A 69907-nucleotide genomic window follows, 5' to 3' on the forward strand; every position below is an offset into this window, starting at 1 on the left:
GAACCTTCCAATGTGCATTAGGAATTAATTGAAAATGGTATAAGGAACCTTAGCCTAAGGGTCTACATTTTCGAAAATTTTTGGATTATGGTCCAATTAAGATTTCAATAAGCCAATAGGATTAATCCAAGTGTTGGGATGAGATAATTCCAAAGAATAAAAGAAAATACCCAAAAATGAGTAAATGCTCACATAAGATGAAGAGTAGACTTAGTACAAGGTTTATTAGTTAAAAACTAAGGTATATTACTAAAAAAATGAGATATTTTGGAGAAATGATGCATTTTTGACACCTTGGTGTAAGGAGAGGGAGACTCTTGAGGTAGGCACCTTTTTTCACGTGCGTGCTTGGGTTTTTTAATTCAAAAAAATGTGATATTTTTATCTCTCCTCTCTCCTAGAGCAAACTAGATAAAAAAGGGAGCCAAATTGATCCAAATCTTGTCCAAATTGGGTCAAACTGAAGCTGAAAATTTTTAAAACCCAGTTGGACTTGGTTAGTGGCCTCCTTCACCTATAAATAGACCCTCAGTCCTTTGTATCTTCATCTTTGAGCTATACCATGCCAGTATTATCTTAAAATAAGCATATTTTCTATTATCCCTTAATTTTCCTCTTCTCTTGGGAGCTGGAGTTTCTCTCTCTCTCCAACAACTCTTAAAGTTTGCTCTTCTCCTCTTGGTGACCAATTTATTGGTTGGAGGCTTCACTGCAATTAAAGAATCAAGCCAAACTTAGTGGTAAGATTAATTTTTATGGTTTTTTTTCAATTATCTCAATGACTTTCTTCTTCTCAACCCCTCTTAAGCTTGAGAAGTATTCAAAATGATTCAAATCAAGCTTTCCCAAAGCTTTTTAATGGCTAACTAGAATTAAGTTAATCTTTATGCTTAATTGTAATGCTCTCCATAAGTAAATCTCTCTTAAAAAGAGTAGTCATCTTTATGGCTAAATCTTTAGAAAAAGGATGATTCTCAATGATAATCTCTTATTTCAAATCTAAACTCTAGGCTTGATGAGTTAGAGAATAAGAACTGATATTTTCATGATTTTGGGTAAGTAAAAATATGGTTATTTCTTTTGAAGGAGTAGATGCTCTAACAGTGTCGATTGTAGACGCGGATGGTAGGTCATTATGTAGAGGGGCTTCTGTGGAAGAGGCTTGTAACTTTTTGTGTTCAACATCATAGAAATCCATTAAAGTTGGATCCTCTTCCTTGTAGTATGCTCTAACAATGTCGATTGTAGACGCGGGGATGGTAGGTCATTATGTAGAGGGGCTTCTATGGAAGAGGCTTGTAACTTTTTGTGTTCAACATCATAGAGATCCATTAAAGTTGGATCCTCTTCCTTGTAGTATGGTATTGTCAACTTTTTGTCGTTGACCATCATGATGACTCTATCGCTAACAAAGCACAGTGGTGCTTGGGCAGTAATAGTCCATTTATGCCCCAAGATCAAATCTGCTTCCAACACATACTCAACCACAAAAAACTTGCAAGTAAGGGGGTTAGTTTCAATATACATTGTATGTTCAAAGTACCCCAAACATGGCATGTTCAAGTCGTGTAAAGGGAATTCTTTCAGGACGTGCCGTGAGTGTTGGTTGACCTAACAAATCCCATAGCTCGAGGGTCATGAGATTGTGTTCTTGTGTTGGATAAAGCTGTGTTTAAACCGTGGTGATTTTATTTGAAATTTCCAATCCAACCAGAATCCTAGGGATCTTTTCAATAAGATATGTTAGAAGTTTCATCTCCTCCCAAGGTCTCTCTCTTCCGTAAAAGTAATTGTACAATGTCTGTAGGAGTGCTCAAGGTGATTGTTTGCATGGTTTCATCTATTGAATACAACGATTCACCTATCCAAGTTTCACCAAGGATGACATCATACTCAAGGGAATCTTGGGTAACATGGAATGTAAATTTCACATCTCTACCGATTGTTTAGATAGTGTAGCTAAAGTAACCTGGAACTTCAATGTTTTATCCGTTGGCTCCTCTTGCAAGACTATTGTCTGTAGGGATGAGTTTAGGTTGTCCCAATGGCACCCAAGTGTCTATTGTCATGATGTTATGACTAGCTCGTGGGCTAATCAATGCACGTTTATGCTTAACATCATTGCATGTAGGAAAATCCAACCATACCATGATAGAATCTTCCAAAGGAACCATGGATATTTTAGTTTTTGTTTCAGCTTTAGATCCTGTTTTTGTTTCATATTCCCATTCACTTTCATCCTCATTTTGACTCTCAGCTTTTTCAAGAGTACCGAATGTGTACACTCGCACACTTGGCCCTTTGGAAATGAGGTATGTTTGGAAACACAATCTTGTTCTATGGGGTTCTTTATGTCTTGGTATAACTCATGTTGAGCCCTTAAAGGTGCAAGTGTGCTAATGTTATGTTGGCTTTATCAACATGAGAGAAGAGCATTCCTCTAAATGAGGTTTTGAGAGACTGTTTTAATCTTGTGAGGGAATTATCGAATTCCTCACGTGCTTTCTCAAGCGTATAATTCATGCAATCTGTCTCAAATGACTCTTATGTAGAGAGTATGTCTTCCTCTTGAAAGGGGAAGCGGTATTCCTTTGAGCTTTGTATTTTGGTTACTTTTTTAGGATTGGTATTATGAGGCTCAATCACAACTAGTGATCCTGTATAAGACACTCAACCAAGCTAAGCATGCTCTCCTAAGCTTGCTTTTTGGGTTTCGCATATGTCATGTGATCATTATTATCCATTTGGGGTGGTTGGGTGGATTCTAGTTTCTTGATTGGTCTATGTGGTGCCTTGGTTTTGATAGTTTGTAGTCCCTTATCTTTCTTGGGTTTAGTAGGTTTCATTTTTTGTTTTGAGTTCTACTTTAAAGCATTTTCTTCTACCCATGTTAAGGTATTGTCTTTTGCATTCTTTTTGACTGTTTCTCGTGCCTTAGCTTGTAAGCATGTAAGAACATTCAAGGGTACCATGGACAATTACCCGTTTTATACACTTAAGATGTTAAGAGTTGTATTTTGTGAGACAAGTTGCATTAAAGCAACTCGTCTTGGGCAATCTTAGAACATGTGATCAATGCCACATCGTTCACACATGGGTCGCAAGGTGTCAGTGTCTATGGGCATGGAAGTCTTCCAAACTGTGTAGTCTGCCACCTTGTGAGGTCCACGCGACAATAGAAACACTCAAGTGTTTGATTAACTGCTTCCTGAGCAGTTAATCAAACACTCAAGTGTTTGATTAACTGCTTCTTGAGCAGTTTCTATCCTTTGGACTATTTGTGTGTGGTGCACGGGAGGTGGAGGTTTTGAGTCACTTGTGGATGAAGTGGGACACTTTTTAGTATTATGGTCAAAGGTTTTACAATATATGCAGTATATAAAAACAAGTGTCGTGTGTGCAATGGGGATTGGGATGGTCGTAGTGATTGCACTCACCACAAGGCATTTCGTTCCTCACTTGTAGAGGCATTAAGGATGTTTGGTTTTGAAGGAGTTCATCCTCTCTTAGAGACATCGATTAAAAGGTTTTAAGCAAGGCTGCATAGAATTCATGGAATGTCGATTCCGAGATTGATCTTTCTTTTGCCATTGCTTCACTTGGTTTAGATGAGGAACACCTCGTAGCATGGTCATCTTCCAGCATGTTGTCATCTAAACGTATTCCTTCATTACAACATTGATTGAATGTTTCTGGATTGGATACAATGATCAAGTTGTGTAAGCTATTATTCTTCAAGCCGAACATGAAACATCTCTTTAATTGAATATCGTTTAATTTTTCCCATGACTCACATCGTGAGTCCAAGAGTTTTATCTAAAGGATAAAATCTCTAATGGATTCATTTGGTTGACGCTCAATTGAATGGAATTTTGTTGCTGCACTCCACCGATCACCTTGTCTGGAAAAGCCATGTATAAAGGCCAGTGGGGGCAGTTGGGATTTCCAAAGGCTTCACTTCTCTATTCAAACAGTTGAATGAATTGAACAGGATCTATTGTTCGGTCGTATTTGCCCATAATTTTGAAAATATATACGACTGTACTTTTATATGAGCCACTGAGGCCGTATGTGAGTGCTCTTGTTTGGGAGAGACTCATTGAGTCCTTGGGCTACCCCCCTTCCTAGACTAGTCAATATGTCCAAGGTGTGGGCATCCAGGAAAGGGTTGGTACCTATAGGATTCGTGGAGATATTAGGTAAGGGACCAAAGCCCGGTGGGATCAAAGTGATACGGGGTGTAAAACCCGATAACACGGTTATTATAGGCATGACCAATGGCATTGGGAGGTGCATTTGCGGCATAGATCTTAATGGCTCGAAGGTGTTAGCCATTGGGTTCAATCTTTGTGTGATCCTTTGGCAATCCCTCCGTTGTTGCCATGTCTGATTGCATAAATGCTGCTTAATGAGCAAACATAGTTTTTTTTTCTTTTTATATTCTCTCACAGCCTGTTACAGCATCAAGAGGCCTGACGTTCTCTTCGTTGGGTCAAACGAGTGTCCATTCACCCTAATTAGCTTAGGCGCTGTACGCACGTGAATGATCTTATATTTTTTCATGCTAGTAACTTTCCAGATGGAAGAGGAGGTCCTAAAACCTATTTTCCATCACCGTCTCAAGATGAAAAAAAAAATTTAAGAATTTTTTTCCCTGTTTCGCAGCACGTTAAGGGTGTTCCAAAAGAAAATTTGAAAAACTCTGTATGAGAGAGGAGTTGTATTTTCAAGTACTACAACTTTGTTTTCTTGAGTTGTCCGTGATTTTGTCGTTTTTAGACCCTCAAAAAGTAGCCTGAATATGGCTTGTCGTCGTTTTTGCATTGTTTTTTGTGATTGTGGTTTTTGAGCTATTTTTTGCCTCGATTTCTACGCCAAATTTTGAGGCTGCTGGTCGGAGGCCAAAATGATCGATTTTGACTTCGGATGGCGAGGTCCAAAGTTGAAGAGTTTGATGTCAGCTTTCTGATGAGCCCTAGAGCGCCTTCATCATCGGATATACGGTTTAGGAGATATGGGCCTCCAAACAGGGGTGTTTTTCAGAGTCCTTTTTTGGGGGGGGGGCGACGGACCCCCTTTCACGTCGTGAGCTAGCAGAGTGTAGTTTGAAGACAACAAAACACTTCTTTTACTTCTTTAAAGTTTATTATATTGCTTGGGAAAAATATCAACCCCTTGATCCAAAAAGTTGAAAATGTTGATACTGGCCTACTATTATAAACTTTCCATGCAAAAGATATAGACTAAGATTAAATATGTCTAGGTATTCATCTAAAGTAAAGTAATTTCTATCTACCAAAAATCCTATATTCTTTTACAAAATCCAAATTTTTCATAACCATGGTTAGGGGTGAGGGACAAAATCTTTGTTGAAGGTACACTTTCATATCCTCCCACACCTGAGCTCTCCAACTACTTTGAGAAACTCCTGTTATCTCACGAAAGGGCCATATTACTATGGTTGTTATATCAAAGTGCTCGTCCATAGATTCAATCCAAGTGAAAATAATTCAAAACTACTTCATTGAGATTTTTCCCTTCTCCTTGAAATGGACCTAGTTGCAATCTATGGAATGCTTCTTTAACATCATTATCCAATGCTTCCATTTTAGGTGTAACGTTCTTGATCGAGATTATTTCCTTCTCCTCAAAATGGACCTAGTAGTTGTGACCTATCAAGTGCTTCTTTAACACCATTATCCAATGATTCCATTTCAAGTGTAACATTCTAAGCTTGAGTACCATGTCTCATGATTTCTTTTTGAAAGAAATAACTATTTTTGCATCAAAAAATTTCAACAATTAAGTAACCGAAATTCCTTTGAATATAAGAAAGCACTTCCTTTACTTCATCAAAGCTTATTACACTTCTTTTACTTTCTTCAAAGCTTATTACATTGCCCCTTGATCCAAAAAGTTGGAAATATCGATACTGGCCTACTGCACAAACTTTCGATGTAGAAGATATAGACTAAGATTAAGTACGGCTAGGTATCCATCTAAAGTAAATAAGATTCTACCAAAATCTTATATTCTTTTACAAATTTTGGATTTTTCATAATCATGGTAAACTTTGCCATAGAATTGGATAACCCACTCTGATCACATCGCCATAATCTATGGTAGGAAGATCTTCCAAAACATCTTTGTCAAAGAGATGTATTTGTAAATGAAACAAGTGAAGGTGGAGTTACCTCTATAGATGTACTTATTGTGCTACTAGCCTCGCTACTTGTAATTCCTCAGGGGTAAGAGTATTAGTGGGAAAGTTAAAATGGAAAGAAGAAGACACTAAGTTAGTAATGGGTACCTCATTCTCTTGGGGGAGTGTGTATGAGAATGGAGAAGTTTAGTTGTGGGAGGGTGATTAAGTGGATAAGTATAATTGTAGGGATTATCACCCACTCTATCTTCATCAGAAGTGGGTGGTGGTGGTTTGGTTGTACTAATGAACATATCAATATCCATAATAGCTTTAAGGGTTATCAGGGATGGATATTTGATATGTTCAATAGTAAAAGCTATATATTACAAGGATTTTATCTATATGTTTATATATTTTTAATAGATCTTTACAATACCATGTGGATGTTATAGGGTGCTCTCATGTAATATGAGGTACTTATAGGTATCATAGGCCTCTAGCAAACCTTGTGCCTAGTGTCTCTTTTGCTAGACAACCTTGGCATTGAGCTATGTAGATTCCTCAGATTGTATTTGCAATTCTCTTTGATTCGATGGAAGCTAAAAAATCCATGTATGATTCTAGTTCTTTGAGCTTACCATCATGCATATGTTGCTATTTTTTGAGTGTATGCTCTCCTTTTCGATCTCTCCACAACTAGCTTGTCATATGTCATCTCTAGCTCTTCTTCACAAACCTTAAGTTTCTTGCAGTAGAGGTATTGATTGCCGTCCAAAAAACATATGGCAGTCAGAGACCAAATCTTTATTCTCATCTGGATTTTCAATATACACTTTTGTATCTTTGTATCTGCAATGCTCCATTACACCATGGAGCTCACAAATTTTTATTCAGTATGGCATGGAGATAAGAGTGGTAGATCTATGAGGAAAGATGGTGCTAGCATCCTTAAACTAACATCCTTTAGGAGAAACCTTCTTTGCATTTTGCTTGGATGTGGCTTAGCCTCTTCTATATCATCCTCTCTTACATGCTTCTTGAAAGGCCCTGCTACTTTAATATCTGTGGTGGGCAAAGTGGTAGCGACATGATATTTCATGGGAGTCTCCTCTTCCATCACCCCTTCTTCTAAGTTCTCTTCTACAAGTTTCTTTTTTTGTGGTGGGGATGGTACCTCTTCTGTGGTGGGGAGTCTAGTTCTTGTAAGTTTTGCTCAGTGGGGGACTTCTAGCTATTGGGGGAACTTCTGGTTCTTATAAATTTTTCTTAGTGGTTTTCCATCCCAACTCACCATTGGAGCTAAGTTCTTTATCCTCTTCTTGTTCTCAAATTGGTTCTAAAATATCCAATTTCTTGTTTTGTATCACCTCCTCATGGGGGGACATCATTTTAATGGCCTTATAGCTCCTCAATCTTTGCTCAAATTTCCCGTGGGCTTCTCTGATTAAGGCCTTTGCAATTTTTAAAATTTTAATCTCCTTTTTTATGTTAGGATATTATCCAACTCCATTTGTGGGTTACTAGGGCATTTGCACCAGTTTCTCATTTGATACTATAGCCTCTAGAAGTAGCTTTTGCTTGTAATTGGGAACTACATTCAGCATTTGGTCCAGTGCGATGTTCAGTTACATCTTGCGCCGAGATCCTCCCATAGGTCGTATTCCTTCACGGGGTTACTGCTTTTCTCCTTGTCAGTGGTGGTGGTTATACGTTGGCCTCTTTACATTCTTCCTTCTTTCTCTTTTGCTTCGCTTTCCTTTTCTTGACTTTCCCTCATCAGTTTTCCTATCTGGATTCCTTCTAGATTTCCTTCCATTTCTTTTCTTGAGGTGCTTCTACTACTCTAGGCTATAATTGGCTCTAGTTGGAACTTCGGCATCCTTTCTTCGGTTGCTCTACCATTGCACACTGGCTTCTTTCTTGCATCGATTCAAGTTTGTCCTATTATCTAGGTTTTCCTCAAAATGCTCTCCCAGAGGCAAGCTTTCCTACATTGTTCTCACCATCCCTTGTGCACTCTACACGAACTTGGTGATTTGTTCACGGACTCTCTGTTGCCTTCCCCACTGTTTTGGCTTCTATTTCTATTCGGGCTTGACATTCCATCCTGTTGGTGTCTCGACAAGCCCTTGTGATCTTGTCATAGCCATCACCTTCGGTGGCTTTTCTTGTTCTTTACGTGCCCCATGGTCCACTTTTACCATGTTTACAACTACATTAGCTCTTGCTGGGTTTGCCTCCCTTTGCGGCCTTACCTCTTGTAGTTCTTGCTGATGGCAGCTGATGGCACTGAAATATGGGGCAGTCATTTTGTCTGTCCTAGACCATTGCAGTAGAAACAAGCTCCCCTTGGCCCAAATCTACCATCTCCTCTTCCATATGGTCTGTTGATTTGAGGTCCTGTTGGGTGACCTGGTTGACGAGTTAAGGCTTGCTGCTGCCTTTCCATCACCCTCGGATTCATGTTCCGAGTATTGTAGAAACACATTTCTGAAGTGTAATTGTTCCTTCCGCCAGATAGTGCATATCTGTTGTGTGTTCTTTAACTAGAACTCCTCCTTCATGTGACCTTGATTGTTACACCTTGTGCACCAGACATTTGGTTTGAGTCCAGATCCAGCGTGTCCTCCGACAATCTTGGCTAGGGCGACCTTTCGTTCTTCTTGAACATTTACTGCATGTTTTTGCCTTTCTCTTTCTAGGGCTTTCGCTCTTCACCATTCGACTCCTGGCTAGACTTTGATTTTGAGGTGTCTTCTTTGGAATCTGATTAGAAAGTCTCATCCTCCTCCTTCTTCCTTTTGTCCTTATTTTTCTTCTTAGGGTCTTTGCTTATTTGCTTCAAGATCCCCTCAGCTCTGGTAGCTCCCGCCACCACTTGTTCAAAGGTGAGGGCATCCAAGTCATATGAGACCATTGTTGTTTGGAGCTTTTCCCTCAGTCTTCTCACAAACGACTAGCTTAGTGTGGCTGGAGCAGGTTGACTGGGCTGATCCAGGCGTATTAGCAGTGCTTGGAATTCAGTTGCATAGTCCTTTGTCGGCCTCTTCTTCTGAGTTAGCCTCTATAGCTTTTTCAGCACTTTTATTATGGTCTTGTCTTTCCTGAATCTTTTCAAGAAGGTTTTATTTAATTCTTCAAAAGTCTCAACGTGCTCCAGACCATATTGTGCATACTAGCTACTAGCCTTGCCATCCAACATTATCGCAAAATACTCTGTCTTTTGTAGCAATGGAGCTTTGGTGGCTAGGCATGTGGTTTCCAAGGCAAAGATGTGGACATTTGGATCTTCCTCGCTCTTGCCCTTAAACTTAGGGTACTTGAGAGACATCCTTCCCACCACAGCTATTGGTTCTTCTTCTTCTTGAGCTTCCTGCCTCCTATTTTGTGGCTTTTGGTGTCCTTCTTTATTTCTCAGTGGTTCTTAAATCTGTCATTCCAGCTGGCATGGAATCCCTTGTAGGAGTCTTCTTGGACAATGCAGTTGTTCTTCATGTTGTTCTGCAGTTTTGACCTGTCTATGGGCGGTGCTGCATTTCTCTATTTGAGCTACCTTCATTCTCCATGCATACTCCATTGTACTCTTATGACTCTCTCTTGAACATTCCTAACACTAATGTGTGCACACTTCCTTGCCAGATCTATTTCAACTAGCTTCACTATACTGACTAACTGTGTAGAACTGACCTAGAACTAACCTCTATCTTCCTACTCCCCTACCTATCGTACCAACTCCCTAGGAAGATTGTCAAAAGTGTCGGTGTTCAGTCACCGGCACTTACGTGGTTCTAAACCACCTAGTTGGCTCCGGAGGAGCAGTGACTAATGCAGCTGTGCCCAATGCAATAAGCCAACGCTAGGACATTGAGCCACCTATCTGCCTAAGCGTGGGGAGATTGATTATGAATGCAAAGCGAGTTAGCTCCTAGGGGGCTATCCTGAATCCAAATAGTATTCCACATCCAGACAACACAGGACCAAACTTAACACAAGATTGAACACTGAATAGACAGAGATGAATAGAGAGAAAGCAACCGTAAGACAAAGACCAATCCATTCTTGAGTATTACAGTACAATGCCTTAGCAAGAGCTCTACTCATAACGTGCTCACTTAATTCTCATGTTCCCCTATTTGTTGGTACTGTTCCTCTTCTTTGGGCCCAAGTAGACCCGACATGGTTCTTGAACTATCTAGACAATAATGCACTCCCCTCCTACAATCTCAGCCATGTAGAGTCTACTCTAACTCCTCTATCCCCTTCTCTAACTAATTCCCCTTTTTCCTTTACAACCACAGGTACTGCCCGTTCATCATCAAGAAGCTGTTACAAGTTTTTTACAAAATAAGAAGGCTCGATTTTTTGCACAACAGTCAGTCCAGTAGCGATTTGGGTGGCGACCCAAATGGCCGGATTAGTGAACTAGCCTTCTACACACTCTCTCTCTCCCTAGTGTTCTATTTAATATGTGGACATTGAATGAGTGAGTGTTTTCAACTTTGCATATATTCAAAGGTAACAAATTCCTTATAATGGAGGGTGTCTAAGGATTCTTAGATCCGTAGACCTATGTACCATAGTATCGGTGTGATAAAAAAACACCAAGGTCTCCCAATCATGTGTGATAACCTATATGGGTCTAGGGACCTCTACAAAGTATGTAGGGATCTCATCATTCATATACTAGTAGTAGTAGTAGTAGTAGTAGTAGTAGTAGTAGTAGTAGTAGTAGTAGTAGTAGTAGTAGTAGTAGTAGTAGTAGTAGTAGTAGTAGTAGTAGTAGTAGTAGTAGTAGTAGTAGTAGTAGTAGTAGTAGTAGTAGTAGTAGTAGTAGTAGTAGTAGTGATAGTAGTGATAACCTGTGATAACCTATATGGGTCTAGGGACCTCTACAAAGTATGTAGGGATCTCATCATTCATATAGTAGTAGTAGTAGTAGTAGTGATAACCTGTCTCGGCACCTCTATAGAGTGTCTAGGTATCTCACCATAGTCACCCGTAGTGGATAGCCCCCCTAAAGAAGTAGAGTGTTCCCTCCCCATACACTCACCACAATGAGAAACTAAAATAGCATTCGACCCTTATTTCCACCATAATGGCATTACCATGGACTCCGTAGGGTTACATAAACATGCATAATCACATAAACATGCATAATCACATAATGATAATTATATAATTACTCATGTATGTATAAAATGCTATGCATAAACATCATTCACAATGCATATCTATGTCCCATCAAGATAATCGAGAAACCCTATGAATTTGTTGAAATTTTTTCCACTATATACTTTAGTGTTCCCTCTCCAACAAAGGGTTCTTCTTTTTAGCCTCCCAATGGGAGTATTTCTTTCAAAGTCTTGAGATATGTTTTTCCTTCCCTAGAGCTTAATACTTACACTTGGTGGGTCCTTCCACTTCTCTAAGTTGAACAAACTTGGGCATGGGAGTGTCCTTTACCCTAGACTTCTTTTACGGTGAGGACATCTATAGTTCTCTAAGTTGAACAAACTCAGGCATGGGAATGTCCTTTACCCTAGACTTTCTTTTATGATGTAGGTTATTCCACTTCTCTAGGTTGAACAAACTTTGCCATGGGAATGTCATTTATGCTAGACTTCCTTTTTTGGTGTAGATCTCTACATTGACACTATTATGGTGGTGGTACACAAGTTGTCTATGAAGACTTGTAAACCACTGCAAGTAGTCCTTAAATGCAATGCACAACATTAGATGTTGAAATGAGGCAAGTGCATTTTTTAACCAAAAGGGCATAACCCTATAGGTAAACATTCCACCCACCAAAGGCATATATGGGTGGGTGCATTTAAGGTAGTTGAGTTGCATGAGAAAATCAAGATGCATAAAGATTAAAGTGGAGTTGCATAAAGATATGGTGGGAACCAACTTGAGATGACTAATGGTGCATGAAAGTCATGTAACCACACCTTCATTTTAAGCCGCCTCCCCCCTCCCTTTTCATGAGAAATCCACAAGTTTTTCCATCAAGCTAGGAGAATCCATTTTGCTCAGATTTCAGTGTAGTACTTGCTAGATTACTCCTAGTTTATATCACCAAGGGTTAAAGTAGTTAATTAAGGTGTAAGAGGTGGTAATTTGACCTTGGAATCTGTAAAAGGAAGTTATGGAGTTTTGAAGGAGGGAGAGGCCAAATCTTTTGTCCATTGGTCATTGCAAAGTACCCCCAAGCTCAATTTTGCAAGGTGGTACAATATTCTAATACTCATAAATTATAAATTTCTTATCCTTTTACATTAAAAATTGGCAGCTTTGACTATTTAAATTAAATTTAAAAATGTGATGAAATAATATCTACACATTTTTCAAGACCATAGACCTCTAAAGTCTAGCCTTTATCCTTTTACTTTTAATTTGATACCCAGACCTTAACAGAACCTTAGTAAATTGTGAAAACCTTTTTATTATCTTGAACCTTAGAAAATTGGATATTAGGATTGCATATTCTTGAGCATAGGATAATTTATCATTTAATTAAATTATGGGAATAGCCTTAGGATGAATCAATTTCTAGAGAGAGATTATTGATCTAAATACCCTAAATGGAGATGAGTTCAAGTCTAGATTAGCCCTTAGGGTAAATGCTGAGTGAAGGGTTGTAATTAAAAGAATTAGAATTGAGAGACAAAAAATAGCCTTAAGATAGGAAAAATATCTTAGCTTAATTAGCAAATGTTGGCATTAATATTCAGAATTCTTTTTGGAGAATTGGTGTAAGTACAACCAAAGAATTAGACAAAGAAACTCTAAGAAGGAGAACTCGAAAGAGAAAAGGAAATTATAGAGAGGGAAAGTGAAGTGACCTTCTATATAAGTAGGATTAAGGTCAACAATAGGTCAAAACCCTAGAAATGACTGTAGAAAACCAAGTTGTATGGAATATGATTAGATTAGATCGATATCTCCCAAGGAAAACATATTTTTAGAGAGATAAAGTCTTGATTAATCCTTAAACTAAGAAATTGAGAATAAATCAATCAAGTGGGGTTATATCTCAAAAGTAAAGTCTTGATTGCCCTAATAGAGGCTAAAATAAATGACTTTTGATAGTGAATAAGGACTAGAATCAAGTTCAAGGACATGAAAAGTAGGGATTAATTTGTGGAGATAATATTAAGGGAAATGAACTTGAGAAATCAAGATTGCGATATTTTTAAGGGACTTACAAGGAAGAGAAGTCCTTAATGGTAAATAAAAGATCCTTATTCTTGACATAAAGTTACCTGAATAAGAGAACTAGATCGTCGACCCTAGAATGACCCCTTGTTTTTGTACAAAAAGGATCTTAAGTATAGTTGATTGGATTGGTTTATCGAATCAAGGCTAGGAAATAATTCCAAAAGGGGAAGAATATTGAAAAGACCTCGCCAAGATATGTTGTGGTTGGAGGAACTTAGTTTGCTTGTTGGAGTTTTTGACTGGAGAGTTGAGATGTCTCATCAAACTTAGCTTAGTTTGCTTGTTGGAGTTTTGACTGGAGAGTTGAGATGTCTCATCAAACTTATGATGGTTTACACTGCTTCGAATGAAAATATGGTGTACATTGTTTGGAATCTTGCTTATTTGTTTAAAATAATTCATTCATGTGTGATGCATGTATGACACTGGTACTAGACAAACATGACTTATTTGTTTAGAATATTGTATTCATGTGTGATGCATGTATGATGTTGTTACTAGACATACATGGCTTTTGATGCCGGTATCTAGAGTGTTCATGCTTTTGGGATAGGTAAAAACTAGTAGAAGCAACTCCTAAGACCATTTGATGGCACTTGTGCTGAGGCAGATGTGAGATGCAGTCATCTCATGGTGGTCAAGAAGTGTTCCGGTTCATTGGGTGCAAACCGTCCTGGTCTAAGAATCATGGTCATGATGTGAGGAGATTTATGATGATGAGGTGACATTAATGTGTTGCTTGGATATTTAATATATATGATATGTGACATGGGCATATAGTATATGCATGTTATGGAATCAATAGTATGATGTGTATGTTTTCTTTTGAAAGGATTTTTTTAAACAAAGGAGTGTGTGTGTGAACTTGTTTTTAAGTGGTGTGAGTAAAGTGCCAATTTTCAATTATGGATACATGAGTTCAAACTGGTTCCATAGGTCCACTGATGATGGAAGGCTAGACCCATGGGATTGGACGGGGCTAGGTTGAGCCTATGGCTCTTATAGAAAATTTGGCTTATCTCTTTATTTGTAAGTGAAAGAGAGAGAGTTAGGGTGTTCCTCCTTCCTTCTCCTCTATGCATGGGCTTTTCTATGTAGACCTTGGATGCCTATGGCTCTTATAGAAAATTTGGCTTATCTCTTTATTTGTAAGTGAAAGAGAGAGAGTCAGGGTGTTCCTCTTTCTTCCTTCTCCTCTATGCATGGGCTTTTCTATGTAGACCTTGGATGCCATGCAACATTGGGATGCATGTTGGCCACCTACTCCATGTTCTTAAGGTTCTCCTTGGATCTTGGGCTCCTCCCTTGTAGTATGGGCCTAGTTGATTGCCCCCAAGCTCTAACCAACCTTTTGGGTGATCTCCTCTAAACTCCATGAATATGTTTACCTTGTTTTTTGTGCTAACCCACTCAAAAAAGTACCCTCTCATTCTCCATCAACTATCCTCTTCCTTTGCTTTAGTTGAGTTGAGTTACAAGAAGGGAATATAGTGCTTCCACTTGACTTGCATGCACGGTTACTTTCCTCCCTTAATCTTTACTTGCACACTTACAACCATGAGAGATTCAACCCTTCAATTTGATTAATTCAACTATGCAAATAAATTAAGACCTTGGACAAATGTGCACACACATACCTTGTTCTTCTCACATATTTTCTATTGGGGTGCTCCGAAGAATTACGCTCGGTTTGGCCCACTTTTTTCACAATAGTTTCAAGCATGATTCTACCTCTTATTTATGATCAAAAAATATTATTCCAAAAATAATCTTACATGCTCCACTTAAGCACATTTGTACATTGCACCCCTTAATTTGGCAATTTATTTATCTGATAAATTAAGGCGTTACAATTGCCCCTACTTCAAAAGGGCTATGTCCTCGGAGAAAAAGATGGATACCCCATTGAAGTTTATTTATATCTTCCCATGTTGCACCTTCCACAAGGACAACTAACCTAAGCCTCCCTCGTCCATTGGAGGAGGGGCTTGGGCTATGCCCCTTCTTGTCATGATTGCCAAAGAAACTTACCAAAAAAAAAAGATTACTTGGATGGAAAGGAAGAGAAAGAAACAAAACCCTAGCTATGGCTCACCAGCACTTCCTCTTCTGATTTTTGCTTTCACTACTAGTAACCCTTTGCTCATACCTCTCTCCTCTTCTTTAAAGGTGCATTTTCCTTTTTTTAAATGTGTAATATATACTCCCTTGGAAAAGACACTTTTTTTCTGGTGACCATTCACCATCATTTTTGGGAGATGACCATATGTAACAAGAGTGGGAATCTTTCCTAAGAATATTCTCTCTAAGTTATTGTGATAACTTTTTTTTCTAAATTTAGCCAAATTAAAAAAAGCCAGTGCTATTCCATTTCACTAATCTCTTGATGAAGGATGATCTGAACCCAGTACACTAGACTAAGAGAGCATGAAAGCCCTCTAACAATACCCATGGTTTGTCTCCAAATTCTATCCCCAAACTTGATAAAGCAATTTGTAAACATCTATGAGAGAGATTTTATGTGGTTCAAAGCCTGAAATTAAGAAGGATCTTGAGACAACTTTATGTGAGATTCAATTAGAGATTTTATGCATGGAATGAAGCTACCACTATTAAGTCTAGTTAAAGCTTCACTATTTTATCAAGTTCAATCCTAAGTAGGGGATCATAATTATATAAGTATCTAGATTTAGCACAAAAAAACCATCCAAACAATTGACAGTCAAATTGATAAGTTTGAACCTTTTGAAATTTAAAAATACACAAATACTTGGGTAATCCTTCCAAGAAAAATCATGAACACATTGTGCCACTAACAGGATTCTGGACCCTTAAAGGATTCAATACTTCTATCAGTTTATCAGTTTCATCAAAAATTCCATAAATATTGCTTTTAATTTGTCTTCAAGAGTCAATAGTTCCATTATGAGGCAAAAACTTCAGTCTCTTGTTTAGAATGCCGTGAAGTTCTTCCAAAATTACCAACTATGAATCCAAACTTATCAATTGTGAATCTTTGTCCTATTTACATACCCAACCAGTTAAGTTTCTTTGCAAAAGTAGAACTAAAAGAATTAGCATTAATCTCATCAGTGTTAGTTAAAGTAGACGATGTTACACTACCACCAATATTCATAACTAACTTTGATGCGGTAATAATACTAGATGTTTGTCAATAAGTTGTGAAGATCACTATAGATTCCTAGGCAAGAGTAGCTAAAATTTGACCTTTGCTACCTCAAAAGTCCACCTTTACTTATACGAGGAGTAGAATTAGTGGCGCCTTCGTAGCCATAGCCATAACCTGCTTTGGGTTTTATAGAATTATTGCTTCCAACTCAAAGAGAAGGATTTTGAATCGCCTTGTGAATTGGTGGAGATGCCTTGTGGTGTTCTTGTTGTTGGATTCTAGGACTCCTTGTGAATTAGTGGAGATGCCTTGTGGTGTTCTTATTGCTGAATTCTAGGATTCCTTCTACCATGAATTCTTAAACAAAGATTAAAAAATGATCATAAATACTACTTTTTTGGCTAGACCATTAAGCCACATAAGAAACCCAACAAATGCCTTACTCAGGAGACTCAAATTTGGATTTGGATAGAAATCTTCCAAATAACCATATACCACAAAACATGGTCAACCCAAAAGAGTGAACTACTACAAGTGTCTAAAACACAAGCACATTTAAAGAAAGGTCGAAGCCGTGGTTTGGATCTTAATTTGGTCCACTTTTTAGGCCACCTCTATTGGTTTGGATCAATACATAGGGTTTCATGGTAATGTAGTTAACAATTTCAAAGATATCTATCCAAAATTTGAGCCTTTGTATATGGCTTTTAGTACCTTTCTTATATGGCTCAATGGTCGAGCCAAATAAGTGGTACTTACAATCATTGTTTTAGTACAAGGAGTCCTAGAATTCACAGCAAGGATGACCCAATGCTATGAGAGAATCCCATTAAAAAAGTCTAAATGAAAAAAAGAGTTTTAAGCCTAAACTTGGCTCGATTCCTTGAATCTTGAAAGGTTTGTTAAAATCTAGTCTTGAATCTTAAATAATTGCTTGCTTCATTAAATGTGGGGATGGAATTTAGACATAAACCAAGGATATTTCTATGGGTTTCTTTGGTGTAGTGTAATCTCTATTTCTCTTCATTTATGAAAAGATATATAAAATTGAATGGAACCCACCTTTTACCTCTCTTTAAATGTTGTAGGTATATAAATAATATTTGAACTTCATCAGAAATTTCTTACAGCATTATGCTATTGAAAATAATGATAAGTCCATCTAGAATTATCCTCTTTTCTACTAGAATGTATGCTCAAAGAAGTGGTTTTACATACAAACATATAATTGAATTAATCCATTTTTTAAATCTCTACATAGAAAGTAGCAATGATAATTGAGTTTCTCTTAGCAAATTTGACAAAAGCAAGGGCCTACCATTCAAATGGTTTACATGCATACACTTTAATTCAAGTAGAGAAATTGCCTAATTATACAAAATGATTCTCTCAAATATTATGCATTCTCTACTTGTGCTAGGGATTATATTCTCGAACTTATTAAAGACATGGTCGAAAATGGATTCCACTGACATATATTGCTAAACATAGCCAAGAGATATCTAGTGTCTATTGAGGTCCCACATTCATTGATCAAATCATATGATCTTGTTCACCTATTAAGGTGAACTTTTTTTATATACTTTGGGAGGATACTACACACTACTCGTCATTCAAGTGTGTCTACAATCACTTCAAAGAATTGTAGTGGTGTCCACCATGAGATAGGGTGAGTCCCCCGACACACACACACACACACACACACACACACACACAAATTGTACCCCCAACAGCCATTATGTATGCTCGGTTAAAGGTATTAGTTCATACCAAGTAGCCTTACAAGGTAATTCATATTGATTTCTAGGATTATCTAAATGCCCAAGGAAGTGAGGTCAATGCATAGTGGTTTAAAACCCTGAAGATTGGTAGCGCAATGATTAAATCTCAAAGTTATGGTGCCTATTGATTCAAATCCAACCATTAATCGAGATTAATATTGATCATTCCTTGGTTCCTAATGGCACCACCAGTCAAGCAATAAACATGGACCTTTCTTATGAGAGTTGGAATTTTTTCCAAGACATGCCACATAGACCAATGCTTATGTATGGTTGTATTGGTTAAGTTTATAACTCAAAGCAAGGTTGCCTTGCAAGGTTATCAATACAACTTAATAATCTTGCAATAAACTTTTGGCTTATCTAGAAGATCAAAAAAATGAGCTCAATGCATACTGGTTAAAACTTTAAAGCTATGACTAAAAACTCAAAATTATGGTGCCTTCATGCATTTTACCCTTCCCGACCAGCCGTGCACATCTTGACACAGAGGCACTAGTGGCATAAGTGCATGCAACCTCCTCCACTAGGCTGACGGGCAGGCTAAATTAAAAACTGAAGGTTTTGAAACTTTAATTGCTCTAGTGGTTTCTTTTTTAAGAATTTTAGCTTCTTTACTTGCATATTCAAATATTCATTAAGGTCTTTTCTTCTACGTGCTTTTTCCAAAATGTCTTGCTTGGCTGTGAACAATAGTTTATTATTCATTTCTCAAGTCCTAATTAGCTTATTAGAAATTTTAGCCTTCGTATTCTTGATTTCAAGGTGTTTTCTTTCCTTGTTCACAAATCCAATAAATTTTCGTCGTCTTCCTTCCCTTTCTATCTCAAATGCTTTCCATCCGTTCCATTCTACTGGTTTATCTTCAAGATGCAAGAATCCTATATATGACTTGGGAAGCATATTGTGAGCACATAAAATATTCCACTTTGTATCTTTGCCAATGGTTCTTAGTTTAGCCTATGATTCTTGCAAGCAGCAATATTCTATAGACGACAAAAACAACCAACTCACCTTTTATGTAGTCAGCACTAGCAAAAGAAGGAAAATTTTTTGGAAGGATTGGCAACATTAGACAAATTGATACATGACTTAGAAGGCATGGCAATCCTTTACTTTAGTGAGATGATTAAAAAAGGCTGCATTATAGTAGTTGGCCCAATGCCAGTTTGACAAACTAGGCCCCTTTTCGTTGGTTGGTTAGTGCCTTACACCGGGTTTGGTGTAACTGCAAAAATCCAATGAAAACCAAGAAGTGAAGAGGTACTAAGGGTGTTTAGACACTTGGCCAGCCTAACATGCAATAAATGCATAATATCCACTGCCCATAGTGCACATTTCTGGGCCATTTCGTATTTTTGTCCACCACCCACAATCACATTCAAGTGTGTACATATCCTTGATTTTTACATTTCATAAAGAATGTCATAATGACCTGGTCGATACAGCAACACCACGAGTGGCTTTACTTTCTCCTGTCCAGACATAGGAGGCTCGGAGGGGATAAAATCATGAAAATTTACTTCTACATTTTTGCCCCCATCTCCGACACTACTGTCAAGGTGGACGATTCGGATTGGCACTCCCAAGGCGTCACATAAAGCAATAATGTGCACATGATCACTCTCTTCACCCATGGGTTCTACAGATGTCCGGCAAAACTGTCAAGAAAAGCCAAATAACTCTATGAGCTACAGCAATTGACCTTCAGAGCATAAAACTTGACTTGTTCACTAGGGGGTAACTTTAGGTCATTAAAGGGTAAAACTTCGCCTTTACCTGCTCAACACTCATGCTGCTTGTTCCAAAAATGAAGGGCTCAAAGAAAACCCCCCGTTTGCGTATCTCCCCCGAGGTTATGAATCTAAAAAACATCACAACTGCACCACCACTTTCACAAGTCAACTGCATAAGGATTCTGATTGCGTGGGATCAAAGTTTTGCAAACATTTAAAAAAAGAAAATAGACCCAAAACAAAAAAGCAAGATGCTAAGCAAGCCTTCTAAGGAATCTCACCAGAATCTGACACAGACTGGTCCCGGCAACTCTCGATGAGTTTATCCACACTGCAGTCATTTTCTTAAAATAAGAAACGCTATTTTCTTAACTATCACAAGACATTCCAAAACCATGTCTACTAAAAAAAAGCAAAAAAAGCTTCAGTCTTGTTTTTTGTTAAATGATGTGCGATCACACTCATGACATAGTCTCGTTTGGGCTTGTGCTCACACTCACTACATACTCTCATTTGGGCTCACTCTCTTGCCAGGTATCACATCTACCTAGCCTCTCCATGAAAAGGGGGGATCGTGACTGCCAATGAAGGAATTCCCCTCATCCATGCACCCATCAATGGGGCCAGGGGCTGATATGTTCCTTCACAACTTAGCTCCCCCCCACCCCCACCCAAGGGGGGGATCATGACTGCCCATTGTATATGGGCAGGAATCTCCCCCATCCAAGGCCTCAGCTGTCCAACGGGTGTGAGAAAATGATGTGTGAAAGCCCTAAAATCTGCCCTAGTGGCAAACTGGTCTTGGTAAGCAACACAATACTAAGATTTTGTCAATCTTAACTCCAGTGAACTAGGAATTCTTTAAAGAAACTTAGAAGAACACTAGAACAAAACAACCGAGGCAGGACTTTGAATCCTTCACACTAAGCCATGCTACATGAGCCTCTGAGCCATGCTTTCATGCCTGTGAGCCATGCTCATGAGCCTCTCAGTCAATAGCAGGGAACATGCCTTGTTTCTTTGCTAGTGTTGAAGTATAGAGACTATTGAAAGTTTGCCAGACATCACCTCCATCTCTCCAAAGGGGATATTCGGTATTTCGGAGTTAACTGGTATGAAAATCCTCTATGAGTGTGAACAGCCATTATTAAAGTCTAGGTCAGAAGATAAGGCTTGATGCCTATAAAAGCATGTACTTGGGAGTTTCTCTAATCACATGAGTATCATTTGAATTGTGCAACATTTCTCTCGTGTGCTATCACATCTCTCTCTCTCTCATACCCTCTCTATCTCCTCTGTACACCATTGTCATGGCTTGAACTTCATATTTCTCCTTTAATCTTCATCACTCTCCTACACATACATCATGGATATCTTACACCGACCATAGCATGGGCTTTGATCTTGAGAATACCAACACATACTGCAGGAGGTTGGTGCTGCCAAACACTCAGAAACCGCTGTTCGACCACTGTACTGCTGTTTGGTGGTTGTTTATAATTAGTACGTGCTGCTGGTGTTCTCTCTCTTTCTCTCTCTCTCTCTCTCTCTCCCCACACGCACACAATGGAGCGATTTCATCCACCTTAACTCCAACATGCATTATGTGTAAACCTAATACCTACAATCTTACCACCAGCACAATTCATTATGTATGGGATACTTTTGTGTCCGACCTAGAAGCTACGTTCCTTCCACCCCAATATTTGACCAATTTGGAGGATGAGTTTTACAAACTCTCCTAGAATGGGCCTCCCGTGTTGATCTACTCAAACAATGTCATAACCATGGCACAACAAAAGAATTATATTGTGTATGACAAAGAGCTTTTAGGGGTGATCACAGCTCTCAAACATTAGAAACCTTTCCTTTACTCAAGGGAATTCATAGTGAAGACTCCAGTAAAATGAAAACCATGACTACTACCCAATGGAGTGATAGGCAAGCCAGGTGGAGTCAAATCTTCCAACAGTTTGGAGGTATGATTGAATACGTCCCTGGCAAGAATAACACTATTGTTGATGCTCTTAGTTGGAAGTCAACTGTGCTAGAAGTTCAAGGAAAAGATTTGGATAGCATGAAGACATAATATGCGGATTCGATAGAATTCGGGACTCCATACATTTTGTGCCTCAATTTAGAACCAGGACATCATACAATCCTAGATGGCTCGTTATTCTACAAAAACCGGCTATGCGTACTAAAGGAGAAAAGCCACGCACTTCTTCATGATGCCCATGATTCTCTTGTTGGGGGTCATCGAGGTATCAATAGTACCTTGGAGAAGTTAGAGCGTTTATTCTATTGGCCAAAGATGAGAAGAGATGTCTACCAATATGTCCAAGAATGTTGGAGTTGCCAAAAAGTGAAAGTTCCACACTCGAAGCAAGCCGGATTGCTAGTCTTATCCCCGAGGGACCTTTTCAGGACATTAGCATGGACTTCGTAGGTCCTCTTCCAGCAGCTCTACAGGAACCAAGAATATAGCGTTTGACCATTGTTGACCAGTTCAGTAAGATTTGCATGCTCATTCCGTGCAAAGTACATGGCCACAGTAAAGACATTATTGCTCAGTTGTTCATCCGTCTTTGGTATCTAGTTTGTTATTTGCCAAGGACAATTACTTTAGATGGAGATTGCAAGTTTACTTCTCATTTTGAAGATCATTGTTTGATAACTTTGGGACTAAATTGCAATTGTCTAGTGCATTTTATCCATAGATAGATAGTCAGACAAAGATAGACAATCAGCTAGCCTTCGATGTTCTCAAATCGTATTGCCATGACAAACAATCAAAATGGAAATAGTATCTTCCTTTGGTGCAAACAATCCTCAATGATCTAGCATTGGCAAGACTCCATATGAGGCAGCATTTCTCATCTATTCTTATGAGGATGGCGTCACCATCATTGGAGGACAACAAGACCGCAGAGACATTCTCAAAGATTATTGAATCTATGAAGGAGCGCCTAACCAAAGCATAGGAAGCATACACCAAGCAAGCCAACAAGTCTAGACGAGATGTCAACTACAAGCAAGAAGATTGGATATTTCTTTGCATCATGAAGCAACGGTTAAAGCAAAAGTGGGCAAGCGTTGTCCCGAGCTCTATTTTCGAAGCTTTGGCCCGTTTCCTATTGTAAAGAAGCTCAACGACATCTCCATGAAGTTGAAGTTGCCAAATAGTTGGACTATGCATGATGTCTTCCATGCCCCATGGTTCAAGCCATATGTTGGGACATCTTTACAAGAGATTCCGAATGAGTAGCAACCTGAAGTGATCAACAAATCAGAAATCATCGAGCCTAAGCAAATTCTCCTCTATAAGTGGAAGCATGGTTCCAGATCGATGAATCAAACACTTATGCATAGTTCAGAGACAACAGGAGGGAATGTCACATGCACCCATGCATTCAAGTGCAGTGACACACAGTACACTGGCTCATCATCAGTGCTACCCTTCTACAAGTGGTGCCTTTTAGGAACATTTGTCGTATGATGGTACCCCATTGTCAGACCTAGTCTAGGGACATGTCAGGCACGAGCTACGTAGGTCATTCCAAGCCGTAGAGTCAGTGCCTGTCACTTAACTGTCATGTGCATCAGCAATGCCATGGACCTTCTCAAGACTAAATCCGGAAGAGGCAAGCAGATAAAGACCATGCAGCCGACAGCCTTCTGATCCATGTTTTGCTCTAAGTCCTACTCCATGTCCATCTTCTACTGGTTCATGGTCTTTATCTGCTTGCCTCTTCCGGATTTAGTCTTGAGAAGGTCCATGGCATTGCTGATGCACATGACATTAACCCACTTTGAGAACAATCAGTTCATTTAGGTCATCCTAGTTTAGGATCATATAACAAAGCATTTACAATCTTGAGGCTTACCTATGGGCAGCACATGAGTCACCAAAGGGGGCCCTTAAGTGGGTAGATAAAGGTGGTCTTAACGTGCGTTACATAATCATACCATTTGCATGTTACACCTCAAGACCATATCTACATTATACTTACCTTCTGAGGTCTTTGGGAGATATCTGGATCATGTGGAGGACTCTTGACGGCTGCCATTTTTCTTGGACTTTATACGAAGACTTAGGGAGCGCATCCGAAGCGTGAGAACTTTGGACTTTGGAGACCGACATTGGCCCATTGGTTCCAAGTATTTCACATGTCCCAAGACATCTCTGGTCTTGGACAAGTTGGATAAGCATAGTGAACCTCCAATTTATTTTTCTTTTCTAGCACAGGTGTGCGATGACTACTTTGGATATGCTTGGACAGAGTAAAGCCCCTAAATTCCAAGAGTCCACAAGTTTCAGTTTGGGAAAATTCACTATTTGGGTTCTTTCCAATGTATTGGTGCCATGGCCCATAGCATATAGGCATGAGTGTTCTATAGATGATACTAGAGCCTTTTTTTCTTTTTTGGCACCCCTGTGCATTGACTAGTAAATTATCCTTTATGGCACCCTTGTGCATTGCCTTTCGTAGATGCCACCCTCGTGATGGGAAGACCACCTTAGGCACCACTCTATGAATCGCTCGAGTGATTCTTGCAAGGCAGTTTTCAAGCAGTTTGTTCTTGTGGACTATAACCCTGAGGTAAAGAGCGCTTTGTCACAAGGTGCGCAAACAACCGACTTCCTAGCACGTTTCTGGAAGCTTTTGCTCATGCTCCCAAGGACCAACGATCGGAGCAAGTTCAGCATTTTGTGGATGATTTTGAAAGTATCCTTGCATGTAAATGTGCATGCAAATTGGCCCCATGATCTTTCAGACGAAATTCGTTTTGCTACAACCCTCGAGACGCAAAAGAGTCCCAAGCCTAGGACTTAGCAGATAGTCCAACAACAAAAGAGCAAGGAGATTCTTACACGGAGTTGTTAAGGCCATAGAGTATAACAATGTAGAGCTTCAGCCCATCTATGGGGCTTAAAGGTGAACATGGTTGTGGCTATGGCATTGCACACAAGAGAGAAAGAGTCAACATAGTAGAGAGGGAAAGTGAAAGTACATGAGTCAATGATGTTACACTTGCTTGATTAATTTTCAATACATGTATCTTTTATAAGTACAAAGGTTCTCCTCTGGACATCACTACTCATGTCATATCACACATAAATATCCAATATTATTGATACCCCTCAAAGGGGTGGCTCACACACACACACATACTTCCTCACTCATAAGAGTGGGTTCACACACAGTAAGACCTTGATTCTCAACAATTCCCCTTCAACGGATTACCTCATAATAAGTCAAGATAAATCTAGGCTCGTGGTTTCATGTGCTTTGGGAATGCATTTCTACACATCTTACCCAATATGCACCCTTCAAATACATGTTTTGGTGGCAGTTCTACATGAGGCATGTCCTACACCATTTGATGCCTTTGCAATAGCATCAAACTGCCATAATATACATGCCCAAACCTGGCATGCCACAATTCTGTCTCTAGCATGGCAAGTGTAAGTACTAAGAGTAATAACCACATGAGCATCATGCTCTCTTATGTCAAACTTGTCAAGCTAATATAACCAATGGTACAATGTGCCGGAAGTGACTAATGCATAGCCACCTTCAATGTCTTTGACTGTGCACTTGTTGTTCTCAAAGTTCACTCCATATCCTCTTTTAGCAAAAGAGGAGACGACATCAAGTTCTTCTTAATCCTAGGCACATACAATACATCTGGAAGACATAAGTCTACACCATCTGCTGTTGTGAGGATCAACTCACCAACACCCTGAACTGGATAAGAAGAATCGTTTGCACATCTTACCCGTTTGCCTTCATAGGCAACCATAAGCTTCTTAAATCCTACACAAGATTTATTGATGCCCCATCTTTCGTTGCAGGTAATGAAGAAGAATCTACAACCATGTCATTTTCCTTTTTCTTCTCCTTTGTAAGCCGCTTCTTTCTGCTCTCATTTAAATAGTGACTCGGCTTTTTGCAGTAGTGGCATTTTTCCTTTTTCTTGGGTTTGCCTGTACCATTATTAGCCCTTTGTGAAGGCTGTTCCAAATCAGCCTTTGACTGAAAATTTTCCCTTGCCCTTACCTTGGGTAACAAAAGCCCAATCACTACCACGTGTAAGCCCAGCGGGGCGTCCCGTGATAGACTCAACCATGTGTCCAAGAGAAAAAAGATACATAGAGAGAGAGAAAACAAAATAGAATCTTGCACAGTACACCACATTGAGCGGGGAACAAGCCCCGCCTCCTTTTAGGAATTTATTCAGAAACAATCCACGGGCATGCTGGCCAAGATCAATACAATCAATGAATACAAAACAAACAAATATGCCAATGTAGGATATCCAAATCAATGTCGATGTCGACGCACAAGATCTTTGCTGCCGAGCACACCACGGGGATGACCCACGGGCCACAAGTATCTCTCACCGGGCTAGTACCAGATCCAATATCCAAATCCAATGGATCCCAAGTTCAATGAATCCAAATCCAAGTCCAAGTCCAAAATCCAAGCTCCATGTCTAAGATTTGTGTTCCATGTTCATGTCCAAGCTTCATGCCCAAGCTCTATGTCCAAGTTCTTCATGTCTATGCTCAAGTTCAAGCTTCCATGTCCAAGCTTCATGTTCCATGTCCAAGTTGTATGCCCAAGTTCCATGTCCAAGCTCTAAATCCACTCGCTCATCCCATGAATAATCTCCACAATTCCTATAGCCTTGATGATGAAAACCCTAGAGAAGCTCTTTCTGGCAAGAAAACTGTTAAAACCTGTTTTAACGGTTTTCGGGCGATAAAAACCTCCAGAAGCAGTTTTTAGGATTTTTTGAGTAATTTCAGGGTTTTTGGAATTTTGTCTGTGCAGTCCGTACAGCTATACGGATCCGTACAATTGCACGAAAACATGGTGACGTGGCACTGCAGTTGCTGGAGGCGCTTTGAAATCAACGGCGGGTAGCAATGAAAAACTCCATGATTTGATTCATAGATGATGATGAAGAAGATAATCTCCACGCTTAAACGAAGATAGCAACGCGATGAAGAGATTCTTCTTCAACTTGATGCTCAAGAGAGGTTCATGCTTCTTTTATACTTGGGAAGTGATGTTTTTGCTTTGCTTTTACCTTTTTATTAAATATTATTAATAATAACCAGAGTTCTTGATTTGTGCTTTTACAACTTCAAAGCCTTGCGTTTTGGCCCTAGAGTTGCTTTTTGAAAAAGCGGCTTTTAGCTTTGTGGTCCGGCTTAGTCTCCTCTTTCCAATGGTGCCTTTGCTCGCAGTCAATCCTATCTGACTTTTTGCTTTTTCTTGCTTTTTGACCAAGAATGGTGCTTTTTCTTAATCAAATCTTATGGACCATGTCCTCATGTCTTCTTCCACCTGTCTAGTGTCCGGGCATGGATTTCATCATGTGAAATGGAGCTAGGAGGACCAAATAGTTACATTCCCTCCCTCTTACATCGCAGTTCCTCAGCTGCGGACCGCAAGCGTTCCAAGCATGTCCATATCTTCCAAGTACATACATATGTCCCTGGTACATCAAGTACATCCATATGTTTCAAGATACATCAAGTACATCCATATGTTTCAAGGTACTAGTCCCATCCGGTGAGCTTGTGCATCTGGTCTTTCCCATATCTATGGTGTCATCTGCTCATCTGGCAACATCTCAATGCCTTTTCTTTGACCGATGTCCTTGTTCTTGATGGTACATCTTCATGGCCTGTCACATGTGTTAGATAAAATAAATGCATGGTTATCTCCTGCAAAAACTAGACACAAGCTAGTCAACAAACAAGTAGCATCATTCGTGTCCACTGGGTATTCCACGTACTGACCAAGTAGTCTGGAGTCCAGTGGACTATCACATGCCATAAATACAAGTATTGTCCGTACCTCAAAAACAGCAGACAGTCAAAGAAATTCAGACATACGTCAGTATGCAATGCACAAGTAATGATCCTCTTGTTCATGGATTGTCATGTCTGGTTTCATCGAAACCGTGCTGGCTATCTGGCCACTAGGACTGCTCAGACTTTTCCTCAAGGCCATCTGGTCACTGGGACCGCCCGAAAGTTCATCAATAGTCATCTAGGCCATCTGGTCACATTGACCGCCCGATTATGAAATCCAATACAGTCATCTAGGCCATCTGGTCACAATGATCGCCCGACTACGAAATCCAATACAGTCATCTGGGCCATCTGGTCGCAATGACCGCTCGACTACGAAATCCGATCCAATACAGTCATCTGGGCCATCTGGTCGCAATGACCACCCAACTGCGAAATCCGATACAGTCATCTAGGCCATCTGGTCACAACGACCGCCCGACTGCGAAGTCCAATATATCTGGCATTGTTGCTGTCCAATGGGTCATCTGGCATCGTTGCCTCCCATATACAAATCTCGTTCTGGCATCGTTGCCGTCCATATACAAATCTTGCTCCTTCAACTTTCTAGCATCTTTGCCACCGAAACTAGAGTATGTCCAAATAACCATTATAAGCAGAATAATGATCAATTTCAATCCAATATTTATATAGTGAAGAGGACTAGAGGTATGATCCCTCCCTCTTGAATCTATCTTGATCGCAAGACATACACATCTGTACTTCAAATACATCTCGACCAACCACTTCCTCAATGCTTATAAGCTCGAAGTATATCTAGATAGTCCTATAAGTACTCCTTTGGCATCCATTTTGCATCCAACAACAAATAACTCTTAAATTCCAAGAGGAACTTTCTGACCACTGTCTTTCCTCCTTTTCTCACAGAATGAAACACAATCTGTTCTGGCTCTTCCACCCCTGGTGGATAACCTGTACATGGTTTCAATAAACTGACACAGAAAACATTATATATCTTCCAATGATCTGAAAGGTCCAACTGATGACATACATGGTTGATCTTCTTGGTATCCTGAAAGGGCCATATACCATCATTCCTTGACTTTGGCAATCCAAAGATAAAATCCATAGCAATATTCTCCCATAGATCATTCAATGGGTGCAATAATCCTGTTGGTGTTTGTCGATCAAACTTGACCTTCTGACAAAACAAATATTCTCGAATCATAAAGTTCAATATCTTTCTCATACTAGGCCAATAAAAATAGCTCTCCTAAGCTTGAAGTGTAGTCAAGGTGTCTCTATGCCCCATGTATTGAGAATCATGGCACTCTTCCATTACTTTGGTCTCAATTCCTTGTGTTACACATGACCTGGGTTTGTATCATAAGAAAACCCTTCTTGATGACATAAAAAGTCGCCAAATTTCTATTCTGTAATCTGTTCCAAAAAATCTTTGAAATCCTCTTTGGTAGCATAAGGATCCTTCATCAAAGTGAAATCCATAGAAACCGCATGGCTCAAGGGTCTCCGTGATAATGCATCTGCTTTCTTGTTGGCTTTGATATTCATCGGCCCAACATGGCCTGCTTGGCTCAAGACTGCTCCAATGCAATCTCATCATGTTCAACCACAAAAAAAGGTCTAGAATATCCAACACTAAGTCTCAATGCTTCAAAAGAATTCTATTTCAGCTTTGGTCCACAAAGATTCCAAGGCTTTATTTGTCGAAATATGCAATGGGCTAAACACCACTGCAAACCACTCGTCGAACTTCTTGGCATGATGTCAATTTGATGATCTTTAGATCTCTCTGGTGTCTTTGCCTTCCTTTCCCTTACTTGTCCCAAGGAAGCTGCATGTGAGAGAGCAGGCCTAGGAGTAGCTTCCCTGTCTCCTCCATAAAAAATAGAACGGGTAGCTCTAGATCCGTCTACAATGGTGACTCGAAGATAGGCTTTAGCCGCTTCAACGATGAGTCAATGATGTGACACTTGATTAATTTTCAATGCAATACATGTATCTTTTATAAGTACAAAGGTTCTCCTCTAGACATCACTACTCATGTCATATCACACATAAATATCCAATATTATTGATACCCCTCAAAGGGATGGCTCACACACACACATACTTCCTCACTCATAAGAGTGGGTTCACACACAAGTAAGACCTTGATTCCCAACAATTCCCCTTCAAGGGATTACCTCATAATAAGTCAAGATAAATCTAGGCTCGTGGTTTCTTGTGCTTTGGAAATGCATTTCTGTGCATCTTACCCAATATGCACCCTTCAAATACATGTTTTGGTGGCACATGAGGCATGTCCTACACCATTTGATGCCTTTGCAATAGCATCAAACTGCCATAATTTACATGCCCAAACCTGGCATGCCACAATTCTGTCTCTAGCATGGCAGGTGTAAGTACTAAGAGTAATAAACACATGAGCATCATGCTCTCTTATATCAAACCTGTCAAGTCAATATAACCAATGGTACAATGTGCCGGAAGTGACTACTGCATAGCCACCTTCACCATCTTTGACTGTGCACCTATTGTTCTCAAAGTTCACTGCATATCCTCTTTTAGCAAAAGAGGAGACGGACATCAAGTTCTTCTTAATCCTAGGCACATACAATACATCTGGAAGACATAAGTCTGCACCATCTGCTATTGTGAGAATCAACTCACCAACACCCTGAACTGGATAAGAAGAATTGTTTGCACATCTTACCCGTTTGCCTTCACGGGCAGCCATAAGCCTCTTAAACAAATTCCTCTGTGAGGTAATGTGTTTAGAAGCACCACTGTCAAAGTACCATGTGTCGTGTTTTTCAATGACACTAAGAGACATATGCTCTAATGATGCATCATAATAGGAAGTAAGAAAAGTCCACTCATCCTACACAAGATTTATTGATGCATCATCTTTCGTTGCAGGTGATGAAGAAGAATCTACAGCCATGTCATTTTCCTTTTTCTTCTCCTTTGTAAGCCGCTTTTTGCTCTCATTTAAATAGTGACTCGCCTTTTTGCAGTAGTGGCATTTTCCCTTTTCTTGGGTTTGCCTGCATCATTTTTAGACCTTTGTGAAGGCTGTTTCAAATCAGCCTTTGATTGAAAAGTTTCCCTTGCTCTTACCTTGGGCAACAAAAGCCCCATCACTACCACGTGTAAGCCCAGCGGGGCGTGCCATGACAGACTCAACCATGTGTCCAAGAGAAAAAGATATATATAGAGAGAGAGAGAGGAGAGAACGGAATATGATCTTGCACAGTACACCACATTGAGCGGGGAACAGGCCCCGCCCCCTTTCAGAAATTTATTTAGGAACAATCCACGGGCACGCTGGCCAGGATCAATACAATCAATGGATACAAAACAGACAAATATGCCGCTGTAGGATATCCAAGTGGATGTCGATGTCGACGCACAAGATCTTTGATGCCGAGCACACCACGGGGATGACCCACGATTATCTCTCACCGGGCTAGTACCAGATCCAATATCCAAATCCAATGGATCCCAAGTCCAATGAATCCAAATCTAGGTCCAAGTCCAAATCCAAGTCCAAGTCCAAGTCCAAGTCCAGGTTCAGGTCCAAATCCAAATCCCAGTCCAAAATCCAAGCTTCATGTCTAAGGTTTGTGTTCCATGTTCATATCCAAACTTCATGCCCAAGCTCTATGTCCAAGTTCTTCATGTCTATGCTCAAATTCAAGCTTCCATGTCCAAGCTTCATGTTCCATGTCCAAGCTGTATGCCCAAGTTCCATGTCCAAGCTCTAAATCCACTCGCTCATCCCATGAACAATCTCCACAATTCCTATAGCCTTGTCGATGATGAAAACCCTAGAGAAGCTCTTTCTAGCAAGAAAAGTGATATAAAACTTGTTTTAATGGTTTTCGGGTGATAAAAACCTCCAAAAAGCAGTTTTAAGGGTTTTTTGAGCAGTTTCAGGGTTGCTAAAATTTTTAGGTTTTTTGGAATTTTCTGTCCGTACAATCCCTACAGCTATATGGATCCGTATAGTCGCACGGAAACATGGTGACGTGGCACTGCAGTTGCTGGAGGCGCTCTGAAATCAGCATGTAGTGATGAAAAACTCCATGATTTGGTTCATAGATGATGATGAAGAAGATAATCTCCACGCTTGAACGAAGATGGCAACGCGATGAAGAGATTCTTCTTCAACTTGATGCTCAAGAGAGGCTCATGCTTCTTTTATACTTGGGAAAGCCTTGCTTTTTGCCAAAAAGTGATGTTTTGCTTTGCTTTTGCCTTTTTATTAAATATTATTAATAATAACCAAAGTTCTCGATTTGTGCTTGTACAACTTCAGGGCCTTGCGTTTTGGCACTAGAGCTGCTTTTTGAGAAATCGGCTTTTAGCTTTTTGGTCCGTCTTAGTCTCCTCTTTCCAATGGTGACCATGGCTCGCGATCAATATTGTTTGACCTTTTGCTTTTTCTTGCTTTTTGACCAAGAATGGTGCTTTTTCTTAATGAAATCTTATGGACCTTGTCCCCATGTCTTCTTCCACCTGTCTAGTGTCCGGGCATGGATTTCATCATGTGAAATAGAGCTAGGAGGACTAAATAGTTACACCACGCATGACGAAAGATTCGTTCTTCCGATTCTGCTCCTCCTGTAGTAACAAGCCAACCAACTCTTCAACAAGATTGGTTCCGGGTTCCCTCGCATAGATAGAGTGAGCGATGTGTGGAAGTTCAATTAAGTTTTTGGCAGTGATGATAGTGTCTTGGAAACCGGTTCCTTTTCAGAAATGGCTCATCAATATTGAGCAACTGCTCTCGAAGATTTTGGATCTTCGTAAGATAATCAACCATACTATCACCATCATTCATCATGTCCAAGTTCTCAAGTTCCTTCTTGAGATATGCAACCTCGTTACCTTGGCCTCATTCTTTGCTTGATACATGGTTTCAAGTACATCCCAAGCTCGCCGTGAGGTCCTGCAAGATCTGATATGCAGTATGATTGATCGCTTTACTGACAAAGTAATCAAAGCCATCGCTTGGGCTTCACGAGTATCCCATCTCTTCTGCTCCTCTAAGGGAGGAGTAGGTCTTGCAGCTTGTTGCGCACCACAGCCAAGTGTGTGAGGTGCTACGTCAGTAGGGCGTACATCTTCACCTGATACATAACCCCATAAGCCTTTTGCCACAAGAGGTTTCGGACCATGAAACTCCAGAGGGAGTAGTTACTACCATCCATCCAATTTGTCCTCTTGGGATATATCGGTTGTATTCCCAACCATAATGCTGAAATCTCTTTACCAAGAGATATGCAAACACGTGCAACCAAGTATGCTGGTAAAAAGCACCTGTAGGCAAAACCCAATGCGCTTGAGTGCTATGCCAGGTAATCACACATTCCTGCGCAAACTTTTTGCCTCAAGACAAGGCTGCAGTAATTGTTTGGAGTGTCCTGACAACAATGAAAAGCCCCAAATTTTTGTGCACTAGAGAGCTGAATGATGTGCCAATTGCACACAAATGCGAAAAGACTTTTAATGCACCAAAGAGCTGAATGATGTGCCAATCGCACGCAAATGCGAAAAGCCCTAAATTTTAATACACCATTGGGCTCTATTTTGTGCCAATGGCACATACATTGCAAAAGCCCCAAATCTCTATGTACCTTGTAGCTACAATTGTGCAATTAAGCACGAATTTTTGAAAAATTCTCAATTTTTTTGAGCCCTGCACCAAATCTTGCCTTGTACTGCTGCATGTACCTAGAATTTCGAAATGAAGCAAGTAATTCACAAAAGCCCAATGAAATGAACCCAAAATCAAGTACCTGTATGGTTGGGATCTGCGTTTGCAAAGATGTTCAGAGGAACTAGAGACAGGCTGCCACTATGTCCTGGGGTGGCTACCTGAGGCGAGAGGGTCACCTGGGTACGAACAAGTAGCCGATTGGAGGCAACTTCGACGACGGCGTACAAGCAGCTTCGACGATGGCGAGCAGTAGGCGACAAGGACCTCGGTGACAATGTGGCAACTACGGCTGGATGGCACCTACAAGCTGCAACGTTGACGACGACGGCAATGGCGTCGAACTCTGTCGAACGACGACTGGACGGGGCTCTGCCGACGAAAGTGTCCCAAAAAAACTTGAAATTCTGTCGAATGCCATGTAAGCCACAAAGTGGACGCAGGGCCACCCATTGTGTTGCGAGCACCGCCAACTGGCGAGGCGGAGGTGGTCCTCTGTGAAGTAGCACCGCCGCGTCTGGAGGCGGGAATGGGCGACTGCGAGTGGAAAGTGGCAAGCCAAGCGGCGGACAAGAGGCACATGCACTCGTCAAAACCAAGGCACACAGTCCGCTGAAACAGCAGACGGAACGTGCAGTCGATGGAGTTGGCCGCGCTAGGGACTTCATCTTGTTCACATAAGCGTCGAAGCTCTCATGTGACTGCATCATCACGCCATAGAACTCTATCTGCAAAGAGACCTTAGAGTTCTTTCCTTGTGCTCCAAAGAGCTTATCCAACATCTCATATGCTTCTTTGGAAGTCGGGAGATCAACAACATGGTGTATGAAACATAGTAGCAGGGGAACCCCGTTTCCCCCCATTGGGAACGGTGGAACGCGTTCCCCCATGGCCTGAATGAAGGGAATGATGGAAACGGTGGGCAAGAACGATGAGGTGGTGAAACGTACGTGGAACGCCACGGAACGACCGTGGAACGCTGGTGGAACGCGAGATGGAACGTTGGGCTGCCGTTCCCCCACGTGGGAACGATGATGTGGATTTTTTTTAAAAAAATATTAGAAGCCCGACGCCCGTACGGTTGTCGCCTTTTGCCTGTCGCTTTTCGGAAGTTCACTGCCCGACGCCCGTACTGTAGTCGTCGACCTGCAGCCTGCCCGACGCCCGTCACCTACAGCCTACCCGTACTGTTCTATACCAGGCACTACAGTCGCCCCAACCTCCAGAGTCCAGGCCCCCAGCCCTTGCCGTGTACATACTACAATGCTGAGTGTACACACTAGTGACTACATTCTACTACAGTCTAGACTCTACATACTACATAGTACAAGTCCACAACAGACTACAGTAGTACACTCAAGTTCTCAACACTGTGCCTGGTACCAACCTGCAAGCAGCAACAGTGCAATCTGCCTGGGCCCTGTGCAACAAAGTGATCAAGACTCAAGTTCAACAGTTTACATCTTTAGAAGGCAAGGCAGCAAGCTTTTCTCTTTCTTCTCTCTCTCTTTCTTTGTTTGAACTTTTGGTGTTTTAAAAATTACCTATGTCACAATCTGGACTGCACAGTCTCTCCCCATTAAACAATAGACAAAAAAAGGACTCATTTCTCTGTAATGGTTATGGTTAACTTTGAAAGTCTATTCAACTTTTTGCCCGAATTTGCAGAAATCATGGCTTACTCGGGTTCAAAGCGATCGGCTTCGAATGCTGGGACGAGGTTGAAAGGCTAGAAAGGTATTCATCTAAGGGAGGTGCAACACGATGGAAATGCAAGCAATGTAACAAAGAGAAGTCAGGAGGAGCAAACCGTGTGAGAGCACATCTATGCCATGTAAACAATGAAAAAGCACAAGTGAACAAATGCCCAGGGACAACACCTGAAATGCGTAGAGAGCTTTTGGCAAAGTACCCAAGTGAAGAGGAGAAAGCATGTGCACGAAAGAAACAAGCAATTGATGCATCTTACTTTAGTAGACATGGGGAAGATGTACACTTGGGAGATGGACAACAGTATGGAGGACTTGGGAGCTTTGCATTTTCCCAAGATTCGCAGTCTATGGGTGCAAGTTTCAGCAAGCAGCAAACCTTGGGAGTAGCTTGGGATCCCCGCAAGAAAGAGAGGGTAGATGCAGTTGTTGCAAGGTTCTTTTATCATGATCATGTAGCATTCAATGTTGCCAGGTCTCCATATTTCATTGAAATGGTCCAGGAGATTGCACGGTATGGCCCAACATACAAGCCTCCTTCGTATGAGACACTACGCACCACCTTGTTGCAAAAGGAGAAAGCTACAATTGAATGTGCTTTAGAGTCTATGCATGAAAGTTGGGCAAAGAATGGTGTGTCACTTATTGCAGATGGTTGGAGTGACACTCGAAAAAGGTCCATTCATGGCATGGTTGCTTATTCTCGAGGAAGAATGCAATTCATTTCCTCACATGATGCTTCTCGGACTGGAAAAACTGCAGATCAACATGTGGAAGAGTGGGCCGAAGGTATTGAGAAAGTTGGACCAGAGAATGTTATTCAGTTCTTAGCTGATGGTGAGGCAACAAATGGAGCAGCAAGCTTGAAGATAGGTATCCGCATATCACATTTAGTCCATGCTTTGCTCATTGTTTGAGCAACTTATTGAAGGATGTTGGCAGCTTGCCATGGGTTGATCCACACATTCAAAAAGACAAGGAGATAATAAGCTTCATTCAAAACCATCAGTTTATTTTGAATGAATTCCGCAAGAGATCGCCCAAAAAGGATCTCTTGAAGTACTCAGAGACATGCTTTGGTTATAACTTTCTCATGATGAAGAGGTTATCCAAAGTGCAATTGCCTTTGAAGCAGTTGGTTGTATGCAATGAGTGGATGGGATGGGCTCTTTCTCGGTCAAGAGCCGGCATAAAGGTTGCAAGAACCATACAAGACTTCACATTTTGGGATGAAGTCAACACTATCAATGCTATGATGAAGCCGATCATGCGCTTGATGCGGATTGCAGATGGACGGGAGCCATGCATTGGTAAGGTTTATGAGGGGGCTGACCAAATGATCGAGAAAATAGGGAAAATGGGCTTGTCTGATGAGAAATATGCAGAGGTTCGAGAATTATGTGAAGCACGATGGAATGGTTATCATTCTCCTATGCATGCTGCTACGTATGTCTTGGATCCCGAGTTCCAAGGATGTGGACAAGAGGCCGATGATGAGGTGATCGCAGCAAGTTGGGAAGGTTTGGATCAGCTGATGCACAGAGAGATAGGTTTAAGATAGGGGCTGCTTTATGGTGGGAGGATTATGGGGCTCGTACACCACAGCTTCAATCATTGGCAGTAAGGATCTTGTCTCAAGGTGCAAGCTCCTCTCCGATTGAGCAACTATGGAGTGTGTTCGGCCATGTTGCATCACTTATGTCATGTATGATGTGGGCTAATTTATTTTGACTTGTGAGATCTATTCAGTGTTAGTATCTAGCCATGCAAATTGTGGTGCACTAGACTTTAGTGTGTCTCTGATTTGGTTATATAAATGAGCATTGTATGTTAAGATTTATTGTCATTTCTAGGAATTATCTAGGCCGTTCCCTGTTTCCGTTCCCCCTCGTTCCCGTTCCCCCTTTTTCCCCGTTCCCGTTCCCCTAGTGGTGCTTTCGTTCCGTTCCCATTCCCGTTCTGTTGCTACTTGGGTATGAAATTGTCAAATGGGCCTAGTGCTATGAGACCAAAGGCTGGAGCTTCTAAGCTTTCTCGGCTTCACCTTATGCTTCAAGCCCCTTTTTCTCCCCCTCAATGAAAGACCAAAGCCCTTCTCTCATCACTAAATTTAAGCTTAGTCTGCTAGGTGTGAAAACTCTCCTCGTTGAATTTTTCAATGATCATGTGCGAGTCCATGATATGAGAAGGGAGCCTTAGCTCTTATAATGCTTGAGCCGGTGTCTACCCTTTTACAAAAGATTAGGACTAGGGTTTTCTAAAATTAGGGTTTTCCAAAAATTAGGGCTTTTTAGAAATGATAGTCTAATGCTTGTAATGCACTCTCAATTTTGACAAATGTTGAGAAATTAGAGTTTAATGCTCTGATTATGGCATGGTTGACAGATTGCCCATGGTGGACAGCATGCAGACAACAAATGGCGGGCAGCAGCTAGGTTGGAGGCAACAGAGGAAGAGGACAATGTGCAATAGGTGTCGAGCAACGTGGGCAACAAAGGACAGATGGAGATGTGGCTGTTGATGGGCAGCAGGCGGAGAGCAGGCTGCAAATAGGCAGGCAGCTCTGATACCAAATGTAGAGCTTCAGCCCAACTATGGGGGCTCATTGTGGCTATGGCATTGCACACAGAGGAGAGAGAGAGAGAGAGAGAGAGAGAGAGAGAGAGAGAGAGAGAGAGAGAGTCAACACAATAGAGAGGGAGAGTGAAAGTACATGAGTCAATGATGTGACACTTGATTAAATTTCAATGAAGTACATGTACATTTTATAAGTACAAAAAAATTGTGTCGATGGAATTCATCATTACCAGTTTTCGGATAGCAGTGACTCAGAGACTTTCTCCAGAGGAGTTAACGCACACTTCCTCACTCATAAGAGTGGGTTCACCCATAGGTAAGACTTTGATTCCCAACAAACAAGAGTTCTAGTGGGACTGTCGCAAACATGATTCTCTCAAAAGGAGTTCCAAGCCACGCGACTCGCTAGTCAATGTTTGAAGTGTGACTCCACCGAGCACATTGCGAAGGATTGTCTAAGGACCTTGGAGCAACAATCTAAGGGTGAGACTTCTTCAGCACTGGAGTAGTTGTCTGAGGAGGAGGCCTCTTTAGAAGGCGGAGGATGAGTGTGAAGGAGATGTGTGCATGTCTCAGCTTTTTTCATTTCTCGAGTTGAGCACACCCAAGGTGCTTAATTGCATCAAGCCACATGCTTGATCAAAGGAAGTTTCCGGCCAGGCCTCTGAGGGAGAGTCTTCAGTTTCCGTCTACACTAGGTGGAGAATCTTCCAGTGATCACCAAATTTGTCTTCACCTATGGAGCATATACCAATTAGTGTATCTTCTCAATTCATAGATTTATTGGAGATTGCATCGACAACAGCCGGAGATTTTTCTTTGGTGTATGAGCACATGCATTACTTGGAGTATGTGTTACGACCCTGTGTTTTTCCCTCTGGACAACAAGCAGGTGGGCACGGGCACGGGCACGGGACGCACAGTGTGGACAGGCATCAGTTGAATGTGAAAAGGAAACCCATATATGGTGGCCAACCCAAGTGTGAAAGGGAACAAAAGAGATTTTTAAAGTTATAAGGTTTTTAAACCTTAGATGATTTAAAGGCTAACTATTTTGAAAAGCATGCGTTTCCTTTAAACTTTGCTTTTGGTGTTTTTAATGAAAAGCACATCACCTCTTTAAAAAGAGCGAAGGGTGGTGGATTGGAAGAGGTGGCCGTGGCGTGGCGCATGGTGAGACGGTAGGAGCAACTCCTTGAGCGAGAACTGGCACAAGGTATGCATGGACGCTGCTATTGCTGGAGTGCTGCTGCGCTGGTGCCGCCGCCGGATATCGCTGCCGCCGCCGGGTACAGTTACCGCCGCTGCTACTGTTGCTGCTGCCGTGCTGTCGCTGCTATTGGCTGTTGCTGTCGTGCTGATGCTGATGCTGATGCTGATGCTGCCGCGTTGGCTCCTGCTGCTGCCACAAGGTGATGCTGCTGCTGCCACCGGTTGCTGCTGCTGCTGCTGGGCACTGTCAGGGGGGTGTGTGCATGGCTACAGCCAGATGGATTGCTGCTAGCAATAGGACACCTCACGTGGTATGTGCACGGGCTGCCAGCATCCAGCGACCAGATAGGTGGGCAGCCAAGCTAGCTATCAGTTAGGTGGACAGCCAGTTGGGCAGTCAGATGGACGCCAGGTGTGGGAAAGCGGTGCAGAGGATGGACACACAGCAAAGAATTTGACTAGGTACTAGTAGTCGTGGAGCAGGTTACATGCATGTGTGGAAGCAGTCAATGTGGATCTCACTCTAGCTCTCTCTGGGAAGAAGGCGAGCTGAAGGAGGCACCGAGGGGCTAACAGCCAAGGGGTCTCACTCTCTCTCTCTTTGCAAGCAGGCTTTGTTTACGAGATTTGGATATAGAGGATCAAGTTAAGACGCACAAGATGATGTTCTTGAAAGCGATGTGTGTTGCTCTTCGTCTTGGACCTATGTGTATTCAGGGATTGCTTGACACGTCCTCTATCTTTCTCTCTCTAGCTTTTGGCAACCGTGATCTGAGGATTTATCTGTCATGGAAACAGGACATTGGTCTTTCGAGAAGAAGCAATACTTTGGTATCGAGGAAACAGACCTATGGTTTATGGGATACAGGTCTTTTGTTTATCGGATACAGGTCTTTGGTTCCGTGTGGAAAGCATGTCTCTGGATTCATGTGAACAGGTTCTAGTTTTTTTCGAGGTTACAAGCAGGTTGTGACTATAGGAAGGACATATGGTTTGGTACAGCCCTATTGCTGTTTGGGAAAGGGTTGTGAGATCCATGGTTGAGATGGAGAAGACCTTTACGAGTTGGGAGTGTCGTACAAGTGTGCCTTCTCTATGGAATGCTTTGTTGTACTAAGCGAGAGTTTTTATTGGGAAAGTCCTGGGTGAAAAGCTAAAAGAGATCCTATTCGTAAAGGATTCGACAAGTTGTACTTTGTACTCATATCTGATCAAGTAAAGAAATACCGCAAGGGGCACCACTGCGTTTTGGGGCCAATCGGTGTCCTCATCCTGTTTGCAGGAGCATTCTAGCTCCCCTGTTTGTTTTCTTTTTCAGGTTCCCATGGGTGATGAAGTGTTTTGTGTGCGAGTGTTTGTTTCACTGCCCGTCAGATTTCTGAAGGCCAGTATCATGGTTCCATTGCCGGGATATCGTCGACTTTCTCAAGTGGGCGAGCCCGTGGTTGTCACATCAAAAGCTTCAACATGTGGAAACTGGAAAGGAAGTACAGGAGGCAATACAGGATTGTGTGTCTTTGCCTATATGAGGTGAAGAGCAAAAGCTGAGGATGAAGCTCAGGAGAAAAGACACCAAGGACAGGAAGTAGTCAGCCAGGAACAAGCAGCAGTTGAAGTGTTATGGTGCAAGAGATGTGTTGAAGGATATGGCTTTCGACACTTTGTCACCGCTGGTATCTTAACGGAAGCTTTATGGATTCGGAAGGCAGCTTCTTTCTATGTTTAGCAGTGGTGATCTACTATGCTTCATTGGGGACTTGTGCTTACCACTTGGGTGGAGTACAAGCAGGTTTTGGGTGCCTGAGGATGTATCAGATGAGGCTCAGACGAAAGCGGAGGAACTTGATGAGGTTCCTATTGCAGAGCAGATACTGGCACATAAGGAAAGAAAAATACAAGGTAAAGTTTCCCGTCGCTATCTTGTGAAGTTTAAATAACTATTCACTAATGGATGGGAAGTGGATGGAGGAGGGTGACTTAGCAGATTCACCTAAGGTATTGCAACTTTATCTTGATGTCTTTGAGTTGGAGCCGACTCTTGCTACAGCTCATTCAGGTTCAACAGAGCATAGGTCTGGAGCATTGCCTGATGCTCAAGAGGGGGGTAGCACCTCCACTCCCTTGTTACAGACAGGCTCAGTTTTTCATCTAGGAGTCGCTTGGTGACATCTTTGTATTCACCCGAGGTACTAAGACTGACAGTACATCTGCTTATGGAACTTCTATGATATTGTGTACTAGTCACATGAGATGGTGAAGTAGGGTATGGTTCAGAGTCGGCAGCACCATGAACTATAACTGCAACTATGGATAACTCTGTCTACATCTATGGGTAACAGAGATGGTTCTTGCCTTTAGAATGGCATGGTTTTGTTGAGCTCGAAGGCTGCGGCAACCTAAGCTAACACTTCGAGACTCTATGGAGGGCATAAGTCTTGCGAGCAATCCTAGAGTTGGTTTGGCTCATGGATATATGGATTGAACTCTATTTGTGCATGTATTTATACACTTTCCGAGATATTGAGGGGCATTGCTTTGGTCATATGGAGACTCTTTCTTCATTGGATCCTTACTGTGATATTGAGTGCAATCGAGGACGCTTGCTATTTTTCAAGAGGGGGGTATGTTACGACCTTGTGTTTTTCCCTCTGGACAACAGGCAGGTGGGCACGGGCACGGGACGCACAGTGTGGACAGGCATCAGTTGAATGTGAAAAGGAAACCCATATATGGTGGCCAGCCCAAGTGTGAAAGGGGACAAAAGAGATTTTTAAAGTTGTAAGGTTTTTAAACCTTAGAAGATTTAAAGGCTAACTATTTGGAAAAGCATGCGTTTCCTTTAAACTTTGCTTTTGGTGTTTTTAATGAAAAGCACATCACCTCTTTAAAAAGAGCGAAGGGTGGTGGATTGGAAGAGGTGGCCGTGGCGTGGCGCATGGTGAGACGGTAGGCGCAACTCCTTGAGCGAGAACTGGCACAAGGTATGCATGGACGCTGCTGTTGTTGAGTGCTGCTGCGCATGGGTGGCGCTGCTGCACATGGGTACAGCCGCCGCCGTCAGGTACAGGTGCCGCCACCAGGTACAGTTGCCGCCGCCGCCGCCGGGTACAGCCGCCGCCGCTGCTCCTGCTGTCGTGCTAATGCTGCTGCTGTTGTTGTGCTGATGCAACTGCTGCCGCTGCTGCTGCCCCCACAGGGTGATGCTGCTACTGCCACCGGTTGCTGTTGCTGCTGGGCACTATCAGGGAGGTGTGCGCATGGCTACAGCCAGATGGATTGCTGCCAGCAATAGGACACCTCACGTGCTATATGCACGGGCTGCCAGCATCCAACGACCAGATAGGTGGGCAGCCAGGCTAGCTATCAATTAGGTGGATAGCCAGCTGGGCAGTCAGATGGACACCAGGTGTGGGAAAGCGATGCAGAGGATGGGCACACAGCAATGAATTTGACCAGGTACTGGTAGTCGTGGAGCAGGTTACATGCATGTGTGGAAGCAGTCAATGTGGATCTCACTCTAGCTCTCTCTGGGAAGAAGGCGAGCTGAAGGAGGCACCGAGGGGCTAACAGCCAAGGGGTCTCTCTCTCTCTCTCTCTCTCTCCGCAAGCAAGCTTTGTTTATGAGATTTGGATACAGAGGATCAAGTTAAGATGCACAGGATGATGTTCTTGGAAGAGATGTGTGTTGCTCTTCGTCTTGGACCTATGTGTATTCAGGGATGGCTTGACACGTCCTCTATCTTTCTCTCTCTAGGTTTTGGCAACCGTGATATGAGGATTTATCTATCATGGAAACAGGACATTGGTCTTTTGAGAAGAAGCAAGACTTTGATATCGAGGAAACAGGCCTATGCTTTATGGGATACAGGTCTTTGGTTTATCGGATACAGGTCTTTGGTTTCATGTGGCAAGCATGTCTCTAGATTCATGTGAACAGGTTCTAGTTTTTTTCGAGGTTACAGGCAGGCTGTGACTATAGGAAGAACATATGGTTTGGTACAGCCCTACTGCTGTTTGGGAAAGGGTTGTGAGATCCATGGTTGAGATGGAGAAGACCTTTTCGAGCAGGGAGGTGTCGTATACATGTGCCTTCTCTATGGAATGCTTTGCTGTACTAAGCGAGAGTTTTTAGTCCTCGGTGAAAAGCTAAAAGAGATCCTATTCGTAAAGGATTCGACAAGTTGTACTTTGTACTCATATCTAATCAAGTAAAGAAATACCGCAAGGGGCGCCAACGTTTTGGGGCCAATCGGTGTCCTTGTACTGTTTGCAGGAGCATTCTAGCTCCCCTGTTTGTTCTCTTTTTCAGGTTCCCATGGGTGACGAAGTGTTTTGTGTGCCAGTGTTTGTTTCACCGCACGTCAGATTTCTGAAGGCCGGTTTGAGTATGTTCCGTAGGAAGATGGTCGACAGACATATAGATATCCAGCAGCACTAATGGATACAAATTTGATGACGCTCTTTTGAGGAGTATCGTTCCACAAGGAGATGGTGGTATAGACATGCAGATATCCAGCAGTACTGATGGATACAAATTTGGTGATGCTCTTCTAAGGAGTATTGTTCTTAGCTGTGTTGTCTTCCTTCAAGGTGTGGTATTGTCCTCCTTTTGAGTCAATGCATTAGTGGCTAAAGCGTGGATAGTAAAGTTTTGCCAAGCCATTCTATGGAGTGTTCTTCCAGTGGGCTACTGGAAGATAACTCAGCAGCCTGAACTCGTGGGCAGCCCTCTAAAAGCCGACAGCATTATTATTGGCCGGCCATATACATATACGCATATTGGAAAATCGTCATTTTCAATTGCTTTTCTCAATGATTAGAGCCTACACAGTGTCTCTCTTCAAGACAGGCCGGGGTCGAGGAGATATACAGCAGTGTGTGGGCTGTGATTTTACGTCTTCATTCTCCGCCATCGTTTGTACTTGAATTTAGGTTGTATTCCTTTCTTCTTGTACATAATACAGACTGCAGGTTAGAACTCTTGTGTGTGCTGTGTGTATGTTTCAGTTGCACTCTTCTTTCTATCTTTGAAAACCCTTGCACATAGGCACAAGTGTTCTACATGTAAAGTTGATGTTTATGTTTCAACACCCCTCCACGCTGCTTTCCGTATCATGTGTAATAAACCAAGGGCTGTCTAACACCAGGAACCCCCAAAAGTTATTTTAGTGTAAGGCAAGCTTTCGTTCAAGTTAGCAGCATCCTCTTTGACTTCTAGAAAGCTAATGATGTGCACAACAGCCCCCCAACACACATGATAAAGTTGCACAATGCAGAAGCAAAACATAGGAGAGAAGGAGAGTGGCAAAGAGAGAGAGAGGCATTAGACAATGAACATCATATTAAGTAGCAAGATGTAGGCATACGCTCACTTATAGTAGTGCTACGTGTGAACAGGGCTCAACCAAGGGCACTTTGTGGTTTTTCCCCTTGGATATCAAGGGTGAAAGGACACTCTATCCATTCAACTTTTGTACTTGGATATTATATGGATGTGACTCACATGCAAGAGTTGACTTGCATTTGTGATCAACCACACACTGTCTTGCTCTCTCTCTCTCTTTCTTGTTTCTACAGCTAACCCAGCTAACCCAACTAACCCTAATCTACAAGAAACCCTACTCTGTGTATGAGTGTGTGAGTCCCAACAATTGGTATCAGAGCTTCTCCCCGTCCACCTGCTGCTCCGTCGGTTGTCGCCCCTCCGACGCTCTGGCTCCGTCCTTCTGCACGCCGCCCGGTCGCCGAACTCCACCCACTTTCTGCCTCCACATTGCACAAGCGGCAGCTCTAGTGCCAAGAGCTTGGCCTCCGCCCAACCAAGCCACGGCATTGTCACCACATCAAGCATGACATGGCGGAGCTTGGCCACACTTGTGGATTACGCGGCATAGGACGGAAATTGGCAAATTCTTGGTTCTTTAAGTCCGGCAATTTCCCGCCATTACCATCTGGCTCCGTCGCCCGTCCGCCGACGCCGAAGGGTCGCCGCCTACTCGTCCAACAATCCAAACCTAGTTCGTCTTCAGCTCGCTTGAAGCCGCCCCTCACTACCCGTTTGCAACCACCCATGGACGTACGGGCACCTACCCACAGTGAATCCAACAACCATTCCTCACCCAACTTCTCCCGTTCAACGCCTCTACCCCCTGTCTTCATCCGCATGGGATCCCATTCGCCTAGCCGCCTGCAAACTCTCTTCGGCTGTCTCGCTGATGTCGTGCCTTGACTATAGTGGGCCTACATGTCTACATGCCCATTATCCAACCCCCCTCCTGTGTACTAGCTTGCTATTTTTCCCCTTCTGTGCAAGTTTAAAAAAATTATTTTACAAATATATATTAGCAAACATTTGCAGGTACAAAAACTTGGGAGTTTGGTAAAATTCCCCTTTCCATGGAAAATTGAAAGCTATGTCAATAACCACCATTTAAGAATTTCTCAATTTGATGTAAAATTGGCAAAATTGAACATGCTGCTTTGCTTGGAATTTGGGGGTTTTTCAAATTGAGGTCAAAATCAATAAATTGAGCCTCTTTCAATTGCAAAAATTTGGGGCTTTTGTAAAAATTGGGCAATTAATTGCACATTCAAGCAATTGCAATGCATAAAAATTGGGGCTTTTCAGTTTGGAGCTGTAACAGGGGATTATAGCAGTGATTTGTCACCTATGTACACACATTGAGTGTAATTGGACAATTTGGTGCAGGTTTATACTTGCTAGTGGTTACAGGCAAAAGTTTCCATAGGACATTTGGTTGCCTGGCAGTGCACATTGGTGCTTGGTTTGCTTAAAGGTGTATTTTGTCTACATGGCTCAAAATGCTTCGGATAATTTGGTGTGCTCACCCAGGAGGACAAGTTGGATGGATCAAACTACTCCCTATGGAGTTTCATAATCCGTAACTTGCTGGTAGCCAAAGGGCTTTGGGGCATCGTGTATGGTGACGACACACGCCCACTTACCATACAACCAACAACTCCTCAAAGGGGAGGTTCTCAAAGAGCTCCTGAAGTAGAACCTGCTCCCACACAAGAGCAAAAGAGATGGGACTCTAGGGATGCACACGCCATGTCCTTGATAGCCCTTTCAGTGAAAATGTCTATTATTCCACACATTCGGTCCTACGAGACATCGAAGCTTGCATGGGACAATTTGGAAGCAATGTATCAGGTACACATTGAGGGAAGAGTTGCCTACTTGAAGAGGCAATTGAATCTTCTTTCTATGGATGAGGGTGACTCCATGTCAGATCACATCACCAAAGTGAAATATTTGTACGAACAATTGCTCAACATTGATGAGGTTATCCCAAACAGACAACTGGTTACCAACACTCTAAATTCTTTACCACCCTTCTATTTGGGCTTTCATACCTCTCTCAACCTCTCCATGAAGGAGATGCTAATCCAATCACTTTTGAAGAGCTAGTGGGTTTACTCTTGCAAGAACAACAAACAAGAGCAAACCTATCTAGCAACTGTGGTGGAGACAAGGCATTTACAGACAAGGATAACGGTAAAGCAAAGAGCTTTAAGTATGGAGGACACAAGTCTAGTAAGGCTGGTCATGGACAGCCCTCTTGTAGTGGTAACAAGTCTGACAAAGGGAATGCAAACAAGCCTAAAAAGAAGGGCACTACTGCCATAAGCCTAGCCACTACATCAATGAATGTAGAAAGCGGATTGCAAAAGAGAAGAAGAAAGATACAAGCAATGCAATAGCAAACTCTTTTGATGACAAAGCAAAGCAATCGGCTAATGTAATTCAGGAAGAGCATACTTTTTTTGGGTCACATGCACTAGTGACACACCAAGTGCTTCACGGAATGATATGTCTTGCATTGCATCCGACAGACAAGAAGTACATGGTATTTTGATACTGGTGCTTCAGCACTTGGTTTATGCTTCTAATGGCCGCACTGTATCATGTGCAAATCATACCACTTATCCAGTAAAGGGAATTGGCAATGTCATACTTGTTGCAGCCAATGGTGCAAATATATGTATGACAATTGTCTTGTATATTCCAGGGATAAAGACAAATCTGCTCTCCATCTCAGCCATAAATGACCAAGGTTTAAATGTTAAATTTGAAGATGAGAAGTGTTTGGTGAAAGACCCATCAAAGGGTTATGCAATAGTCACTTCTGGAACACGATACAAAGGCTTGTATAAGCTCGACAGCTATGACAAGCGTACTTATATGCACATACAGTGGATGCCCACACTCTTGCTATTCATGATGCAGAGCTTTGGCATGGTCGTTTTGGACATGTAAATTTTCGGAGTTTGAAGGTTTTGTAGAAGCATCATATGGTTGATAATATGCCGCCTCTTGAGTCTCCAACAAGACATGTATGTGAGGGGTGCATTTTGGGAAAGATGCATCGTAAAGCATTCCCCAGAGATGAAGCTGTTAGAGCTGAAAATAAATTACAGCTCATACACAGTGATGTATGTGGTCCAATGCCGACACCATCCATAGGGGGGGACCCTTTATTTTGTCACATTCATTGATAACTACTCAAGGTCTGCTTGGGTTTACCCCTTGAAAGAGAAAGCAGAGGTGTTTACATGTGTTCGACACTTTGTAGCAATGGGTAAAAATATGTGTGGATGTAAAGTCCAAACACTCCGCTCAAATAGAGGTGGAGAATACATGTCAAATGCATTCAAGGATTATATGCTTCAAAAGGGCATCAAATACCAATGTACTGTGCCTTATACACCACAGCAAAATGGTGTAGTTGAGAGGAAAAACATATCTCTCATGGAGATCGCAAGATGCATGGTGCAAGCACACAAGTTGCCTCACAACCTTTGGATGAAAGCTATAATGTGTGCAACTCATGTGTTGCACAGGTATCCAACGAAAGCATTGAAGACCATAACACCATTTGAGGCTTGGTACAACCGAAAACCAAAAGTGGATTATATGCGTACATTTGGGTGTTTGGCATATGCACATGCCCTACATAGGAAAATCCTCATGTAGAACACGCGGAACAGCCAACAATTCAACACCCTTCTATGGAAGAAGTTGAAGATCTTGTCAAGGAAGAGCAAACAACCATATACACAGCCAAGTCGGTGCCAAGATGGTTGCTGAAAACTTTGCAAGATAGCAAACGTACAGCTCCAATGACAACTAGTTCCAACCATGCATTGAATATGCATCATGGGGAGTCTGCGTTAGCCATGGGTCATCTCTTTGATTCAGAAGAGCCTTCTATTGGAACAAAGTGGGTGTACAAAGTCAAAAGGAAGTCTCATGGTACCGTTGACAGGTACAAAGCAAGACTTGTGGCTAATGGCTATTCTCAGAAAAAGGGAATAGATTATGAGGAGACTTTTGCTCCTACTTCGACGATGACTACAATCCGATCAGTGATTGCATTGGCTGCACATAAAGGATGTAAAGTGCATCAGTTGGACATCAAAATTGCATTCGTAAAAGGAGGAAGTATATGTAAATCGGCCCATTGCTTTTGTACTTCCTGAGAGGAACATAAAGTATGCAGGTTACACAAAGCATTGTATGGGTTAAACCAAGCTCCAAGAGCTTGGTATAAAAAATACATGCTCATCTAACCAGCTAGGGTTATGTGAATAGTCCAGCTGAAAGGACATTGTATGTGAATAGTCCAGCTGAAAGGACATTGTATGTGAAGAAAACTGGTGCTGATATTCTCATTGTCATCTTGTATGTAGATGACATGCTCATAACAAGGGCTAGAAAAGAACAAATTTCAGATTTTCAAGGCTGATTTGAAAGCTGAATTTGATATGTCAGATTTGGGGCCTTTACACTACTATATGGGCATACAGCTTATGCATAGAGATGATGACATTGTTATGCAACAAACTAAGTACATAAAAATTTTGCTAAAAAGGTTTCACATGGAAGAATGTAAGCCAATTTCTACTCCAGTAGAACCAGGTGTACGGCTTACTATGCATGATATTGGTGAGCCTTTTGAGGCTAGCATTTCCAGGCAGGCAAAGGGATGCCTCATTTAGTTGTGTAATACAAGGCCTGACATATCTTTTGGGTGTCTCTGTTGATCAAATTCACGCACAGCCCAGGCACAAAGCATTGGCAAGCAGTCAAACGCATTTTCTGTTATCCTCAAGGTACCTTGGATCTTGGTTTGCTCTATCCCACGAGGGGCAACTTGCAGCTTTATGCATATAGTGATTCAGATTGGGCTCGTGTTTATGATACCAGGCAATCCACTAGCGGGAATTGTTTTTTCCTTGGCAGTTCATGCATATCTTGGTTGAGAAAGCAACCCACTATTGCGACATCTACCTGCGACGCTGAGTACCGGGCAATCTTCACAGCTACAGTAGACTGTATATGGTTGAGGAGATTATTGGCTGAACTTCATGAGTGTCAGCACAGACACCCACCACCATTCTTACTGATAGCCAAAGTGCTACGGCGTGGCATGGAATCCCGTATTTCATGCACGTACCAAGCACATTGAGATTCATTATCACTACGTCAGAAAGAGATTACATGCAAGGGAGATCAATTTATCTTACTGCCCTACACAAGATAATGTTGCAAATCTCAAGAGAAGTTTAAAGCTTTCCGCAAAGCTTTGGGCTTACTCGAATACAGAGAGCAATCTACTACCTTGTACAGGTTCACACTTACACTACAGGGGGGATTTGTAGGCATATGCTCACTTATAGTAGTGCTACGTGTGAACATGGCTTAACTAAGAACACTTTTTCCCATGTGGTTTTTCCCCTTGGATATCAAGTGTGAAAGGACATTCTATCTTTTGTACTTGGATATTATATGGATGTGACTCACATGCAAGAGTTGACTTGCATTTGTGATCAACCACACACTGTGCGTCTTGCTCTCTCTCTCTCTCTCTCTCTCTCTCTCTCTCTCTTTGTGTGAGCTTCCTGTTTCTGCAGCTAACCCTAATCTACACGAAACCCTACTCTGTATGTGAGTGTGTGAGTCCCAACACAAGAGGCTTTGACAATGGCAATACCAGCCAGATGGTGGAGAGAACAAGTACCAGCAATTAATGAATTGAGTTGAATGTGATGAGGGAAAGTGGCCCTTATATAGGGAGGCATGTAGCTAGCCAACCGCCCTCAAGGAGCCAGCCAACAGCAACAAAAAATACCCCCATGACTAGCAAATCCCCACGACTATGAGAACGTACAAGCACCAATAAAAGGTCCGAATTCCCACAAATAGTGAGATGCACAAAATTCTAATACCCCCTCTGCAGCTCATAGTGTGCAAAAATCAAAAGAAGAAAACTGATAAGGAAGATGCGACCATGGATACCCGGGTACCGACGGGATACTAAATACACCGCAGAAGATGCACCTGCCAACCTATCTCTTCAAAACAAAATGCCAGCCTGAATAGCAAAGAAATATGCTTGCCTCTGAATTCCCACACCAGTGTGCAGTGAATTCCATGAATAGAATGATGTGATGCCAGACACACCGCGCCCATTATCCCCCAACAGTGGACTATGAACACATCACGTCCCAAAAACCTCGAACAATAAACTTGGAACTCATCCAGTCCATAATCTCTGCCACACCAAGCAATAGACATGGAACACATCAAGTCCATAGCTCCAAAAAATGAACCAGTCTCGCCAAATATTTTTCATGCTTGGAACTCCGACTCATGGTTCCCATACACCAGAAATGAAGAGCTGTTGGCAACCCCCTCTCCCGCCCACAAACCTCCTCTGGTTGGAAGCACATGGAGGAAAACTATATGTATAAACTATATGTATAGCTATAGAAGCTAACCATCCAGGTCCTCCCTCGCTTTTGCAAGCTTGGGGAAAATATAAGTATCAGAATCATCATCCTGTATGTGATCACTAGGTCCTAGCCAAGGCATTACCATTGTTCTTGCAATCCTTGGCCAAATGAACCTGCTTTCCACAAGGGTAGCAATGACACTGTCCTGTTTGTTGCACTGTAGCAAGAGCCTGATCCTATCCACTAGGAGGGAACCTTACCTGTCCTTGAGAAACAAGGACAGATTCCTCCTCCAAGAGGGAACCCATATCCACCGCAATAGCACACCTCTTCAAGCAAGCCTTTGTGCCACCGATGATCTTAGTACTCCACCAATCTCCAGCAGTTCTCCAACGGAAGAAGTCATGAGGATCAATCAGCCCCCTCTCAAAACTGAGAGAGAGAGGAGTTGGACAGCAGCAAACAGTCCACCAAAACGCACCAGAAAGCATCCACTGGAAGGGGAAAGAAGCCAGGGAAGGAGAGGATCTATCGAAGCCACTTATCTGGCTGCACCATACGCAAACACACCACCTCCAATTGCTGACCTACTGTAAAACAGCCCACACTCCTCGCAAAAGCTGCTGTTCTTCAAACGCTTAGGAAAGCAAAACGCAGCACCTCCAACACAGCACTTTTGCACCCAGCAGCAGGAGAAAACCCAAGGGGAAGGAGCACGGCAAAAAGAAGACGCGGATGAAGGAGAGACATAGAAGAAAAAACGCAGATTCAGCAGAAAGCACAGCCCACCAATCACCAACCAACGCAGCCCCTCCAGACTGTACCTGGACTCTGCGAGGAAACGCAAGGCAGCAGCAATAGCAGATGAGAACGCTCACCAAGAAGGGAAAGCAGGAGAAGAAACCACCACCACTGTAGCAAAAAAAACGCAGCAGTGTCTTCATCTGCCAAAAAAAGCAGAAGAGGGAGCAAAACGCAGAAGTGGGCAGCAGGGACCTAGTCGTCTAATACAATGATAAAGTTGCAAAATGTGGAAGCAGAACATAGGAGAGAGGGAGAGTGGCAAAGAGATCAGACAATGAACATCACATCATGTAGCAAAAGGCCTTTACAATGGCAATACCAGCCAGCAGATGGTGTAGAGAACAAGCGCCTATGAATGAAAGAATTGAGTTGAATGTGATGAGGGAAAGTGGCCGCTATATGTGGACGCATGTAGCTCGCCGACTGCCCTCAAGGAGCTGGCCAACAGCAGCAAAAAAATACCCCCACGACTATGAGAAAGTACAAGGCATCAATAAAAGGTCCAAATCCCCACATAGTGAGATGCACAAAATTCTAACACACAATTAAGCAGGGGGGAAACAAGGGAGAGGGGATTGTTATTGTTGTTTATTGGGGGGGAAGGGGGGGTACGTCCAGGCCGCCCATTAGGGATGGACAGGCAATGCCTGCCTGCAAGCAGGTGCCCATCCAGGCCCCCTGTGAGGGATGGACAGCCAATGCCAGCAGACTGTCAGCAGCAGCCCATCCAGGTTGCCCCTGAAGGATGGGTATGCAATCTTGCCCATCCAACATGAGCAAGGAGTGATATATAACCTGGCTGTTAATTCAACCATTAAAAAAAAGTACATCTTATAAGTGTGTCATTGTGGCAATGCCCACAGTCCTATGCCGTGAACTCATTGTCTTTACAAAGCATCACTCCCACTCCCATGCAAAGTGTCACTCATGATCCTTCCAACGAGCCAACCAAAATGCATCAAATCTGCAAGTATCGTGATTAGATGCATGTTTAGTGTGTACTTAACAAATAAGAAAAAGCACCTGAGAGAAGCGTTTTGTACACTCTCCAACTGATCCGTGAAGCTCTGTTAATAGGAAAAGAGGCAAGTGTTGTAACAGAACAATCTATCACAAGCCAGCAGCAAAGTTTGCAAGGGAATCTGAGAGAACAATAGGATAAATAGCATCTAGAAAGCACACAAGGAGCTCACTGCTAGAAAATCTTCAAATGTGAACTCAACATGGCCAAGGTCAAGTAAAGTCTGCTTGCACTTCTCGACGCTGTCCATTGCACGGGCAGCCTCTGCTTTGTTATTCGTTTCCAATATGTGTTCCTGAAAACACACCATCAAAACAACTTCAACATGTTAGGTCCTTTCCACTTTGAGCAGCAGAAAAATACATTTCAAAAATTACTGTTTCAATCTATTGAGGTACCAGGTAAGAGAACATGAATGCACGGAAAAAGCAGTTTCCATCACCACGTGTGCGCCTTATAGCTCCATATGTCTCGCCCAGTTTCTGTGCTGTAAAAAATTTAATCAGATTGCTGCACAATCATGAAATTTACCTGTAGATTAGGCCTGTGTACTTTGACCTCCTACCTCAATTTTCGTTCTGAATATCGGATTTCCCAATTCATATTCTGCAGCAAGAGTGGACAAGGGTTCCTACTTGCACTGGGAAAAAGTTAACTCTCTCTCTCTCTCTCTCTCTCTCTCTCTCTCTCTCTCGTCAGAATACGCAGCGGAGATGATGACCAGATCTGGGAACACGAGAGCAAAACGCAATGCAGAAAAATAACAGCACAAGAGATAGAGTGGTAGAGGCGTGTAACTTTGCTCTATATACACAAGAAGATCCCGGGAATGATACAAAAATGACAAGGGGGCTGGGGGCCATTTTATATGGCCCCCCATCAGCAGTCGGCCTGCTGTAGGGCAGCCGACAGGACACATAAAATCCCCACGACTGAAAATACTCAGTCGACCAGCAGCAGAGGGGGTCGGCCAGCATAAGGGAAGTCCACGACCCATGCAAATCAGTCGGCCACCTCCAGAGACTCCACAGATGCAGTCGGCCAGGTTCAAGGTCCTCCTGCCACTACAAGACTGCCTCCCATGCCACAGAAAAATAGGGAAAAATGGGGGAAAAATACGGAGAGTGGGGAAAAATGAGAAAACGCCTCATAAGGGCGGGCACACCCACAACAAAGGCCCTGGTGTATAAAAATAGACAAGAGATGACTTCTAACATCTCTCTCTCTCTCTCTCTCTCTCTCTCTCTCTCTCTCTCTCACGAGATTTCATGGACACTATGTACACATCATTTTTGTCGCATAGACCCTTTGGGTCTTTTGAAGACGTTAATATAACTTTCTTTCTTTCTCTCTCTAGCACGGTTGACTATCCGACTCTTGGTCGCTCTCACTGCCGTCTATCGGCTCTGACCTCAACACAACAACAGCTCGCCGTCTCCAGCTGACTGTTGCTCTCCAACAACGCTGTCTCTAGCCTATGACGTCACCTCGCCTACAGCTCGTCACCATCGGCGTATCAAGCCATACTTTCGTCGTTTGTTCGCTTGCATCTTGCCATCAACGTCACTAGCCCGACCCCATTTGCTCTCGCCTCCGACCAGGTTGTGCCTGTACGGTCTCCGCCTGTGCCCTCAAAGATTCCTTGTGTGCCTCACTCTAGGTACTGCAAAGGGTGTTTTTCAATTCAGTATTCTAGGAGTACTTGATTTGCAGGTACAAAAATTTGGGAGTTTGGCAAATTTGCCCTTTGCATGGAAAATTGAAGGCTGTAACAGGAACCAATTGCAAAATTGAACATGTTGCCTTGCTTGGAATTGGGGGGTTTTTCAAATTGAGGTCAAAATCAGTAAATTGAGCCTCTTTCACTTGCAAAAATTTGGGGCTTTCGTGAAAATTGGGCAATTAACTGCACATAGAAGCAATTGCAATGTATAAAAATTGGGGCTTTTTAGTTTGGAGCATGTAACAAGGGATTACAGCAGTGATTTGTCACATATGTATACACATTGAGTGTACTCGGACAATTTGGTGCAGGTTTATACTTGCTCGAGGATGCAAGCAAAAGTTTGCACAGGACATTTAGTTGCCTGGTAGTGCACATTGGTGCTTGGTTTGCTTACGGGTGTATTTTTTCTACATGGCTCAAAATGCAACAGATGTATTTGGTGTGCTCACCCAGGAGGACAAGTTGGATGGATCAAACTACTCCCTATAGAGTTTCATGATCCGTAACTTGCTGGTAGCCAAAGGGCTTTGGGGCACCATGTGTGGTGACGACACACGCACACTTACCATATAGCCATCTTGTCTATCAGATGCAATGCAAGACATTTCATTTCCTGAAGCACTTGGTGTGTCACTAGTGCATGTGATGTATTTGGTCCAATGAGGACACCATCCATAGGGGGGCATCTTTTATTTGTCACATTCAGCGATGACTGTCAGAATGCACAACAGAAATGAAGACAACTGTTGTAGAGAGAGAGAGAGAGAGAGAGAGAGAGAGAGAGAGAGAGAGAGAAGCTGTGTAACTCTGCTATATATACTAGAGAAAATCCTAGAAATACACAATGGGAAGTGTCGGGGCAAGGGGTCATTTTATATGGCCCCACGCTGCTGGTCGGCCAGCTTAAAACAGGCTGAAAGCAGCACGACCAGCCCTCGAATGTCCACGACCAGCAAATGACGCAGTCGGCTAGGTGCCTGAAGTCGGCCAGGACACCTGACAAGGTCGGGTACCAGAACTGCAGTCGACCAGCTTGTGAGGACAGTCGATTGCCCTCCACACCTCAGGGAAAAAAGGAAAATACATGGAGAGTGAGGAAAAATGGGAAAACACTAAAAGGGCGGACACACCCACAACCAAGGCCCTAGTATAGTGTACAGACAGATAACACACCCTCTTAGCTCCAGGATGTGGAACCAATCCCAGTGAGCTGGAGTGCCGCCGGAGCATAGCCTGAGGTAGAGACTTCGTGAAGGGGTCCGTCCAACAATAAAGAAGCAAGATGTCACCAGCCAAGATCTTCTCACGAACAAAGTGATATTGCATCTCTATGTGCTTGGTCCGGGTATGGAAGACCAGGTTCTGAGCAATAGTGATACACCTTTGGTTATCGCATTGGATGATTGTGGGCTCCTTCTGTGGAAACCCAATCTCGCCAAGCAACCTCCGCAGCCATACAACCTCGCAAGCAGCAGCACAAGCAAGCCGATACTCTGCCTCTGTAGACGACAAGACAATAGTCGACAGCCTCTTGCTGCTCCATGAAACAGCTCCTGAGCCAAGGGTAAAACTGTAGCCTGATGTAGATCGCCTCGTGTTTGGATCTCCTCCCCAATCAGAGTCACTCCAACCTTGGAGTCGAACTCGGTCCTTCGTTTCACCTCTAGTGTCGTAGAAGAGTCCAAGATCCTTCGTACCCTGCAGGTACCACAAGATCCGCAATCTTGCGTCCCAATGAGACTTCAATGGCGTTTGCATAGGTCCACACAAGTCAGTGTGTACCAACTCCAAAGGTTTCGAAGCCCGCCTGGAAGCCTGCTTCGAAAAAGATTCCCTGTGCTACTTACCACGAATGCAAGAACTACAACGTTCCTGCTTGTTGCCAACATTTGGCAAGCCAACCACCATCTAGTCTTGGAAAGCTCGTTGTAGCGCATCCACATTAAAGAGGTATACTCACTCCTCCTTGAGATTGGGAGATTGCCTATTGAGGTCCTTGGTATGAAAAGGTAAATTGCATAGATCTATAAACTTCACAGCCTGCCCTTGCACAGATTCCTGAAGATTGCATGTGTACATTGTAAGGTGCAAAAGACCAACAAGAGCAAACATCTAATCAGATGTTGGCTGTCTTTTGGAGCAAACAAGGAAGAAACGATCCTTGTTGAGAACTGTGAGTGACAAGGTGAGAGAGGACCATTTGTGCGCTTTATGTCATGAAAGGACAGAGGGCTGAGGCAAGGGGGATGCACAACTTACAAAAGTAAAGAAGGAGCCCGCCTGTTAACAGGTTTCCAAATCTATGGCACTGGCCTGTGGGAATGACACACGAGAAACAGAAGAAGCACAGGTTGAACCACAATGATAAAACAGATTTCAGCTAAAAAATCAAGGTGCAAGTAAAGTGCAGGATTAACGGCTTTCTTGTAAGCTGGCTCCAGCCCATATGCAGACCTAAAACAATCCCGGCCGGACACACAAGGCGGACCAGCCAGGGGCTGGCTGTGTGAAAAGGGCCTTTTGGCCCATGATAAAGGTTGTCTCCTACAGCAGCGGGGAAGAGGGCATATCCGCTCTCTTTTTTTCTTTTTCTTTTCTTTTCCTTTTTTTTTGGGGGGGGGGAGGGGTACCAAGGTACTTGTGTGACTGTATGACGTGATGTGGAGGATATTTACATCCGCAGTTCTTTTTTGAGTGTATTGTATTGCATTCTTGTCACAAGCCGGACATGGGATCAATCTATGAAGACTTCTCATCATTACAAGGAACAAACCCAACTCATCTTGAAGAGGCTCAAACAGCCAGATGCGGTATTGAGTTCATTAAAGTGCTCTCAACAACGACAACACCACCTGACCCATCCACCATTTTCCACACAATGCAGATAATGCCCAGCAACATGATAGGCAGTATATGAAAAGGCATCTGGAAAAAAATAGAAGACTACAGGAACGGTTCAACAACTTGTCCAAGATAGGCAAGAGGGAATCCCACATGCATCAACTGTCACACTCCGATACATGTGTCATACTAGGGCTGCTAATGTTAGGGTTTAGCAAAGGAATCCGCCCATGTTGTGAGCCCTCATCTCGAAAGGGACAAAAAAGGCTCTTCATGTTAGACAATCCGCCCAGAACATGCCACAATAGGCTGCCCACCTACAGATGCTAATGTGGAGGAAATTACCACAAATAACACGAACTAACACAAATAATGCAGACAAACACAGGTGGGCCTACGTCCTGAACGTTTAGCAATAAAGCACTCTCCCCCCATTACACACATGTAAAAACATCAATCTGGTAAATCTGTCTTCCCTTTCACTCTTTAGCTCACGTTTACGAACCTACCTCTTGTGCAAGCTTATGTTTCCCACAATTTCTAGACCAACTCATTTCCTACGGTAGCTTACACTATCCCTTTGCTTCAACTTGCACTGCTTATCCTTCGCAAACTGTTGGGGCTCTGGCATAGTATGCCTTCACATTTGCCTGGATTTTCTTCTCCCATTTGATTGTGGTGGTGTTAGATACACATCACATCAAGGCACGGTACAGAGGCAATGCCAGCCAGTAGCATCAACCAAGGCAAATTTTCGTAACATGTAACCAGCATTCCTATAAGCCATTTAAGAAAGATGAACATTCATTAGATAAACGGTCTGTTCTGTAGTCTTATCATCACCTTTCTGTAAAGTTTCTAAAAACTTTTCAATCACCTGGCAGATGTGGTCATTTTCAGAAAATAAAGGCCTCATGGGGAGCATAGCACACAAAGCATGGGTTTCAGCCGCATTTTCCCTCGTTTCAGCAGAAGGTGTATAGGCCCTTGAGATTCGCTGGCCTGTACTAACACCTTCTTGTAATGTTGATGTGATCATTTTCTTATACATAAATCTGAATTCCGCTCCTCTTTCAGCCTTTATTAACGAAGCCCCCAGAAAATGAGACGGATCTGGCAGTGAAGTACAAACATCGCGAAAAGCGACCAAAATCTGTCTACGCTTCAACCCCTGATCCAATCCTAACTTTAACCCTGTCCCAAGAAAAGTAATGAAACTAAAGCAAAATCAGCCCTAGCCGTCAACCTATCCCTACTTCGAACTGTAGCCCTGAACCTAACCCGAACCCTAGCCCTAACCCTCTGAATACAAATTGACAAAGAAGGCGAATTAGGGCTACCTTGTTGCCAACAAATGGTATCTTTTCGGCCTCCTCAGCGCGAATGGCATAGTGTTGGGCCATGATCTCATCGTCCCGCGGTCTTTCTGCATCAAGATCGAGCATCATCTCCATGGTTGGAGCAGTCTTGAAAAACAGTAGGTTTCAATGGAAAAATGTAGCAGCAGATTATCAAAGACGGGGGTCAATGGGATGTTTGATATATGTTTATTTTAAAGAGTGAGCTTATAGCGTTGTTAAACATCTATTATATTATTGGTCTACTCTACACCTTCTACCTACCCAAAGGTCTACTCTACACCTTCTACCTGCCCAAAGGTCTTTTTTCACATTTTTTAGTTAGCAACACCAATCACCCTACCACACATCTTGCTTCCATGCTCATCCACGTTGCCCTTATTATTAGTGTTTGCACAGTTAAACTAGATTTAAAAGGCCTCTCCGTCGCGTTTTGCAATCAATTGCAGAAGCATTATACTGAAAAATGCCCAATGAGCTCCTCATCAAAGCCAAGACTATCTCTAGCCCCCTAGCTTAAGACCTACTTCACACCCTTTTGGCTAAAAGGAGCCATAGACCACATGGTTGAGATAGCTTGGCGTGTGAACCTCGCAAATGGAGAGCCCTTTTTGCCAAATTGTTTCTTCTTCTTCTTTTTTCATAATAGAAGATATATTACCAAAAATTACTTTACAAATGGCCACATGGCCGCCATGTGATGTACTAGCTTTCCCTCACTAGTTACTTCTTTTTGCCAAATTGTTTCTTCTTCTTCTTTTTCATAATAGAAGATATATTACCAAAAATTACTTTACAAATGGCCACATGGCCGCCATGTGATGTACTAGCTTTCCCTCACTAGTTAGTTCGACCTACAAGTGTAGCTCGAAGTACCCTCATCCAATATATAGCCGTGTCATTCTCCACCAAATGAGCTGACCGCAAGGAATAGACTTGCCACAATAGTAGACTTATGTGAGCTATAATACCTACTTTTGCATCGAATATGAAGGCATTCCTAGTTAACCAGATATGCCACAAACTTGTCCACTTGAAAAAATGAAAGAAAACTAAATGTTATGAGTTATCCGTCCCATTCGAGATCTTGCCAAAAATCCAGTCTTTAACCTTTACAGGCCTATCTGCCAATGGAATCCATACGTGAGAAAGGAAATCCCACACCTTCTTTGCCACCGGACATGAAAAGAAAAGATGTGGGCTATTTCCAAGCATGTAGCGCACAATTACCAGAAGCAATCTGTCACTTTCACCTTGTCCCCCACAATGGTAGGCCTCCAACTAGCATGTGCCATATGAACACCTTCCCTTGATATAGAATCTTAAACTACCATCCTTGTAAGATTACTTCCTTTCACCAGACCCTACTTTTCCTGATGTTCCATACCCTATTAGCCTTCTCAGTGATCCAGTGCTTATCTTCCACCATCACATATAGTATACTTGATTTGTTATACGCTGGACAACGTCTTGAGGCTTTCCAAATGCCCAAACTAACCAAGGTTGTTGATCCTCCAACTGAGGAATATCACCAAAACGGTGTAAGGCATGCCCTCACCTTCTCCCATAATTGTAGAAAACATTGACGGATTTTCCGAATAGACAATAAGCGACCTCTACGTGGCAACAATGCATCCATAATTCTCACTAGTCCCAATTGAGCCATTCTATTGAATTTTAGCTGCTCAACAAGTTTGTCATGCCACTCCAAAATTCGTGAAGTAGCCAACACCTCACCTGCCGTATAGAATTCAGTTGCAACCGGCTGATTTAAAGGCTTCCATTAAGTGTGTGCCAACACCTCACCTGCCGTATAGAATTCAATTGCAACCGGCTGATTTAAAGGCTTCCATTAAGTGTGTGCCAACACCTCCTTCCATGAGATCGTCAAATGAGAAAGGAGAGGTGAAGCCACCACTCGAACCTGTCGGGAACCATTCACTACATCCCACCATGTACCATCACTCCTGGTATTACCATGCGCCCAAGTGCGACTTCCTCTACTATGAGGGCCTTTAGCCATTACCACCCATGGCTCTTAAGAGACACACATATCTTACAATAAAGGCCATCTCCTAGCGACCATATGTAATCTAACATCTAATAAGGTTGCCCCTCCACTCCTCTCTAGAGTAGTAACATGTTCCCAAAAAATCCATGTCTACCGTTGCTTATTTCCTGCTCTTTTTCATAGCATAAATATAATTGGCTGTTGTATCTGATGCAAAGCTTTGCCCATCCATGGCAATAAAGGCAAGAAAAAAGATATCATGCTAATCATAATGGATTGTACCACTTTGAGCCGAGCATGCATAAGCCAATCCTGAGATTTCCAATACACAAACTTATCATTTATCCTTGTAGGAATCCATGCTAACAAAGCATGTGAATCAACATCAACTCCAATCGAATAACCCAAGTGGCATGTGATGCATCCCCTTTGTATGACCTAACCATTCCATCCCAAACCAAGCAAATCGCTCTCGGTACAGCTTATCAGAGCAGATTTCAGCATATTAATGTATAACTCTGAAGTAAGACCAAAAGTATCCCAAATAGCCATAGCCTTCTAAACATTATCTCTTTTGTCCTCCACTAGCTTATCCAATCGAGATAAGATTGGATGTGTAATAATTGCAAATAAGAGAGGGCTAAGTGGGAATCCATGCCTGGCCAATCTCGTCAAATGAATGGGCTCAGTCACCCCACCATTAATCATAAGCCTAGCCACTGCATGTTGGCTAACAGTATAAATTAAAGAAGACATGCAAGGGCCAAATGTTGGAATTAGGGTTGCAGGAAAGCACACAAAGCTTGGAGAAGAAGAAGCAAGAATGCACACAACACAAAGTGTATTAGATTGTGTCAATGTACAAAAGATAAGTTAGCCCTAGAAGGATGGGCGTATATACAAGCCGGGGGAAAAAACCTCCTAAAGAGGGAAAAAGTGCCCCGGTGATCCTAAGTGTGTTCACACACATCACTGCCTATATATATATGGCAACAAATCCCCCCTGGGAGTGATGGTGTGAACGAGAGCTGGCACTCATGTATAGGGGAGTGCCATGCCCGAAGTAGATCAGTCCACAAAGGGGAGCAAGCCCAAAGCTTTGCGGAAAGCTTCGAACTTCTCACGAGGAAGCGCCTTTGTGAAAAGATCGGCGAGATTGTCCTGTGTTGGCACATAGGCCAAGCTGATCTCTCCTGTTGAGAGTCTCTCCCTGACATAGTGATAATGCACCTCAATGTGCTTTGTGCGAGCATGAAAAACTGGGTTTCTCGCAATTGCCAATGCACTCTGACTGTCAGTGAAGATAGAGGTGGCAGACTCCTGTCCAACACCCAAGTCAGCCATAAGCCGTCTGAGCCACACACACTCAACCGTAGCTGTGTGAAAGTTGCCCTGTTCTCAGCTTCACAACTAGAAGTGGCCACAGTAGGTTGCTTCTTGCTCAACCAAGATATGCATGAGCTACCGAGCATGAAACAAAAACCACTTGTGGACACTCTTGTGTCATAGCAACCAGCCCAATCTGAGTCCGAAAAAGCATGTAAATCTGGCGGCAACAATCCCCCCTTGGGATAAAACAACCCAAGATGTATGGTGCCACTCAAGTAGCGAAAGATGCGTTTAACTGCCTTCCAATACTGAGACCCTGGGCTATGCATAAACCTGCTCACCTGTGAGACTGCAAACTGAATGTCCGGCCTCGTAATGCATATATAAATGAGGCAACCAACAGCTGTCTGATAGAGTGTGATGTGTGCAGAACTTGAAATGCAAAAACAGAGCCCGAAACGACCTCAGATGCAAATTCTGAGACCTGCAAGCGCTCGTGAAAACTCACCTCAATCGGAGAACGTGAGTCGGAGGGTGCTGGCGGCGTAGCCCTGGGAGCCGATGCCTGCTCTGATACCAATTGTTGGAATTAGGGTTGCAGGAAAGCACACAAAGCTTGGAGAAGAAGAAGCAAGAATGCACACAACACAAAGTGTATTAGATTGTGTCAATGTACAAAAGATAAGTTAGCCCTAGAAGGATGGGCGTATATACAAGCCGGGGGAAAAAACCTCCTAAAGAGGGAAAAAGTGCCCCGGCGGTCCTAAGTGTGTTCACACACATCACTGCCTATATATATATGGCAACACCAAATCCCATAGCCTGCATAAGCTATGAAAGAAAAGACCAACTAATGTGATCATAAGCCTTTTCAATATCCAAATGAATCACAACAACCTCTTGCCTCGAAGCCCTTGCATAATCAATTCCAATTTGTACATTCAATATATCATGCAAAATATTTCGACCTTTAATAAATCCATATTGCCTTGGATGAATCAAAGTGGGAAGAAATCGTTGTAACCTGTTGGCCAAGACCTTTGCAAATATCTTATACATGGCCCCCATCGATGTGATTGGTCTCCATTGACATAGGTTAACTAGGGATGGAACTTTAGGTAATAAATGTACAAGCCCGATCTTCCAACTCACATGCATGATACATGTATTCCACACCTCCTAAAAAATAGAAGCGAGAGGGACCTTGAACTTATCAACATACTTTATGAAAAGTCCATTGGGGAGCCCATCCCATCTTAGACCTTTCCCTTTAGGCAAATGCTTCAACACATCTTCCACCTCATCTGAAGAAATATCTCTTTCCAATTCATTTGCTGAAATGTCTAATACCTGTTGACGAACCAAGTGAAACAAAGACTCTCTAGCTACAATGACATCAAGAGATATGACCTCTTGCACACCCAACAAACGGTGAGAAAGTCCATACACACATCTAGAACACAAGTAGGATCAATAATCAATACTCCTTGCCTATCTTGCATCATGACAATATTCTCATGTGCATGCTTTGGCTACAAACGAGCAAAGAACGTATGTGAATGATAATTAGAATCCATTAGGCATCCATTCGAGCCACAAGCTTATATCTCACATATCAATTCTCGTGCAATACTGCAACCTAATGGGACAACCAATCAATAGCTATCTCAATGTCAGGGCAAGAACCGTCCTCTTGAACCACCTGGTTAAAATCAACCAGCAACGATTTTAGGTTCCGCAACTTCTCCCTAAAATACGATGCATTTTGAATCCCATACTCGTGAGCAAGCTTTTGAATATTAAACATACAACACTCCCAAGCTTACACCCCAATAGAGATTACATGGCCTCAAAAGTTTTGTAACACCTAACTACAACATGAACTGATGGAAAACAAAAAGCTCCAAGAAAGTCTGGTTAACCTTAAGAGGAGCCTTTCCCAATAATGGCCTATACGCATCCACATAACGGCTATGCATCTCTAATATGCCAAATTTTTTCTTATAATAAGGGTGAACATTGAGTGCAAACTAGTGGAATGATAACCTAACAAGAACCAAACCCTCATTCACTAAATTTTATGAACACTTTACCATTAAGTTGTTGGAAATCAGTGCTCCACTCTTATCATTGTCACTATGTGAGTGATAGATTGTTCTATTTTGTAAGGCCCCCTATACAAGGAGTAATCGTTATGGTGTGAGCGCCCGGGCACCCACCAGTCCCCAATTTAAACATGTTCAAAGCAGCTTATATAGACTTATCACCATGCCACGTAGAATGCATGTCAGTGCGGGCTGATTGGTTGCACTTTTGGGTAGAAGGAGATCATCCTAAGACACCTTGTCCTTAGGTTGTAGGGCCCATTTTGGACATCTAGAGATGGGTCTGTTAGAAGATACATAGATACCATAGATCTTTGTTGTAGTCTAATGTTGGATGATGTAGTTGGTTTGGTCCATTTAGACCAATTGTAACTTTGTTGCAGTCTAATGTTAGATGATGTAGTTTGTTTGGTCCAATCAGACCAGTTGTAAGGTGGCCGACATTCGACCTACGATATGACTAGCCCTGGATACTATATATATAGTAGATTCAAAGTCCTCATTTTATATTTAATGTTATACAATCCAATATACCATGGAGCCCTAGCTTTAAATTAATACATGAACATGAACATACTAAATTTCCATAGCAGCATGCTTTGTGTTTTTATACACAAATTCTCATACTACGAGGTACTCCTCTTTATATATAAGGCTACTTTCTAAAATCATAAGCACACAATGTATTCTTTGGAGCATCTTTATTTATCATCTATTTTAGGATGATAAGTTCAATCATGTTGAGTGACGTATTTAATGTCTTGAATCCTTCTACCAAAGTTACCCATAAACTTTGGATAAAGATCATTGACAATGTTAGTCAACCTACCATGCAGGCTAAAAAACTTTTCCACGCATAACTAAGCTAGTTGTGCAGTAACACTCATGGTAATAACCCTAGCCAAACAATCACCTAGATGGTATAATGCCCCTGTCTAGTCCATATTAATCTAAGCATAAAATTCATTGAGATATTTTCCCATTGCTTTCTTAAAGTCTATAAACCACTTTGCCTTATACGAACACATTTTTTTAGACAAACAATTTCCATGAAGTAGTTTTAAAATGTAGCGAGACGAGCAAGTTTTAAGAGTCTCTCCAACAAGCATTTATACATACATGCATGCACATATTGTTGAAAATAATGTGATATTGAATCCTATGCTTTTTAATTGGTAAGCAAAAACCTTAGGTCTAAGAGTGATTGGTACAAAGGTGCAAGCTTGGATAAAGCCTAGAAGGTATAAAAGCTAGAAAGCTAGCATGTATAGTGCATAAAATAGCTAGCAATTGTCAAACCTAGAAAATAGCTCACAAGTGTCAAACTTGGAAAATAGCTAGCAAGTGTCAAACCTAGAAAATAGCTAGCAAGTGTCAAACCTAGAAAATAGCTCAAGTGTCAAACCTAGAAATTTTATAGCACACGTGTGTGGTGGAAGTGGCACTTTATCAAAGGCCTAAAAATATATATGCATCTTTTAGAATAATATAATATTTTATCCTGAAGTTTGTACATGTGCACTTTATGCTAATTATCATTTAGTTTTTTATCTTGTTTTAAACTTGCATAATCTTCCACACAATGCCTAGTCCTTGTTTTCAAAAAAGTGTGTAGGTCATTAACAATATTTTAATTACTCAATTAGTAAGAGATGAGTTTCCACGATGAGTAGGTAGTTACTTCTTAATTAGTACTACTTCAACATCACCATATTTATAAATATATTAAAAAATAGCGATGATCATAACAAAATAATATAAGGAGTCAAAACTCCTCCTAAGAGACTATTAGGCCTAGCTTCTTTAAACAATTGTAAGAGATGAGAAGACCCCACCACTTTTGTTTGAGCTTGTGATATGACTACCAGTAGTAGGCAAGGTTCCTAATTAACTTACTCACTTCACTTTTTGTGTTATGCCCAAGAGTGATAGGTCTTCCTTGCAAAGAGATAGCCAAAACATGTAATAACACCAAAACTCAATAAGTTCAAAAGGGGAAGGCAACACAGAAAATCTACTTATAACTATGGTAATCAAAAGGCTTCACATAAATACCGATTTCCCCTTGTAGGTTATACCTAGAGAAACCTTCGTGCTGTCTATAATCATCCTCCAAACCTATACACATACACATCACATTCAGATATCTTACCTAGGTCTTGTTAAAAGTACTTGAAGCTGAAATCTTTAACTTATTTATCACACTTGGGTTTAAGACCTTTATATACAATGTTCATAAAAGTAAATAGCTTTTCTCAAAAATCTGAAGTAAGCTTTTCACAATAAAGTATTTGTTCCAAAAATATTAACTCTAAAAATTTTAGAGTTTGTTCCCATGCTCTCTCTTCCCAAATATTATTTTTGCTTGTATTCTTTCAATCTAAGGTTTCAAATCTTATTCACATGCTCTTACACTTGAGCTTGCACACTTGAACACTTCCCCTCAAGCTCAATTATGCTCTACCCCATATTCCAAATCTTAATTTGGATTTGCTATCACTCCCCCTCAAAGATAAATTGGGAGTAATCCTCAAACCATGATCAAAAGATATATGAGTCTGCATATGAACTAACTTCACTTATACAATTTGGCCATTGTTGCATAGTGATTCTAGGATAACATATGTATCTCCTCATCTTATTGAATCTTCGATCTTCCATGGCGAGAAAACCTTCTAGGTCTCGAACGAGGAAACCTTATAGGTCTCAAAATCTTCATACTCTTCCAATACATATCTATTGTTATCTTCATATCATCTAAATCATACATAACCTAACCTATGTTAAGCGATCTCAAATCGTATCCATATCAAATCCATGAGATATCTAACCAATGTCTACAAATTCACTTTTTTTAGTTATTCATATTGCCTTGGTTCATGTGCTTGTAATGAAAGTACCATGTATAAGATTTCATGATGTGTGCATTACAAAGTCACTTTTTGTAGTGATTCACAGTGCCTTGATTCACATGCTTGTAATGAAAGTACCATGTATAAGATATCATCATGTGCATCAATTATGCACATCTCCATGTCATTATTTTAATGATAATATCTGAAACTTGTGATGTCATGCTTTCTATGCATGTCTCTTTTAAAGAACCATAGTATCCATGAGGTATAATAACCTCAATGCCTGCATCCATAATATGTGAACAACACAAGGGAATTATGTCACATCATCTATGTGTCGTGAACACCACAAGGGAATTATATCACATCATCTCTATTTGTGGAATTCTAATCCACTCATCCTTTGCTTACATAAAATTGCTTATGGCATGTTCTCTGTGTGATTCTTCATCTTCACATAAACAACTCAAAGACCATGCCATCATGATAATCTGTCATCAATCAATGAACTTTATCAATCGACTCTCCCTTGCTCAGGAGTTGGAACATACCCATGCATATATGTGTGCATATGAAGCACACTTTGTAACCAAGTTTGGGAACATTTGACCAATATAAGTATGTGCGATCTCCTTGTTGCACATATAGAGTGTGTATATCAAACACTCTGTAAAACCAAGTTTGGGAGCATTTGACCAATATAAGTATGTGTGATTGCCTTGGCACACATAAATATGTATCTCTTTTCTCTAGAAGTTCCTTAGAAGCTACGTCGAAGAAGCTTCTCTGTACACGATGGTCAACCTTATCTTTTCTCATGTATAAGTCTTTATCATTCTTGATCACTCTCAACATTCTTTTTGCCTCTTTCCATAGAGACCCTAAATCACGAGTACTACATGTCTCATGTATATAATGGCTGTCCATCTTCCTGACTTTAGTATCCTTGTTCTTTAGTGCTATATTCTTTGAGTCACTTGTCTTGGGCATCTTGTATTTGATGTCGAACACTATCTGAAGGCACATCCTTGGTGTCTAAAGAGAATGCAGGGGAGAGGGAGAGCTTAAGTTCCTTACAAAAGAAAACACACATTCATAAGAGAGAGCAAGACACAAGAGAGAGATGGATGGCTAAATTATCTTCTATCTTCTTCTCCTAAAGAGACAAGAGTATGTACTATAAGGGAAAGTACTCTCCTACTATAACATACAATGGTCGGTCAATAGTTTGAATATGACTATATGAGCTGGCACTGTAACTATGACATACTCTAGTAATCCAAATATGGTTGTACACAACCTATCGTCATCCATTAGTGGCTACCTCACAATTTAATAGAGTAGGGGTGCTACTCTAGTAGCACCCTTGTACTTTACCTTTATACTCGATAAGGCAATTGTCAATGGGCGCGACTATTTTTTTGCTACTCCAACTCACAACAACACTCCTAAAAGAAAACTTAAAGCCATTGGTAGATCTCCTGTCTTTGATACTACCAGCCCAATTAGCATATGTGTACCCATATAGTCGTCTCTTTGTATTACCAGCCTCTTAGAAAGTCCATAATCAATTGTGGACTTTATGCACTTGAGAATCCGTTTTGCCACATCCAAGTCTGGCTTCTCGAGACTTGCATAAACTAACTCACAAGTCCAATAACATAGCTCAAATTTGGCCTGGTAATGGTCATGTATATCAAGCTACCTACTATGCACTTGTACATAGTGGGGTCCTCCAAAAGCTCACATGTATCAATGAAAAGCTTTGTGTTCTGCTCCAATGACACTTATCTCACGAGTGGTAGAGTTATATCATTACTTCTTACATTTACATCCTTTGTTGCCTTTATTGGTGTATATCAACTACTTATCTCATCAAAGACAACATCTTTGCTTACTTGCATCTCATGAGTGGTAGGGTTATAAAATTTATAACCTTTCTACTCCAGAGCATAACCAATGAAAATGCATTTCTCTGCCTTTGAATCCAAATTTATTCTCATTTTGCCTCGGGAACATGCACATATGCATACTCCAAACACTTTCAAGTGAGACACATCTGGTTTTATGCCTGTAAACTTCTATTAGGCGTCATACTACGAACAACTGTAGTGGGGGTCCTATTCATAATGTAAATAGCAGTTGCCTATTGACTTTGCTAAAAAAAAATCTTTTTAGACATCAAGGCACATACCACTTCTATAATGTACCTATTTTTCCTTTTGTAACACTCTGTTACGGAGTATACATCCATGTGAACTATCTCTTAATTCCTTGCTTTCTGAAGAGATCAATTAACTCATCCCCCACCATCTAATCTCATGCATTTTTCCTTCTTGAACAAAGCTTTAAATCTTTGAAAAAGTGAGTGCCAAACACCTCACTTTTCTCCTTCATGAAATAAACCCACACTTTTCTAGTGTGATCATCAATGAATGTAACATAATATCTATAACTTGTAATTGATCGGTCCCTACATACATTTGAATATATAACATCCAAATGTCCATGCACTAACATGATTTCATACATGAAAGCATGTTGGGCTGGTTTACCAAGATGGCATGCGTCACATAATTTATGTATACCATTAACCTTAAACTTCGACAAACCTACAACAAGATTTTGGGCTTGCATAGCCGCTATATATTTACATGACTAATGCGCTTGTGCCATATTTTAATATCTACAATTACACCTATCCCATGTGCTTATGCCATATGTCAATATTGGTAATGGCACCTATCCCATGTGCAAACATGGCTACCTTCATTCCTCATGCATATTCACATCCAAAATAAACATCCTGCCATTTCTATTACATTTGACCCATGTTTGCTACCAAGCGTATTTAAAGTCTTCCATAAGACACCCTTGAGGATTGAACCTCACTTGTAGACCCTAATTAACCATCTTTCCAATAGAAACTAGGTTCTTTGTAATATTTGGAGCATGAAGTGTATTTGCTAAGTACTTTACTTTGCCATCTTATATACAATTGTACTT

General features: G+C 41.8%; 1 protein-coding gene across 1 annotated transcript; it reads right to left on the reverse strand.

Moving 5' to 3' along the window:
- Nucleotides 1-19403: 19403 nt before the first annotated feature.
- LOC147617183 (OVARIAN TUMOR DOMAIN-containing deubiquitinating enzyme 1-like) lies at nt 19404-58797 on the reverse strand. The gene is made up of 8 exons (XM_086776789.1): nt 58584-58797; nt 53242-53307; nt 53075-53158; nt 52849-52971; nt 52679-52722; nt 20295-20344; nt 20057-20157; nt 19404-19938 (listed from the first exon to the last, which is right to left on the reverse strand). Exons 1-8 carry the CDS (start codon nt 58695-58697, stop codon nt 19684-19686), a joined length of 837 nt encoding a protein of 278 aa, XP_086632915.1. The 5' UTR covers nt 58698-58797; the 3' UTR covers nt 19404-19683.
- Between the last annotated feature and the right edge of the window lie 11110 nt (nt 58798-69907).

This window comes from Cibotium barometz, chromosome 37, assembly GCF_041138505.1.
Source record: "Cibotium barometz isolate CiBa-2024 chromosome 37, ASM4113850v1, whole genome shotgun sequence".
In the NCBI taxonomy this organism is placed as follows: domain Eukaryota; kingdom Viridiplantae; phylum Streptophyta; class Polypodiopsida; order Cyatheales; family Cibotiaceae; genus Cibotium; species Cibotium barometz.

Excerpts from the sequence above, each read along its gene's own strand:
- LOC147617183 (XM_086776789.1), bottom strand. The coding sequence starts at position 58,697 with ATGGAGATGATGCTCGATCTTGATGCAGAAAGACCGCGGGACGATGAG. Across the intron at positions 52,972-53,074 it reads CATTCATGTTCTCTTACCTG|GAACACATATTGGAAACGAA; the intron begins GTACCTCAATAG and ends GTGTGTTTTCAG. Across the intron at positions 52,723-52,848 it reads CATTTGAAGATTTTCTAGCA|AGCTTCACGGATCAGTTGGA; the intron begins GTGAGCTCCTTG and ends TCCTATTAACAG.